The 72089-nt window shown below is 35.7% G+C and overlaps 2 protein-coding genes and 1 long non-coding RNA gene across 3 annotated transcripts; 1 reads left to right on the top strand and 2 right to left on the bottom strand.

Moving 5' to 3' along the window:
* Positions 1–15991: 15991 nt before the first annotated feature.
* Positions 15992–16334, bottom strand: LOC129808682 (histone H2A.v). Its single transcript, XM_055858453.1, has one exon. The coding sequence runs from the start codon at positions 16307–16309 to the stop codon at positions 15992–15994; it is 318 nt and encodes a 105-aa protein (XP_055714428.1). The 5' UTR covers positions 16310–16334.
* Positions 16335–29691: 13357 nt separating this feature from the next.
* Positions 29692–54617, top strand: LOC129808681 (endoplasmic reticulum metallopeptidase 1-like). The gene is made up of 5 exons (XM_055858452.1): positions 29692–29737; positions 29950–30545; positions 50135–51298; positions 51370–51554; positions 51623–54617. Exons 1-5 carry the CDS (start codon positions 29692–29694, stop codon positions 52083–52085), a joined length of 2454 nt encoding a protein of 817 aa, XP_055714427.1. The 3' UTR covers positions 52086–54617.
* On the bottom strand, positions 43588–44527 carry LOC129808832 (uncharacterized). Its single transcript, XR_008752469.1, has 2 exons — positions 44322–44527; positions 43588–44260 (listed from the first exon to the last, which is right to left on the bottom strand). It is a non-coding gene; the product is annotated as an uncharacterized LOC129808832 (long non-coding RNA).
* Positions 54618–72089: the final 17472 nt, after the last annotated feature.

Genomic DNA, 72089 nt, shown 5'->3' with positions numbered 1-72089 from the left:
CTCCCACCTTTACACAAATTCCATGGAAATTCGCACTGCATGCATTACACTTAATCTTGAGAGGCTCATCTCTCGCAACATTCTTTTTGCACACTCCACAATTCATGTTTTAAAACCAAAAATCCACAAATCAACTAAACACAGATAAAATTCAATAATGATGTGCACTCAACGAGCGCTCTGACTGAACTATCATTTCACCACGGGGATCCATTGTGGCAATAGATTTCTTATTATGAATATTTAACATAAATATCTGTAATTTGAGCTAATTGGAAACAAATAAATAAATGCGGATCAAAAATACAGTTATCAGTGGTAAAAGATACAGTACTGGGAATATTTATAAAAGTTGCGATTTCAGAATGTTTATTTTCCGTTCTGAGAAAAAATCAGAAAAATTCTGATGTGCTTTGCAGTAAAGTATTAGGCAAGACTCAAGCATGGAATACCGACACATTTTTCCGCTAGAATCCATGGAATCACTGATCAGATTCTAATAGAATCTCAAATAGAATCCATACAGAATCACCAGAATCATTTGGAATCACTGGAATCAAATGGAATCACAGAATCCCTTATTTACGATTGGTATCATTTTGACAATATGATCCATGAAATTTAAGAAGTATTCCTGAAAATACCGAATAATGATAATTTTACTTGTTGAAATTATGTAGCTTTTTGTTCCAAAAAGTTTTTGCTTAAAAATATATTTCACAACTCTCGTTTTGAGTTCGAAAAGTAAAAATAGAAATATAAAAAATATTAAGATTCAATCATTTATGTGAAAAATTGAATTTATTTTCACTTTTGATCTGAAATATTTATTATACAGCATCTGTGAACTTGCAAAAAATATCTTAGATTCCTACATCAAAACTAAGCTACAACACTGCAAAGGATTTCCCTACATAAATTAATCACAAATCCAAGTTCTTCTGATTATTGCTCACCTTTCGATCAAGATCCCATACTACTCGCATAGACACATGACTTCTCGTATAGATAATTTTCGAAAAACAGTAAATAATTTTCAAAAATCGATTTATTTCGAAAATTAAATTTGACTTCCTGTCAAATTTGTTGAAGCCTTCATCGTCTTTCCTAATTTGAACTCTGGTTACCAATTTATCTTCTTGAATAGCTACTCTTACTTTATAAACATAATTTATTGGAGTTTGTAATGAATTAATGTAAAGAATTTGAATTCAGTGACCTTTAAAGCACTTTAAGTACGATTTGATCACTAGTGACCCATAGAGAAAATAATTTTACCTCACTTCCTAAAGTTATGTCTGTCAAATGTTTGTACGTAATTGTAAAGTAGAAGATTGTAAAAATCTAGAATACTTTCTTGCAAATCTCCAACTGTTTTGATACAATAACTAAATATTTAAGCTCAAAAGTAACGAATTTTCAAATTACCGTTTTGATGAGTGATTTATTTATTTATTAGGTGAGATTCTTAACAATCTCACCTACTATAATCCTAACAAAATTTCATGTCGTCCGATCGACCTCAAATTTGGCCAAAATGTGTTTCGCCACTTCCTGATTCCGAATATATATGGGGGGCTAAGTTACGTTCCCGGCCGGCCGGCCGGCCGCTCTTTGGAGCTTAATAGCTCTTAAACTAAAAAAGATATCGACTTGCGGTTTTCGGCAAAGGTTATATATCGGGTGAAAATTGCAACTTGGTGCATTGACCCCCCACCCCCCCACCTCTCCTTCCGCCATTTTGAAGACCCCCCTTTTTTGTTTTCTCAATAGCTCCGCCCCTATGGCATTCAGCGGACTCAAATTTTAGTATGTTATAGCTGGGCCTTAGGGCTTTCCATCAATATCAAACTTAAGGTCCCCCGACCCCCCTGATCCGAGCTATAAGGGTCCAAAAAAAATTTCTTAAAATGGCCATAACACCGGTTCTAATTGTCAGAATTTAAAAAGTGAGGGCTTTTTGGAAAGCTCTCGTGAAATGCCACTTCCCCTTCTAACATCACAAGTTCATAAAACCACCGCTATGTGCGCTATTTGTAAAAAGAATATTTTTCAATTTTCTAAGTTAAATAACTCAAGAATTCCTTTTTGCATCGGGCTGAAATTTTAGTATGTTGTATCCGATGACTATACCTACCAAACAAAAAAATGCTTAAGTCGATCCATAACCCTTGATCCAAGCTATAAGGGGTCAAATTTCGAATATTGACCGGCCCCTATCTCCGTTTCTAATTAACATATCGATCTAAATTTTGGCTTTTTGGCTTTGTCTCGATGAACACTTTCAGATGGAAGTTCAAAAAGTCACCACAGGTGGCGCTGCGATAGCGTCAAAATTCATGGAACTTCAAAGTCATTTTTCTCAAAAATTCCTTTGTGCAAGTTAATTAAATTTTAGTATGTTGTAGTCCAGTCTAAGACGTTTCCAAAATGGTGCAAATGTGCGCTGTGGTTAAAACAGAACCGGAGATATGAGGGGTCAAATTTCACGAAATTCAGAAAATCATATCTCCGGTTCTATGTAACCGATTTTGATGGATGAGGGCTTAAACGAAAGATCCAACCAAACGCTACAACTTTCTGGAACATTTGAACTTCGTGGAACCAACACCAGGGGCGCCACAGTCGAAAAACCAATTTCAATGTTACATAACTGTCGTGTTTGGATATAGATGATCCAAATGAAACACGATTTTTAGAGATCACTTAAGATTATTTATTGCACGCACCTTATTTCACTTTATCGCTCAGATGCCAGAACTGAAGTGACCGGAAACACCACATGTCACACTGACGTTATAAACTCCCCACTAATACTATTCACCACAATAACCTCAATTATCTGGACTGTCGCTGAACCGAACTTGATGATTACTTCGACACAATTGTAGAGGACATTTGTCTCTACATTTCGTCCATACATCATTTTCCGATCAGACTACGATATCTGTCCAATTTTGTCGTTTAAGTGTGAATAAATTGATTTTTCCCGTAGTAACGCTTTGAAACCACTCAGATGCCAATTTGACTGCCTCTACTCGACCAAGACACCTAAAATACGGTTTTAAATGGAAATTCTCACATAATACAACAATTCTTTCTTATAGTTGAAGTTCACCGAATGAACACTTGGGGCGCTCTGGTCGAAAAACGAGTTTAGAAACAACCTCGATTATCTCGGCTTATCGATTTTAATTAATCGATATTAATCGATTAGATCAAGTTCTACGGCAAAATTATAGAGAACATTCTGGTCTACATTTCACCCATATAACACTTTTCTGTCAGTCCATCCAAATCTTTGATATTTTGGTTTAAATACAAAATTTGTATAATCTCACGAATTTGATTCAAGATAACTGAATGGCGTCTCCCAACTTCAGCTCTAAATCGAATTTGCATGCACTCCGAGTTAGCTCACGTTAAGAATCTCACCTACATAAGCCGGTTAGGATTATCTGTCCCTTTTGCAATTACGTACAAACCTGAGAAAAAAATAACTTTAGGTGGTCAGGAAAAATTATTTTCTTTATGGTACACCGGTAATCCAATCGTCTTTGAAGGATTAAAGTTGAAAAAGGGACAGATAATCCTAACCGACTTATGTTTGTGAGATTCTTAATGTGAGCTAACTCGGAATGCATGCAAATTCGATTTAGAGCTGAAGTTGGGGTACGCCATTCAGTTATCTTGAATCAAATTCGTGAAATTATACAAATTTTGTATTTAAAACAAAATATCAAAGATTTGGATGGAGTGACAGAAAAGTGATATATGGGTGAAATGTAGACCAGAATGGCCTCTATAATTTTGCCGTAGAACTTGATCTCATCGATTAATCAGAAGCCGAGATAATCGAGGTTGTTTGTTTCTGAACTCGTTTTTTCGACCAGAGTGCGCAAGTGTTCATTTGATGAACTTCAACTATGGCTGCTATTCTGCCATCTTTATAATTTTGTAAGATCTTGCGGAATTTGGAATTCTTGTTAGAGTCAATCCAAGGTTGAGCAATTCTGCCGCCAAGAAATTTTATAGCAAAAATCGAACAAGATATAAAAAGTTTGGAGACTTGTCGTGCAGCGCCATTTGCGGAATTATTTGACTGCGTGTTTACAGTGGTTTGTTTCTTTCCACGAAAAAAACATTAAAATATATTTAAAGGTAATTATATTCGATTCAAACATGACATGGAGATAGAAGAAGACTCTGTGGATGTTGCTGCGATGGAAAGTGGTAAGGCGAATTATTGTACATCAGATGCCATTCTGTTCTTTAATTTGAGGTTATGTATTCACAGGGAGTCAGCCTCCGGAAAAGAATAAACGGCCCAGAACCACTCCAAGGCAACATGAGATCTTCTTAAAATTCGCCTCAGAGTATCCATATATTCTGGATAATATGGATATTCAGTACAAAAGCAAGTGAAGCGAGCTTACAAAACTCCTAAATGAAAAACCACCTAGAATAACTGTAGCGGAGTGGCAGGCAAATTTGAAGTCATGGGAGTATCAAATAAACCACCGCAATAAACATCCGGACAAAAATAAGCCCCTTAATGATAGGGAGAAGAGGGCTCGGGAGATGTTTGGGAAAATTAGAGACGTTGGATTCACCGGTGTGGCGCTTGGATTTCCTCAAAATCCACCTCCTGAAAATGATACATCAGATGAAAACTCTCCTCCTGGTTCAGTTCTCAGGGTGACAGTTCAAATCAAGAATTGGTTGATGTGAGTGTTCCCGGTAATGTAGCAGCTGCAATTTCCAGGAAGAGACGCCGTGTCGCAGTCACAAATGGTAAATTTGTGCTTTTATTTTAAATTTCATAAAAGTCTTTTTTTACGTATTTTTTAGGAGACAGAATGGACCAAGTAATCGAGGTGATGGTTGATCAGCAAAGCAAAGAAAATGAGAGGCAGAAAATGGATGAAAAGAGATTGAAGATGGAGGAAGAAAGGCTCGAAATTGATCGTCAAAATTCCCAAATTATGAAGGTTGTTGCAGATGCAGCAAATAAGATGGCAAGAGCTCTCGAGAAAATATTTTCTAAGCAATAATTTGTGATTCAATGACGTACTGTAAATTGAATTAAAAACATTTGAGTGATTTCTGAACATAATAATTCAGAATTAAATAAAAGTGAAATAAATCGGATAATAATATTTTATTTTTATATTAAATTTCTAGCATAATTATCTCTGATGAATCTAGAAAGGGTAATTTCAATATAATCGTGTGCTCGTTCTTCGAATTCTTCAGCCGGGACATCATCTTCACTCATTGGAAAATTATGAGCTCGCATAAAATTATTCAATATGAAACAGCAGTAAATAATATTGACTGCTCTTATAGGATGGTACTGGAGCTCGATATGTTCAATATGTTTTCTGGTGGGAACTTGTCGCGCATTGAAGTAAATCTCGTATTCTTCAACGGCATCCGTGTGAAGATGAAGATGCCCAAATACTGGCATCAAGCACCCGGATATTTAGAAGTTACTGCTAAGAACTGCAAAGAACTATCAAGCATAGCCTCAACATTAATGCTACCGTCGTTGCGGGTGACTTTGCACGTTTTTTCGCTGTTTTTCAACTTTGCCCTCTAAAAGTGGATAGTTAAAGTGAAGGGAGGGGGGTTTTTGAGTAAAATTATTTGTATTCAGTTGTTAATGAATGGATTTTGTGCCACTAGCATTAATTTTATAAAATTTTACTATGTTTAAAAAAATCAAGAAAAAAGGCTTGCACTGGGGATAAGGTTCGGGTGACTTTGCACTTTTTAATAAATACTAAAAAATCAACAATTTCTGATAATAAACGACAATGAAGATCTTCACATCTAAGGGTAAGATGCACGAGATCTACAAGATGACATGATCGCCATCTTGATTTGACGTTTCTGTCCGCCATTTTGAATAACTGTCAAAATCTAAAACAGGTTCGATTGGGTTGAAATTTTAGTATGTTATAGCTGATATCAAGACCTTTTCAGAACTTATCTATGTTCCGGTCTACGTCAAGTATTTACCTTGATATAGAGGCTCAAAGTTTAAAAATTTGAAATATTCATATTTTGGAGATCTTTATATTCTAATCCTGAATTTTAAAACCTAAACGAAATGCCTCAGTAACCATTAGAAATGGTTGAGGCTTTTATTTTATATATTTATTTACTCTTACATAATTAAAAAAAAGTAAATGAAAAGTTCATTTATTTATTTTTTTTTTCATCTTTGCAAAAGTTTTTCAGATCTTCAAATAATATGCTGTTATAAAGAAAAACATTACTTTTCTTTTTGTTTGTTATTTAGATCTCATCACCTAACGATAATACTGCCTTTTTTGTGATGGTTTCGATAAAAGAAGCTCTCCGTAGTTCTGTATTAATGAAAATGTCAAAATTTTGAACTTAGAGCCCCAGTACCCAGACAATCGCTTGACCTAGGTCGGATTTTATATATGTTCTGAAAAGGTCTTGACATCAGCCAGAGCATACTAAAATTTCAGCTCAATCGGATAAGTTTTTTGTTTTGACAGTTATTCAAAATGGCGGACAGAATCGTCAAATCAAGATGGCGACCACACAATTTTGTAGATCTTGGTCATTTTATCTTAAGTTATAAAAAAAATTGGATAATTTTTGGCCAAATACTTCTATAATAAAGCTTAAGAAATTCAATTATATGCAATTTTATAATATAAATCATGCGTTCTTAGGAAGACTATAGTGAAAAAAAGGAATTTACTAAAAATAATGAACAAAATCGAAGTGGATTATTCTAGCCAGATAAATTTAGAATAGATTTGGGCAATTTACTTCTCTGAAATCGATTTTGGAATTGCATCTTCAGATAACTTTTTCGCGGAGTCGTTTTTTGACAAAATACCTATACTACGATTTCATTGACTATTACTGAAACTACAAGAATCCTTTTGAGGATCGTTGTACCTTACTTGGTACTTAACATATCCCTATATACTTTGACATGGTAGACCGGATCGGCGAAGACTATCAATAAGTGCTAGAATTGTTCAAACTCTCACGAACAGCAGAGTGCAAAGTCACCCCCCGAGTGCAAAGTCACCCGCAACGACGGTATAAAATCTTTTGTAACATCGAAAATGACGTGGTGGTGCTCCAAATCCGTTTTCGGAGGAGCAATTATAGGGATATGTGTCCCATCCACTATTCCAATAACATCTGGCATGCCTTTTTCGCGAAAACCTTCTGTCCTTATTTCGATTTCACGATGATTTCCTGGAAACCTGACGTATTTAGTCATGTTCTTCACAATTAACTCGGATATATTCGATACACATCGAAATACTGAGGGCTGTCTCAAATTGACCAAACTGTTGTCTCCAACTGGCATCTGGTAGCTTCCGGTCGCAAAAAAGTTGAGTTTAGCCAAGACTCTGGTGTGAAATGGAATTTCTGATGCGGAATGATCATATTGTTCCAGATCTTCAATTAATTGTTGGGCAGCATGAGGGAGCAGTCGGAAACGACTTATGAATGCCTCTGTAGAAATATCAAACAAATCTCCTTGACATTTCAAATATTTCAAGTTGCGAGCATTTTCTGAACTGAAAAATATTTAAAAAAAAATAAACCAATTATTTAAAAATAAATATTAATTATATGCGTAATTTGACTTTATTCAACACTTACAGCATTTCTTGACGTTCTATCTTTTATAATAGCATTACAATGGCCAAATTTCGATTCATTTTCTCAAAACTTTCACTTTACAAAATTTAAAAAGACCTCTAAACTTTCCTTGGATCGTACAAGAAAATGTATGAAACTGTCAAAGAATTGTCCGGAATTTATTTGATATTACAAATAGATATTCTGTGGACTCCTGCATTGAAGATCCATCTGTCTAGGGTTCCTGAACTTATAAGATAATGAACGCAAAATTGGTCAAGTAATTTATTTTAGGGAGAGAAAAGGCAATTAAAGTCGTGGAAAGATGGATATATTTAATTGGAGTTTTTGGAAATTATGATTACGAGCTCGGATTTCCGGAGTGATACGGTTATTCCGGACCACCCTTCTTTCCAATGAGCGATTTGTGGATGTGTGGAATGACACCACCACCCGCAATTGTGGCCTTAATCATCATTTGTAGCGCTACAGTCCGTCTAGGACCTTGGCTTCATTCACAACCTGTCTTCATTTTAATCTGTCCTCAGCCAACCTTTTCCAATTTCTTACATTTAATTTTCTCAAATTTCCCGCTATTTGATCCAACCATCTCATCCTGGGTCGACCTTTAGCACGTTTTCCTGCTGGTTCCCCTTCAAATGCTCGCTTAGCTGGCGTACCCTTTTCCATTCTCACAACGTGTCCAGCCCATTGTATATAAGATTTATACGATACCACGCTTGTTCACTTACCACGTTTAGATGTTCACTCGTCCACGTTCACTGCTTAACTCTGACTGCTTTTCTCCTTATTCTTCTTCTTCTTACTTTATAATTTAGTCTCTCACTCTCATACTCTCTCTACTCTCTCTCTCTCTACTCTCATCCATTACACTACCTCTTACACTCGGCCATCTTACTTCAAGTCGGCCTCGACTCGTACCTCTTCACATGTGACACTGCTGTTGTCGTCACGTTTGGTCCTTCGCCACTGATTTTTGTCACGTCAAAACGTTGATTGGGTCTCACTTTCGTGATCTTGTAAGGTCCCAAAAATTCACTCGCGTATTTTTTTCCAGGTAAGAATTGCGTACGTTTTATCGCAACTAAGTCACCTTCTTTGAACGTCGGAGGGTCTCGTGCTCGTAAATTGTAAGATCGTCGTTGGGCCTCTTGAGATTTCATGATGTTTTCTCTGGCTTTCTCTCGAATTTCACGTCGTTGCTCGTTCATCTGGTGAGCTCGGATCTCTTCAAGCAATTCTCCTAAACGTAGATCATTCTCGTGCCGCATTTGTACTCCAAACATAGCTTCAAATGGACTGAATCCTGTACTCGTATGCATGTTTGAGTTTATGAACTTCTGAATCGATGCGACGTGTTTGTACCATTTCCTCTTGTCCTCGATACACATCTTCGTCAGCATAGCGATAATCACTTGATTCACTCTTTCTACTTGTCCGTTTTCTCGTGGAACTCCTGTTGTAATTGTCACATGCTCGATATGTTGGTTATCACAGTACTCCTTAAAATCTTTGCTTATAAAAGCACCTCCTCTGTCACTGATAATTCGCCTGGGGTTTCCAAAAAAATCACTTTGGAGCGTCAGCTTAGAAATCACCTCATTCGCGTTTGTTGTCTTCGTCGGGTAAATCCACACAAATTTTGTAAAACCATCTATGACCACAAATAAATACTTGTACATCTTCTCGGTGGCATCCAACGGTCCCAAATGGTCGATGTGGTAGGTATCAAAAGGAATGTCTCCTTTCGCGATTGGGATCAATTTCCCATCCACTTTACCACGCTTCCTCTCGGCTAAGATACACTTCACACAGCATTCCACGTGTCTCTTAATTTTTTCTTTCAACTCAGGTATGTAGTAATCTCTTTTGATGATGGATTCCAATTTTTGAACACCAAAATGCCCGTTCTCGTGCGCACGTTTGATAATTTCGTTCTGCATATCTGCAGGTACCACTAATACATCTCGTCCATCAATCACTTTCATCAGGAGATCATCTTTCATACAATAATCTTCGTATGTTCGGGTTTTCAAAATCTCGGATATCACGTGAGTTCTCTCATCTCGTTTTTGCGCATTTTTAATTGCTTCAGTCAACGGATCCGCATAAGCTATCATCACGGGTGCACGGCTTAAAGCGTCAGCGTGTCTCAGCTGTGTTGCCGAACGATGCTCGACCTCGTAATCATACTCTTCTAACTCTAAAACCCATTGTGTTACACGTGAAATCAACTTTTTTCCGGTTTTATTCTTCAACGTCTTCTCATAAGCTGCACAATCGGTAACGATTTTAAAATGCTTTCCCACCAAATAAACACGAAATTTACGAACTGCACTAACTACTGCAAGAGCTTCAAGTAAATATGAGGAATACTTCTTCTCGGAATCGGTGGTCTTCTTACTCATGTAATACACTGGATGAAACTTATCGTCCTCTCCTCGTTGAAGTAAAACTCCTCCGTATCCAATCTCGCACGCATCTGTATGTACTTCTGTCTCCGCGTTAGGATCGTAAATCATAAGCACAGGTGATTCTCCTAGCATCCTCTTTAGGGTCTCAAAACACTTTCTCTGGGGTTCCTCAAACACAAAGGTATTCTTCGCACACAACAAATCTGTCAACGGTCTCGCAATCACTGCATAATTCTCAATGAATTTTCGAAAATATCCAGCAAGTCCCAGAAATCTTTGAAGTTCTTTCTCATCTTTTGGTGGTGGATAATTCATCACGGCTTTCACTTTATCGGGAGAAATCGTAACACGTCCGTCTTCAATCACATAACCCAGATATTCAACCCTTTTCTGAAGAAAATGACACTTATTCCAATTAAAATTCACATTATTGGCAGCGCTTACTTCAAGGACTTCTCGTAATTTCTCAAGACAATCTTCCTCAGTCTCTCCCGGAATAATAATATCGTCTACGTACACCAGAATGGTTCTCTTCCTCAGTAAATCGCGGTAAACATCAGCAATAAATCGGCTGAATACTGATGCACTCACACACAATCCGTATGGTAGGTAATTGAACTCAAATTGTCCGGAATGTGTCACAAAACTTGTATACTTCTTGAATTCCTCTGCGATTGGCACGTGAAGATATGAATTTTTCAAATCTAACGTCGTATAAAACTTTGCACTCTTCAATCTATCAATTTGATCCTCGGCATTTCTCATTGGGAATTTATCACGGACTATCTTCTTATTTATCGGACGAAAATCGATACAAATTCTCTTTGATTTATCCTTCTTTGGGGCAATAGTAACAGGACTAGCAAATTCACTTGTACTGTACCTTATTTTGTTGCTCTCGAGCCATTCGTCCACTTGTTTATCGATCAACTGTTGTTCACACTCTGAGAATCGTCGTGGATTGCAAGCAATCGGGGCCTCATCTGTCAAAACAATTTTGGCTTCCACGTTACACTTTGCACTTGAATTTGGCGTATAATTTTCAACTAATTCACGTATTTCCTCAGCATACTTCTCTGGAACATCCAACTCGTTCTCGCATTCCACCAAAATGTTCATCATTTCAGACACTGTACTGTCACTGTTCTCGTTCACGGACTCGATCGGTTTGGATTCTCTTGGTTTCACGGCGCTGATTTTTAATCCTCCTTCGGCAAATTCCACGTTGATAAATCCTAAAATTGCCATTCCTAGCAACATCTCATGGGGCATGGAATCTTCAGGAACAACATGAAATTCCACTCTATCACACTGAACTCCTTCAACACAAACTGAAATTTTCACAGTTCCCTTGGACTCTACACGTATTCCTCCAAAGCCAATAAAGAACATCTTAGAATTTTCCACTGTTGGTGATCCAATTTTCTTGTGAAAATCTTCTCTCAGCAAATTGAGGTTACAGCCACTGTCAAACAAAGAGTTTGAATTCACCTCTGATTCCACGATCACATTCACCATTGGAAGTGCTGTCGCAGCTAACTTCGCTTCACCAATTTGCGCGCGTTCTCCTGCCTTCCCCTCTTTCCCCTCATTACTCTCTTTCTCTTTGGTCTCCTTGGGCGCTTTACACTGGCGTGAAAGATGACCATATTCGTTACAATTGAAACATTTCGGGCCTTTTCCTTTCGTTTCACAGTCCCCAGCATAATGTCCCGGTTTTCCACAATTATAACACCGTATCTCGTCACTACTTCCCGTCTTTTTCTCTTGCCTCGTAGGTTTCTCTTTGCCACTTGCACCACTGAATTTTTCACCACTTTTTCCGCCATTTTTCTCCTCACTTTTTTCACCATGCTTTTTGACACTGGAAGTCATTTGCTGTCTCATTCTTTCATACTGATTGAGTCGCTCCTTCAAATCACTGATGGATTTTGCCCCGTACAAATTCATTTTCGTTTGTGGATTATCTCCAATGCCATCCACAATGTAGGAGCACACGGATTCTTCTTCAACAGGTGTCTTCTTCGGAGCTTTCTTAGCGATCTCGTTCATGGCGTACACATATTGGCGAAAAGTCTCGGTCTCTTTCTTCTTGCGTCTTTGTAGCATTTTATGGACTTCTGCGCTTGTGAGCTTCGACTGAAACTCCTCCTGTAAAGCCTCTTTTAACTTCTCCCATGAATTGAGTCCCACAGAGCCTTTCACAAAATCTCTCGCGGTTTTGATCAGGAATCGTCGTCCGAAAATGAATTTCTCCAATTCATTCAAATCAAGACTGTCTGCCGTTTGCTCAAAATCTTCTACCCACTCGTACACGTCTTTAGAGTCTCCTTCTCCGGAAAATTTATCAAATGAATCCTCGATATCCGCGAAAGTGAATTTTCGCGTCTTTGCCACGTTTTGCTCTGAATTCGCCATCTTGATTTTCTCTGTCTCGTTCTCGTGTGCCTCGTTCTCGTTTGTCTCGTTCTCGTGTGCCTCGTTCTCGTTTGTCTCGTTCTCGTTTGTCGCGTTCTCGTTTGTCTTTTTTAATGGCGTCGAAGATGATGCAATCACCGTTTCTTGCAATTCTTCCTCGAAACCCTCGAAACTCCCTGAACTTCCACTAAAGTTTAACAGTTTCTCAATTAATTCGCACTTTTTCCCCGTAGAATCAATTCCTTTTTCATCACACAGTTTTTTCAAAAAATCTTTTTTAAATTTTTTTAATTCGCTTTCCATTTACAAAAATGGCGTCTTTTTGTCTCTCTAAATATCACTAAATATTAGTTTTTCCACATTTGTCTCTTACTCTTTACGCACTTTGGCTGGTTGAGCCCCCATATAAGATTTATACGATACCACGCTTGTTCACTTACCACGTTTAGATGTTCACTCGTCCACGTTCACTGCTTAACTCTGACTGCTTTTCTCCTTATTCTTCTTCTTCTTACTTTATAATTTAGTCTCTCACTCTCATACTCTCTCTACTCTCTCTCTCTCTACTCTCATCCATTACACTACCTCTTACATGTATTTGTGTGGCCTTGACGTGTGCAACTAGACTCGCATCCTTGTATAGCCGTTTGAGCTCATCGTTCCTACGGATTCGCCAATTTCCAGCCGTTTCCTCTACTGGACCAAAAATACTCCTAAGAATTTTTCTTTCAAAAGAGGCAAGTTTATTTTCATCAGCTTTTGTGATTGTCCAGGATTCACACGAGTAAGTTACCACTGGCCGCACAAGTGTCTTGTAGAGCTTTAATTTGGTGTGGATCGAGAGGGACCGAGACTTGAATAAATGTAGTAAAGCATAAAACGCCCGATTTCCTTGGTTTATTCTTGAGGCAATTTCTGTGCTTACTACATTCTTAGAGTTGACATTGGAACCAAGATACTTAAAACTATCCACCCATTCGAAGGTTTTCTCTCCACATGAAATGTTTCCACTGTGAGTTGCATCGCTTTTCGATACCATCATATATTAGGTGAGATTCTTAACAATCTCACCTACTATAATCCTAACAAAATTTCATGTCCTCCGATCGCGCTCAAACTTGGCCAAAATGTGTTTCGCCACTTCCTGATCACGAATATATGGGGGGCTAAGTTACGTTCCCGGCCGGCCGGCCGCTCTTTAGAGCTTAATAGCTCCTAAACTAAAAAAGATATCGACTTGCGGTTTTCGGCAAAGGTTATATATCGCATGAAAATTGCAACTTGGTGCATTGACCCCCCACCCCCCACCCCTCCTTCCGCCATTTTGAAGACCCCCCTTTTTTTGTTTTCTCAATAGCTCCGCCCCTATGGCATCGAGCGGGCTCAAATTTTAGTATGTTATAGCTGGGCCTTAGAGCTTTCCATCAATACCAAACTTAAGGTCCCCCGACCCCCCTAACCCGAGCTATAATGGTCCAAAAAAAAATTCTTAAAATGGCCATAACTCCGGTTCTAATTGTCAGAATTTAAAAAATGAGAGCTTTTTGGAAAGCTCTCGTGAAATGCCACTTCTCCTTCTAACATCGCAAGTTCATAAAACCACCGCTAGGGGCGCTATTATTAAAAAGAAAATTTTTAAATCTTAAAAGTTAAATAACTCAAAAATTCCTTATGCAATCGGGCTGAAATTTTAGTATGTTGTAGCCGTTGATTATACCTATCAAACAAAAAAAACCTTAAGTCGATCCATAACCCCTGACCCGAGCTATAAGGGGTCAAATTTCGAACATTGACCGGCCTCTATCTCCGGTTCTAATTAACATATCGACCTAAATTTTACCTTTTTGGTTTCGTCTCGATGAGCACTTTCAGATGGAAGTTCAAAAAGTCACCACAGGTGGCGCTGCGATAGCGTCAAAATTCATCGAAATTCAAAATCATTTTTCTCAAAAACGGCATTGTGCAAGTTAATCAAATTTTAGTATGTTGTAGTCCAGTCTAGGACGTTTCCAAAATGGTGCGTATGTGCGCTGTGGTTTCAATAGAACCGGAGATATGAGGGGTCAAAGTTCACGAAATTCAAAAAATCATATCTCCGGTTCTATGTGACCGATTTTGATGAATGAGGGCTTAAACGAAAGATCTCACCAAATGCTACAGCTTTCTAGAATATTTGAACTTCGTGGGACCAACACCAGGGGCGCCACAGTCGAAAAACCAATTTCAATATCACATAACCTCAATTATCTCGACTGTCGCTAAACCGATTTTGATGATTACTTCGACATAATTGTAGAGGACATTTGTCTCTACATTTCGTCCATACATCATTTTCCGCTCAGACTACGCTATCACTCCGATTTTGCCGTTTAAGTGTGAAAAAATTGATTTTTCCCATAATAACGCTTTGAAATCACTCAGATGCCAATTTGACTGCCTCTACTCCACCAAGACACTTAAAATAGGGTTTTAAATGGAAAGTCCCACAAAATACAACAATTCTTTGATATAGTTGAAGTTCAACAAATGACTACTTGGGGCACTCTGGATGAAAAAACGAGTTAAGAAACAAAAAACCTCGATTATCTTGACTTCTGAGTAATCGATGAGATCATGTTCTATGGGAAAATTATAGAGAACATTCTGGTCTACATTTCACCCATATAACACTTTTCTGTCAGTTCATCCAAATCCTTGATATTTTGGTTTAAATGCAAAATTTGTACAATTTCACGAATTTGATTCAAGATAACTGAATGGCGTCTCCCAACTTCAGCTCCAAATCGAATTTGCATGCACTCCGAGTTAGCTCACGTTAAGAATCTCACCTACATAAGCCGGTTAGGATTATCTGTCCTTTTTGTTTTTGATTCGTTTGTTGTGAGTCCCATATGCGATGCTGCTTCCTCGAGTTCTTGATATCTCTGCTGTATATCAGTCACTCTTCGGCCAATCAGAACCAGATCGTCGGCATATGCCAAAATTTGGGAGGATCTATTAAATATGGAGCCATTGGGGCTGATGGTTACTTGTCTGATAATTGCCTCCAGTGCAAAATTAAACAGTAAAGGCGATATCTGGTCCCCTTGTCTCAGTCCAGAGCTAATGGAAAAGCTGTCCGATTGCTTGTTATTTATACGGACACAGCTTTCATTACCCAGTACTGAAAGTCTTGCCATTCTGACAAGCTTATTAGGAACGCCGAAAGATACCATGGCGTCCCATAGCCGATCGCGTTTTATGCTATCATATGCCTGTTGGAAGTCAACAAACAAGTGATGTGTAGTGATGGATTGCTCTGTGCATTTTTCCAGAATCTGGCGCAATGCAAAAATCTGGTCAGTTGAAGATCTTCCCGGTCGAAATCCTGCCTGATATGAACCAATTATCTTTTCTGCCCATGGGAGCAGTCTACTATACGTAACGTTGGAGAGTACCTTATATCCAGTACACAACAGAGAGATACCGCGATAATTCTCGCAGTTTAATCTTTAATCAGTGGCCTTAATAAGGCTGTCTAATTCCTCATCTCCACGGATGGCCAGCTGCAAGTGACGGGGAGTTATACGCTTCACTTTAAGATCTTTTGATGCATTACCAGCCAACTCCAGTACTTCAGCGGTGAGATATTCAAGGATGGCAGCTGAGTAGACGGCCGCTGTGGCCCCCACGCGTCCATGGCTTGTGGTGCGATTCTTGAGATGCCGATGAATTCTGCCCACAGGGAACTGCAATCCAGCCCTAGCTGAACGCGAAACGGCCTTTGCTTTGGCTTTTCCAGAATCCTTGCCTGCTTTTCCGCCAGCCATATCCACAGATTTGTCTCAATTTATCAATATTAGGTGAGATTCTTAACAATCTCACCTACTATAATCCTAACAAAATTTCATGTCCTCCGATCGCGCTCAAACTTGGCCAAAATGTGTTTCGCCACTTCCTGATCACGAATATATGGGGGGCTAAGTTATGTTCCCGGCCGGCCGGCCGGCCGGCCGCTCTTTGGAGCTTAATAGCTCCTAAACTAAAAAAGATATCGACTTGGGGTTTTCGGCAAAGGTTAAATATCGTATGAAAATTGCAACATGGTGCATTGACCCCCGACCCCCCACCCCTCCTTCCGCCATTTTGAAGACCCCCTTTTATTGTTTTCTCAATAGCTCCGCCCCTATGGCATCGAGCGGGCTCAAATTTTAGTATGTTATAGCTGGGCCTTAGAGCTTTCCATCAATACCAAACTTAAAGTTCCCCGACCCCCCTGACCAGAGCTATAAGGGTCCAAATAAAATTTCCTAAAATGGCCATAACTCCGGTTCTAATTGTCAGAATTTAAAAAATGAGGACTCTTTGGAAAGCACTCGTGAAATGCCACTTCCCCTTCTAACATCGCAAGTTCATAAAACCACCGCTAGGGGCGCTATTATTAAAAAGAAAATTTTTAAATCTTATAAGTTAAATAACTCAAAAATTCCTTATGCAATCGGGCTGAAATTTTAGTATGTTGTAGCCGTTGATTATACCTATCAAACAAAAAAAACCTTAAGTCGATCCATAACCCCTGACCCGAGCTATAAAGGGTCAAAGTTCGAACATTGGCCGGCCTCTATCTCCGGTTCTAATTAACATATCGACCTAAATTTTACCTTTTTGGTTTCGTCTCGATAAGCACTTTCAGATGGAAGTTCAAAAAGTCACCACAGCTGGCGCTGTGATAGCGTCAAAATTCATCGAAGTTCAAAGACATTTTTCTCAAAAACGGCATTGTGCAAGTTAATGAAATTTTAGTATGTTGTAGTCCAGTCTAGGACGTTTCCAAAATGGTGCGTAAGTGCGCTGTGGTTAAAACAGAATTGGAGATATGAGGGGTCAAAGTTCACAAAATTCAAAAAATCATATCTCCAGTTCTATGTGACCGATTTTGATAAATGAGGGCTTAAACGAAAGGTCTCACCAAATGCTACAACTTTCTAGAATATTTGAACTTTGTGGGACCAACACCAGGGGTGCCACAGTCGAAAAACCAATTTCAATATCACATAACCTCAATTATCTCGACTGTCGCTAAACCGATTTTGATGATTACTTCGACATAATTATAGAGGATATTTGTCTCTACATTTCGTCCATACATCATTTTCCGCTCAGACTACGCTATCACTCCGATTTTGCCGTTTAAGTGTGAAAAAATTGATCTTTCCTATAATAACGCTTTGAAATCACTCAGATGCCAATTTGACTACTTCTTCTCGACCAAGACACTTAAAATAGGGTTTTAAATGGAAAGTCCCACAAAATACAACAATTCTTTGATATAGTTGAAGTTCAACAAATGAACACTTGGGGCACTCTGGATGAAAAAATGTGTTAAGAAACAAAAAACCTGGCTTATCTTGGCTTCTGAGTAATCGATGAGATCAAGTTCTACGGCAAAATTATAGAGGCCATTCTGGTCTACATTTCACCCATATATCACTTTTCTGTCAGTTCATTTTCTATGATGACTACTTATGTTCATGAATATGTACATAAGCGCCTTGGTGCAAACAAATCATAATTCATTTTATTAAAAAATATATTTAATATTTTTGGCAGTTTCTAATCCACCATGTCTAATGGTAAGATCCCAATGTTTTGCTGAATATTGTTAGTGTAGGACTTTTTCTAATTTTCTATGATGACTACTTATGTTGATGAACATATACATAAGCGCCTTGGTGCAAACAAATCATAATTCATTTTATTAAAAATTATATATAATATTTTTGGCAGTTTCTAATCCACCATGTCTAATGGTAAGATCCCAATGTTTTGCTGAATATTGTTAGTGTAGGACTTGTTCTAATTTTCTATGATGACTACTTATGTTCATGAACATGTACATAAGCGCCTTGGTGCAAACAAATCACAATTCATTTTATTAAAAATTATTTATAATATTTTTGGCAGTTTCTAATCCACCATGTCTAATGGTAAGATCCCAATGTTTTGCTGAATATTGTTAGTGTAGGACTTGTTCTAATTTTCTATGATGACTACTTATGTTGATGAACATATACATAAGCGCCTTGGTGCAAACAAATCATAATTCATTTTATTAAAAATTATATATAATATTTTTGGCAGTTTCTAATCCACCATGTCTAATGGTAAGATCCCAATGTTTTGCTGAATATTGTTACTGTAGGACTTGTTCTAATTTTCTATGATGACTACTTATGTTCATGAATATGTACATAAGCGCCTTGGTGCAAACAAATCATAATTCATTTTATTAAAAAATATATTTAATATTTTGGCAGTTTCTAATCCACCATGTCTAATGGTAAGATCCCAATGTTTTGCTGAATATTGTTAGTGTAGGACTTTTTCTAATTTTCTATGATGACTACTTATGTTCATGAATATGTACATAAGCGCCTTGGTGCAAACAAATCATAATTCATTTTATTAAAAATTATATATAATATTTTTGGCAGTTTCTAATCCACCATGTCTAATGGTAAGATCCCAATGTTTTGCTGAATATTGTTAGTGTAGGACTTTTTCTAATTTTCTATGATGACTACTTATGTTCATGAATATGTACATAAGCGCCTTGGTGCAAACAAATCATAATTCATTTTATTAAAAATTATATATAATATTTTTGGCAGTTTCTAATCCACCATGTCTAATGGTAAGATCCCAATGTTTTGCTGAATATTGTTAGTGTAGGACTTTTTCTAATTTTCTATGATGACTACTTATGTTCATGAATATGTACATAAGCGCCTTGGTGCAAACAAATCATAATTCATTTTATTAAAAGTTATTTATAATATTTTTGGCAGTTTCTAATCCACCATGTCTAATGGTAAGATCCCAATGTTTTGCTGAATATTGTTAGTGTAGGACTTTTTCTAATTTTCTATGATGACTACTTATGTTCATGAACATGTACATAAGCGCCTTGGTGCAAACAAATCATAATTCATTTTATTAAAAATTATTTATAATATTTTTGGCAGTTTCTAATCCACCATGTCTAATGGTAAGATCCCAATGTTTTGCTGAATATTGTTAGTGTAGGACTTTTTCTAATTTTCTATGATGACTACTTATGTTCATGAATATGTACATAAGCGCCTTGGTGCAAACAAATCATAATTCATTTTATTAAAAAATATATTTAATATTTTGGCAGTTTCTAATCCACCATGTCTAATGGTAAGATCCCAATGTTTTGCTGAATATTGTTAGTGTAGGACTTTTTCTAATTTTCTATGATGACTACTTATGTTCATGAATATGTACATAAGCGCCTTGGTGCAAACAAATCATAATTCATTTTATTAAAAAATATATTTAATATTTTGGCAGTTTCTAATCCACCATGTCTAATGGTAAGATCCCAATGTTTTGCTGAATATTGTTAGTGTAGGACTTTTTCTAATTTTCTATGATGACTACTTATGTTCATGAATATGTACATAAGCGCCTTGGTGCAAACAAATCATAATTCATTTTATTAAAAATTATTTATAATATTTTTGGCAGTTTCTAATCCACCATGTCTAATGGTAAGATCCCAATGTTTTGCTGAATATTGTTAGTGTAGGACTTTTTCTAATTTTCTATGATGACTACTTATGTTCATGAATATGTACATAAGCGCCTTGGTGCAAACAAATCATAATTCATTTTATTAAAAATTATTTATAATATTTTTGGCAGTTTCTAATCCACCATGTCTAATGGTAAGATCCCAATGTTTTGCTGAATATTGTTAGTGTAGGACTTTTTCTAATTTTCTATGATGACTACTTATGTTCATGAATATGTACATAAGCGCCTTGGTGCAAACAAATCATAATTCATTTTATTAAAAAATATATTTAATATTTTGGCAGTTTCTAATCCACCATGTCTAATGGTAAGATCCCAATGTTTTGCTGAATATTGTTAGTGTAGGACTTTTTCTAATTTTCTATGATGACTACTTATGTTCATGAATATGTACATAAGCGCCTTGGTGCAAACAAATCATAATTCATTTTATTAAAAATTATATATAATATTTTTGGCAGTTTCTAATCCACCATGTCTAATGGTAAGATCCCAATGTTTTGCTGAATATTGTTAGTGTAGGACTTTTTCTAATTTTCTATGATGACTACTTATGTTCATGAATATGTACATAAGCGCCTTGGTGCAAACAAATCATAATTCATTTTATTAAAAAATATATTTAATATTTTGGCAGTTTCTAATCCACCATGTCTAATGGTAAGATCCCAATGTTTTGCTGAATATTGTTAGTGTAGGACTTTTTCTAATTTTCTATGATGACTACTTATGTTCATGAATATGTACATAAGCGCCTTGGTGCAAACAAATCATAATTCATTTTATTAAAAGTTATTTATAATATTTTTGGCAGTTTCTAATCCACCATGTCTAATGGTAAGATCCCAATGTTTTGCTGAATATTGTTAGTGTAGGACTTTTTCTAATTTTCTATGATGACTACTTATGTTCATGAATATGTACATAAGCGCCTTGGTGCAAACAAATCATAATTCATTTTATTACAAAAATATATTTAATATTTTGGCAGTTTCTAATCCACCATGTCTAATGGTAAGATCCCAATGTTTTGCTGAATATTGTTAGTGTAGGACTTTTTCTAATTTTCTATGATGACTACTTATGTTCATGAATATGTACATAAGCGCCTTGGTGCAAACAAATCATAATTCATTTTATTAAAAATTATATATAATATTTTTGGCAGTTTCTAATCCACCATGTCTAATGGTAAGATCCCAATGTTTTGCTGAATATTGTTAGTGTAGGACTTTTTCTAATTTTCTATGATGACTACTTATGTTCATGAATATGTACATAAGCGCCTTGGTGCAAACAAATCATAATTCATTTTATTAAAAGTTATTTATAATATTTTTGGCAGTTTCTAATCCACCATGTCTAATGGTAAGATCCCAATGTTTTGCTGAATATTGTTAGTGTAGGACTTTTTCTAATTTTCTATGATGACTACTTATGTTCATGAATATGTACATAAGCGCCTTGGTGCAAACAAATCATAATTCATTTTTTTCATGAATATGTTAAGCGCCTTGGTGCAAACAAAAAATTCATTTTATTAAAAAATAATATTTTGGCAGTTTCTAATCCACCATGTCTAATGGTAAGATCCCAATGTTTTGCTGAATATTGTTAGTGTAGGACTTGTTCTAATTTTCTATGATGACTACTTATGTTCATGAATATGTACATAAGCGCCTTGGTGCAAACAAATCATAATTCATTTTATTAAAAAAGTTATTTATAATATTTTTGGCAGTTTCTAATCCACCATGTCTAATGGTAAGATCCCAATGTTTTGCTGAATATTGTTAGTGTAGGACTTTTTCTAATTTTCTATGATGACTACTTATGTTCATGAATATGTACATAAGCGCCTTGGTGCAAACAAATCATAATTCATTTTATTAAAAATTATTTATAATATTTTTGGCAGTTTCTAATCCACCATGTCTAATGGTAAGATCCCAATGTTTTGCTGAATATTGTTAGTGTAGGACTTTTTCTAATTTTCTATGATGACTACTTATGTTCATGAATATGTACATAAGCGCCTTGGTGCAAACAAATCATAATTCATTTTATTAAAAAATATATTTAATATTTTGGCAGTTTCTAATCCACCATGTCTAATGGTAAGATCCCAATGTTTTGCTGAATATTGTTAGTGTAGGACTTTTTCTAATTTTCTATGATGACTACTTATGTTCATGAATATGTACATAAGCGCCTTGGTGCAAACAAATCATAATTCATTTTATTAAAAGTTATATATAATATTTTTGGCAGTTTCTAATCCACCATGTCTAATGGTAAGATCCCAATGTTTTGCTGAATATTGTTAGTGTAGGACTTTTTCTAATTTTCTATGATGACTACTTATGTTCATGAATATGTACATAAGCGCCTTGGTGCAAACAAATCATAATTCATTTTATTAAAAAATATATTTAATATTTTGGCAGTTTCTAATCCACCATGTCTAATGGTAAGATCCCAATGTTTTGCTGAATATTGTTAGTGTAGGACTTGGTGCAAACAAATCATAATTCATTTTATTAAAAATTATATATAATATTTTTGGCAGTTTCTAATCCACCATGTCTAATGGTAAGATCCCAATGTTTTGCTGAATATTGTTAGTTTTCTAATTTTCTATGATGACTACTTATGTTCATGAATATGTACATAAGCGCCTTGGTGCAAACAAATCATAATTCATTTTATTAAAAATTATATATAATATTTTTGGCAGTTTCTAATCCACCATGTCTAATGGTAAGATCCCAATGTTTTGCTGAATATTGTTAGTGTAGGTTTCTAATTTTCTATGATGACTACTTATGTTCATGAATATGTACATAAGCGCCTTGGTGCAAACAAATCATAATTCATTTTATTAAAAAATATATTTAATATTTTGGCAGTTTCTAATCCACCATGTCTAATGGTAAGATCCCAATGTTTTGCTGAATATTGTTAGTGTAGGACTTTTTCTAATTTTCTATGATGACTACTTATGTTCATGAATATGTACATAAGCGCCTTGGTGCAAACAAATCATAATTCATTTTATTAAAAATTATATATAATATTTTTGGCAGTTTCTAATCCACCATGTCTAATGGTAAGATCCCAATGTTTTGCTGAATATTGTTAGTGTAGGACTTTTTCTAATTTTCTATGATGACTACTTATGTTCATGAATATGTACATAAGCGCCTTGGTGCAAACAAATCATAATTCATTTTATTAAAAGTTATATATAATATTTTTGGCAGTTTCTAATCCACCATGTCTAATGGTAAGATCCCAATGTTTTGCTGAATATTGTTAGTGTAGGACTTTTTCTAATTTTCTATGATGACTACTTATGTTCATGAATATGTACATAAGCGCCTTGGTGCAAACAAATCATAATTCATTTTATTAAAAATTATATATAATATTTTTGGCAGTTTCTAATCCACCATGTCTAATGGTAAGATCCCAATGTTTTGCTGAATATTGTTAGTGTAGGACTTTTTCTAATTTTCTATGATGACTACTTATGTTCATGAATATGTACATAAGCGCCTTGGTGCAAACAAATCATAATTCATTTTATTAAAAAATATATTTAATATTTTGGCAGTTTCTAATCCACCATGTCTAATGGTAAGATCCCAATGTTTTGCTGAATATTGTTAGTGTAGGACTTTTTCTAATTTTCTATGATGACTACTTATGTTCATGAATATGTACATAAGCGCCTTGGTGCAAACAAATCATAATTCATTTTATTAAAAGTTATATATAATATTTTTGGCAGTTTCTAATCCACCATGTCTAATGGTAAGATCCCAATGTTTTGCTGAATATTGTTAGTGTAGGACTTTTTCTAATTTTCTATGATGACTACTTATGTTCATGAATATGTACATAAGCGCCTTGGTGCAAACAAATCATAATTCATTTTATTAAAAAATATATTTAATATTTTGGCAGTTTCTAATCCACCATGTCTAATGGTAAGATCCCAATGTTTTGCTGAATATTGTTAGTGTAGGACTTTTTCTAATTTTCTATGATGACTACTTATGTTCATGAATATGTACATAAGCGCCTTGGTGCAAACAAATCATAATTCATTTTATTAAAAATTATATATAATATTTTTGGCAGTTTCTAATCCACCATGTCTAATGGTAAGATCCCAATGTTTTGCTGAATATTGTTAGTGTAGGACTTTTTCTAATTTTCTATGATGACTACTTATGTTCATGAATATGTACATAAGCGCCTTGGTGCAAACAAATCATAATTCATTTTATTAAAAAATATATTTAATATTTTGGCAGTTTCTAATCCACCATGTCTAATGGTAAGATCCCAATGTTTTGCTGAATATTGTTAGTGTAGGACTTTTTCTAATTTTCTATGATGACTACTTATGTTCATGAATATGTACATAAGCGCCTTGGTGCAAACAAATCATAATTCATTTTATTAAAAAATATATTTAATATTTTGGCAGTTTCTAATCCACCATGTCTAATGGTAAGATCCCAATGTTTTGCTGAATATTGTTAGTGTAGGACTTTTTCTAATTTTCTATGATGACTACTTATGTTCATGAATATGTACATAAGCGCCTTGGTGCAAACAAATCATAATTCATTTTATTAAAAAATATATTTAATATTTTGGCAGTTTCTAATCCACCATGTCTAATGGTAAGATCCCAATGTTTTGCTGAATATTGTTAGTGTAGGACTTTTTCTAATTTTCTATGATGACTACTTATGTTCATGAATATGTACATAAGCGCCTTGGTGCAAACAAATCATAATTCATTTTATTAAAAAATATATATAATATTTTTGGCAGTTTCTAATCCACCATGTCTAATGGTAAGATCCCAATGTTTTGCTGAATATTGTTAGTGTAGGACTTTTTCTAATTTTCTATGATGACTACTTATGTTCATGAATATGTACATAAGCGCCTTGGTGCAAACAAATCATAATTCATTTTATTAAAAAATATATTTAATATTTTGGCAGTTTCTAATCCACCATGTCTAATGGTAAGATCCCAATGTTTTGCTGAATATTGTTAGTGTAGGACTTTTTCTAATTTTCTATGATGACTACTTATGTTCATGAATATGTACATAAGCGCCTTGGTGCAAACAAATCATAATTCATTTTATTAAAAATATATATAATATTTTTGGCAGTTTCTAATCCACCATGTCTAATGGTAAGATCCCAATGTTTTGCTGAATATTGTTAGTGTAGGACTTTTTCTAATTTTCTATGATGACTACTTATGTTCATGAATATGTACATAAGCGCCTTGGTGCAAACAAATCATAATTCATTTTATTAAAAAATATATTTAATATTTTGGCAGTTTCTAATCCACCATGTCTAATGGTAAGATCCCAATGTTTTGCTGAATATTGTTAGTGTAGGACTTTTTCTAATTTTCTATGATGACTACTTATGTTCATGAATATGTACATAAGCGCCTTGGTGCAAACAAATCATAATTCATTTTATTAAAAAATATATTTAATATTTTGGCAGTTTCTAATCCACCATGTCTAATGGTAAGATCCCAATGTTTTGCTGAATATTGTTAGTGTAGGACTTTTTCTAATTTTCTATGATGACTACTTATGTTCATGAATATGTACATAAGCGCCTTGGTGCAAACAAATCATAATTCATTTTATTAAAAAATATATTTAATATTTTGGCAGTTTCTAATCCACCATGTCTAATGGTAAGATCCCAATGTTTTGCTGAATATTGTTAGTGTAGGACTTTTTCTAATTTTCTATGATGACTACTTATGTTCATGAATATGTACATAAGCGCCTTGGTGCAAACAAATCATAATTCATTTTATTAAAAAATATATTTAATATTTTGGCAGTTTCTAATCCACCATGTCTAATGGTAAGATCCCAATGTTTTGCTGAATATTGTTAGTGTAGGACTTGTTCTAATTTTCTATGATGACTACTTATGTTCATGAATATGTACATAAGCGCCTTGGTGCAAACAAATCATAATTCATTTTATTAAAAAATATATTTAATATTTTGGCAGTTTCTAATCCACCATGTCTAATGGTAAGATCCCAATGTTTTGCTGAATATTGTTAGTGTAGGACTTTTTCTAATTTTCTATGATGACTACTTATGTTCATGAATATGTACATAAGCGCCTTGGTGCAAACAAATCATAATTCATTTTATTAAAAAATATATTTAATATTTTGGCAGTTTCTAATCCACCATGTCTAATGGTAAGATCCCAATGTTTTGCTGAATATTGTTAGTGTAGGACTTTTTCTAATTTTCTATGATGACTACTTATGTTCATGAATATGTACATAAGCGCCTTGGTGCAAACAAATCATAATTCATTTTATTAAAAAATATATTTAATATTTTGGCAGTTTCTAATCCACCATGTCTAATGGTAAGATCCCAATGTTTTGCTGAATATTGTTAGTGTAGGACTTTTTCTAATTTTCTATGATGACTACTTATGTTCATGAATATGTACATAAGCGCCTTGGTGCAAACAAATCATAATTCATTTTATTAAAAAATATATTTAATATTTTGGCAGTTTCTAATCCACCATGTCTAATGGTAAGATCCCAATGTTTTGCTGAATATTGTTAGTGTAGGACTTTTTCTAATTTTCTATGATGACTACTTATGTTCATGAATATGTACATAAGCGCCTTGGTGCAAACAAATCATAATTCATTTTATTAAAAAATATATTTAATATTTTGGCAGTTTCTAATCCACCATGTCTAATGGTAAGATCCCAATGTTTTGCTGAATATTGTTAGTGTAGGACTTTTTCTAATTTTCTATGATGACTACTTATGTTCATGAATATGTACATAAGCGCCTTGGTGCAAACAAATCATAATTCATTTTATTAAAAAATATATTTAATATTTTGGCAGTTTCTAATCCACCATGTCTAATGGTAAGATCCCAATGTTTTGCTGAATATTGTTAGTGTAGGACTTGTTCTAATTTTCTATGATGACTACTTATGTTCATGAATATGTACATAAGCGCCTTGGTGCAAACAAATCATAATTCATTTTATTAAAAAATATATTTAATATTTTGGCAGTTTCTAATCCACCATGTCTAATGGTAAGATCCCAATGTTTTGCTGAATATTGTTAGTGTAGGACTTTTTCTAATTTTCTATGATGACTACTTATGTTCATGAATATGTACATAAGCGCCTTGGTGCAAACAAATCATAATTCATTTTATTAAAAAATATATTTAATATTTTGGCAGTTTCTAATCCACCATGTCTAATGGTAAGATCCCAATGTTTTGCTGAATATTGTTAGTGTAGGACTTTTTCTAATTTTCTATGATGACTACTTATGTTCATGAATATGTACATAAGCGCCTTGGTGCAAACAAATCATAATTCATTTTATTAAAAATTATTTATAATATTTTTGGCAGTTTCTAATCCACCATGTCTAATGGTAAGATCCCAATGTTTTGCTGAATATTGTTAGTGTAGGACTTGTTCTAATTTTCTATGATGACTACTTATGTTCATGAATATGTACATAAGCGCCTTGGTGCAAACAAATCATAATTCATTTTATTAAAAAATATATTCCCCCATGGTATCGATCGGGCTCAAATTTTAGTATGTTATAGCTGGGCCTTAGAGCCTTCCATCAATACCAAACTTAAGGTCCCCTGACCCCCCTGACCCGAGCTATAAGGGTCCAAAAAAAAATTCTTAAAATGGTCATAACTCCGGTTCTAATTGTCATAATTTAAAAAATGAGGGCTTTTTGGAAAGCTCTCGTGAAATGCCACTTCCTCTTCTAACATCGCAAGTTCATAAAACCACCGCTAGGGGCGCTATTTTTAAAAAGAAAATTTTTCAATTTTCTAAATTAAATAACTCAAAAATTCCATTGTGCATCGGGCTGAAGATTTAGTATGTTGTAGCCGTTGATTATACCTATCAAACAAAAAAAACCTTAAATCGATCCATAACCCCTGACCCGAGCTATAAGGGGTCAAAGTTCGAACATTGACCGGCCTCTATCTCCGGTTCTAATTAACATAGCGACCTAAATTTTACCTTTTTGGTTTCGTCTCGATGAGCACTTTCAGATGGAAGTTCAAAAAGTCGCCACAGGTGGCGCTGTGATAGCGTCAAAATTCATCGAAATTCAAAGTCACTTTTCTCAAAAACGGCATTGTGCAAGTTAATGAAATTTTAGTATGTTGTAGTCCAGTCTAGGACGTTTCCAAAATGGTGCGTATGTGCGCTGTGGTTTCAATAGAACCGGAGATATGAGGGGTCAAAGTTCACGAAATTCAAAAAATCATATCTCCGGTTCTATTTGACCGATTTTGATGAATGAGGGCTTAAACGAAAGATCTCACCAAATGCTACAACTTTCTAGAATATTTGAACTTCGTGGGACCAACACTAGGGGCGCCACAGTCGAAAAACCAATTTCAATATCACATAACCTCAATTATCTCGACTGTCGCTAAACCGATTTTGATGATTACTTCAACATAATTGTAGAGCACATTTGTCTCTACATTTCGTCCATACATCATTTTCCACTCAGACTACGCTATCACTCCGATTTTGCCGTTTAAGTGTGAAAAAATTGATTTTTCCCATAATAACGCTTTGAAATCACTCAGATGCCAATTTGACTGCCTCTACTCCACAAAGACACTTAAAATATGGTTTTAAATGGAAAGTCCCACAAAAGACAACAATTCTTTGATATAGTTGAAGTTCAACAAATGACTACTTGGGGCACTCTGGATGAAAAAACAAGTTAAGAAACAAAAAACCTCGCTTATCTTGGCTTCAGAGTAATCGATGAGATCATGTTCTATAGGAAAATTATAGAGTACATTCTGGTCTACATTTCACCCATATATCACTTTTGTGCCAGTTCATCCAAATCCTTGATATTTTGGTTTAAATATAAAATTTGTATAATTTCACGAATTTGATTCAAGATAACTGAATGGCGTCTCCCAACTTCAGCTCCAAATCGAATTTGCATGCACTCCGAGTTAGCTCACGTTAAGAATCTCACCTACATAAGCCGGTTAGGATTATCTGTCCCTTTTGATTGCGTTACAACTATTGAAAATTGACTTAATTTCGAGTAAAAATCACTGAAGACCACTTGCACATGAATCACAGAACCAAGTTTAATCGATTTCGAAGCCCCATTTATAACTTAAAGTCCCATTTTCGAAGTAAAATATCTGGAATCCATTTGACATTTCAAAATTAGGTTATGTTTCGTTCTTTTAACGATTTTAACCATTTCTTGGACTGTTTTCACTAGTTTTTCATCACTATATGCTAAAAGATCACTTATTTTAAATAATTTGAATGTTATTTTTTCACAAAAACTTAAGAAATTAGCGATAAACTAAGAAAATGTGGGAGCATCTCGCATGCAAACAACTGAGCATTCTCAAACTCGCACACTAACTCAAAATCTCATCAGCAGGCTGTCATACACGCTCACTTCCCTATCCATATTCAGAGCGGCAATGCTATCATCGTACATAAAGCTTCTGTCTGAGGTGCACTGGGTCGGTTAGTCAGTAACTTGTTGAATTTCGAGATGTCAACATCTGAGATAAAGAAAAAAATAATTTCATTAATCATGATTGTGCACAAGACAGTTCTGAACTTATTGTGGTGGGGAATAACTGCTTCTAAAAGAAATTTAAAAGGAGTTGTAGTCATATTTATTATAGTTGTGTCTTCCCTCTGTTATTGGAGGTTTTACAGCCTGCCTTATGCAGAGGGTCCCGGTAACGTGGAAAAGTTTAGTGGTGTTCGCGCAAAGGAGTATCTCAGACAACTAACTAGTCTAGGACCCAAAGTAGCAGGAAGCCGTGAGAACGAAATTTGTGCCGTGAACCTACTTGTGAAGTGGCTGAATGAGATAAAGTCCATTGCTGAGGATCATGGACGGAATCTCGATATAGACGTTCAAATTTCCAATGGCAGTTTGTACGATCACAACCTCGCAGTTTATTTTGGAGTGAAAAACGTAGTAGCCAGACTACGTCCTGGCCCGCAAACACCTCCAGATTCTCTTCTCGTGAATGCTCACTTCGATACGGCACCCACAAGTGAGGGCGGCGGGGATGATGGCTCTATGTGTTCCGTGATGCTGGAGGTCCTACATCAATTGGCTGTGTCTAAACCGCTTAATCACTCTGTGATCTTCCTCTTCAATGGGTGTGAGGAGCATTCTTTTAGAGGCTCTCACGCTTTCATCACGAAGCATTCATGGGCATCTTCCGTGCGTGCTTTTATTAACCTGGACTCTGCTGGAAATGGAGGCCGAGAAATTGTCTTCCAAGCCAATCCGGAACATCCGTGGCTTTTGAAAGTAAGTTTTTTTTTTGAAATTTTATTTTGCTTGTATTTTTAAAATTTGAGAGATCGTCATAGAATGTTCGGAGCTAGGGAACTACCATTGAATTATTATTATAATGAATATTATTATAATGAATTATTGTTGTCTATTGGATATTAAACAATTATTGTAATTTCTTTTTGCTTAGAATATTGATATCTTCGGGATCTGATCAAAATCTCTAGTATCTATCGCTACAACAAAATTAATTAAACGTATCCCATTGGCAAGTAATTTCGATGAAGGCAATCAGAATGAAATAAAAATCTCTTTCACTCTCTTCGAGGAAAAGAAAACCACGAAATACTCCAAATTAGAGCAGTCCAGGACATTAAACGCTCAACAACTCTGTTTAAGACCATTTTCACTGTATCTTAAAATACAGAGTAAGAGGCAAAGCATCCCAATTTTTCCAGATCCTTGAGATCGTGAATTAAATATAGTTCATCCCAAAAGTAAAGTCATAATTTACCCATATTAAAACTATTCTACTGAAGACTAATTTATGAGGAATAGCGTCATAAAGTATATTAAACTCGGTAAAGGGGTTTTAATTTTTTTTCAATTTATAACCATCATCATTATGGGCTTTGCGGGCGCGCGGAGGCCAGGGCCATTTGCGAGTAATTTATAACCAATTAAAATTGTTTTACAAATCACTCAAAAGAATCCTCAAAATGGCTTTGGCTTTGAAATTCATATAACTAGGTGAGATTCTTAATAATATCACCTACTATAATCCTAACAAAATTTCATGTCGTCCGATCGAGCTCAAATTTGGCCAAAATGTGTTTCAGCACTTCCTGATCACGAATTATGTGGCTAATTTACGTTCCAGGCCGCTCTTTGGAGCTTAATAACTCCTAAACTAAAAGAGATATCGATTTGCAGTTTTCGGCAAAGGTTATATATCGGGTGAAAATTGCATTTTAGTGCATTGACCCCCCACCCCCCACCCCTCCTTCCGCCATTTTGAATACCACCCTTTTTTTGTTTTCTCAATAGCTCAGCCCCTATGGCATTAATCGGGCTCAAATTCTAGTATGTTATAGCTAGGTCTTAGGGCTTTCGATCAATATCAAACTTAAGGTCCCTCGACCCCCCTGACCCGAGCTATAAGGGTCCAAAAAAAAATTCTTAAAATGGCCATAACTCCGGTTCTAATTGTCAAAATTTAAAAAAGTAAGGGCGTTTTGGAAAGCTATCGTGAAATGCCACTTTCCCTTCTCAAATCGCAAATTCATAAAAGCACCGCTAGGGGCGCTATTTTCAAAAAGAATATTTTTTAATTTTCTAAGTTGAATGACTCAGAAGTTCCTTTGTGCATCGGACTGAAATTTTAGTATGTTGTAGCCGCTGATTATACCTATCAAACAAAAAAATACTTAAGTCGATCCATAACCCCTGACCCGAGCTATAAGGGGTCAAACTTCGAAAATTTACCGGCCTCTATCTCCGGTTCTAATTAATATTTTGAACTAAATTCTTGGTTTTTGGTTTCGTCTCGATGAGCACTTTCAGATGGAAGATCAAAAAGTCACCACAGGTGGCGCTGCGATAGCGTCAAAAATCATCGAAATTCAAACCCACTTTTCTCAAAAAATCCTTAGTGCAAGTTAATCAAATTTTAGAGTGTTGTAGTCTAGTCTAGGGCGTTTCAAAAAAGTGGCGTAAGTGCGCTGTGATTACAATAGAACCGGAGATATGAGGGGTCACAGTTCACGAAAATCAAAAAATCATATCTTCGGTTCTGTTGGACCGATTTTGATGATTGAGGGCTTAAACGAAAGATCTCACCAAATGGTAAAACTTTCTAGAACATTTGATCTTTGTTGCCCCATCACCAGGGGCGCCACAGTCTAAAAACCACTTGCAGAATCACATAACCTCAAATATATCGACTGCCGCTGATCCGATTTTGATGATTACTTCGACATAATTGTACAGGACATTTGTGTCTACATTTTGTGAATACATCACTTTCAGCTTAGACTATCCTATCCACCCAATTTTGCTGTTTAAATGTGAAGAAATTGATTTTTCCCATAATTACGTTTTGAAACTACTCAGATTTCAATTTGACTACTTCTACTCGACCAAGACACTTAAAAGGGACAGATAATCCTAACCGGCTTATATAGGTGAGATTCTTAATGTGAGCTAACTCAGAATGCATGCAAATTCGATTTGGAGCTGAAGTTGGGGGACGCCATTCAGTTATATTGAATCAAATTCGTGAAATTATGCAAATTTTGTATTTAAACTAAAATATCGAAGATTTGGATGGAGTGACAGAAAAGTGATATGTGGGTGAAATGTAGACCAGAATGTTCTCTATAATTTTGCCTTAGAACTTGATCTAATCGATTAATCAGAAGCCGAGATAAGCGAGGTTGTTTGTTTCTGAACTCGTTTTTTCGACCAGAGCGCCCCAAGTGTTCATTTGATGAACTTCAACTATATCAAAGAATTGTTGTATTTTGTGAGACTTTCCATTTAAACCCTATTTTAAGTGTCTTGGTCGAGAAGCAGTAGTCAGATTGGCATCTGAGTGATTTCAAATCGTTATTATGGGAAAAATCAATTTTTTTACAATTAAACGACAAAATCGGACAGATCGCTTTATCCGATTGAAAAATTATGTATTGACGAAATATAGAGACAAATGTTTTCTACAATTATGTCGAAGTAACCATTAAAATCGGTTAAGCACGTGTCGAGATAATTGAGGTTATGTGATATTGAAATTGGTTTTTCGACTGTGGCGCCCCTGGTGTTGGTCCCACGAAGTTCAAGTGTTCTAGAAAGTTGTAGCATTTGATGAGATCTTTCGTCAAAGATCTTTCGTCACTCATCAAAATCGGTCAAATAGAACCAGAGATATGATTTTTTGAATTTCGTGAATTTTGACCCCTCATATCTCCGGTTCTATTGTAACCACAGCGCACTTACGCACCATTTTGGAAACGTTCTATACTGGACTATAACACTTTAAAATTTCATAAACTAGCACAATGCCGTTTTTGAGAAAAATGAGTTTGAATTTCGATGAATTTTGACGGTGTCGCAGCGCCACCTGTGGTGAATTTTTGAACTTCCATCTGATAGTGCTCATCGAGACGAAACCAATTTAGGTCGATATGTTAATTAGAACCGGAGATAGGGGCCGGTCAATGTTCGAACTTTGACCCCTTATAGCTGGGGTCAGGGGTTATGGATCGATTTAAGTATTTTTTTTGTTTGGTAGGTATAATCTGCGGCTACAACATACTAAAATTTCAGCCCGATGCACAATGGCATTTTTGTGTTATTTAATTTAGAAAATTGAAAAGTCTCCTTTTTAAAAATAGCGCCCCTAGCGGTGGTTTTACGAACTTGTGATGTTAGAAGGGGAAGTGGCATTTCATGAGAGCTTTACAAAAAGCCCTTACTTTTTTAAATTTTGACAATTAGAACTGGAGTTATGGCCATTTTAAGAAATTTTTTTTGGACCCTTATAGCTCGGGTCAGGGGGGTCGAGGAACCTTAAGTTTGGTATTGATCGAAAGCCCTAAGACCTAGCTATAACGTACTAAAATTTGAGTCCGATCGATGCTATAGGGGCTGAGGTATTGAGAAAACAAAAAAAGGGGGATATTCAAAATGGCGGAAGGAGGGGTGGGGGGTGGGGTGGCAATGCACCAAAATGCAATTTTCACCCGATATATAACCTTTGCCGAAAACCGCAAGTCGATATCTTTTTTAGTTTAGGAGCTATTAAGATCCAAAGAGCGGCCGGCCGGCCGGCCGGGAACGTAAATTAGCCACATATATATTCGTGATCAGGAAGTGCTAAAACACATTTTGGCCAAGTTTGAACTCGATCGGAGGGCATGAAATTTTGTTAGGATTATAGTAAGTGAGATTGTTAAGAATCTCACCTAATATGGCTTTACATGAAAATTATCACGAAATTCAGCAATTCTTTGATAAAGTTGAAGTTCATCAAATGAACACTAGTGGCGATGTGGTTGAAAAAACGAGTTTAGAAACAAAAAACCTCGATTATATTAGCTTCTGAGAGCTTAGATGAGAGTATGTTCTATAGCAAAATTATAGAGAACATTCTGGTCTACATTTCACCCATATATCATTTTTCTGCCAGTCCATTAAAATCTTTGATATTTTGGTTTAAATACAAAATTTGTATAATTTCACGAATTTTATTCAAAATAACTGAATGGCGTCCCCCAACTCCAGCTCTAAATCGAATTTGCATGCATTCCGAGTTAGCTCACATTAAAAATTTCACCTACAAAAAGCTGATCTAGGCCAATTATTCGCTTTAGCTACAGGATCATGAACCTGTTTTTTATCATTTAACCATTTAACGTTTGTTCAGTCTTGTTGTAAATTTCAAAATCTTTCTAAGGAGTTCAAAAGTGACCGTCTTTGATTTAGAGACATGTTCATTAATCATAAAGTTAATTGAACAGATTTAACAGAATTTTCGTATATGAAGAAAATGTTTGATTGAACAGATTCAAATATATTATTCAAAACTAAATATTACCTAAATCCGTTGACAAGCTCATAATATATTTAGTCTCAAGGGTCTCATGGACGTCAAAACGCATTTTATTATAAATGTATCGAAAATGAAAAGGGACAGATAATCCTAACCGGCTTATGTAGGTGAGATTCTTAACGTGAGCTAACTCGGAATGCATGCAAATTCGATTTAGAGCTGAAGTTGGGAGACGCCATTCAGTTATCTTGAATAAAAATGGTGAAATTATACAATCTTTTTATTAAAATTAAATATCAAAGATTTGGATGGAGTGACAGAAAAGTGATATATGGGTGAAATGTAGAGCAGAATGTTATCTATAATTTTTCAATAAAATAGATCTCATCTATTAATCGGAAACCGAGATATTCGAGGTTATTTGTTTCTGAACTCGTTTTTTCGACCAGAGCGCCCCAAGTTCAATTTTTTCAACAAGATCCAGTTCTTTTGATGAACTTTAGCTATATCAAAGAATTGTTGTATTTTGAGAGACTTTCGATTTAAACCCCTATTTTAATTGTCTTGTTCGAATAGAAGTAGTCAAATTCGCATCTGAGTGGTTTCAAAGCTTTATTATGGGAAAAGCGAATTTTTTCACATTTAAACAACAAAATCGGACAGATAACGTAGTCTGACTGGAAAATGATGTAAAGACGAAATGTAGATACAAATGTCTTATATAATTATGTCTAAAGCGTGTCCCAGATTTAAATTCTAAGAAGACAAATGACTCTCATTAAAAAACTATAGCACATATAAAAATACTATTTATATTTCTTGAAAGGGTATTTTATTGTGATTCAAATCCACTTTATGGTTTTTTCTTCAAGCGGTTTCTCCGCGAAATCTTCGCACCATTTTCTTTACTCCCCTCATAAGGCTCTGGACAAGGTCGTCCCCACGATCTCTGACGACTTTCTTCCACTTTCGTGCGAAGTCCTGCAAATCTTTGGCTGGATTAGCCTTCTTCTTCAAGTCTCCTTTCAAAATTCCCCAGTATTTCTCAATGGAGCGGACTTCTGGAGTGCAGGACGGGTTGACCTTCTTATCTACATATTTGACATTGTTGTTGGAAAACCATTCCAGGGTGGCTTTCACGTAATGACATGATGCCAAATTAGGCCAAAATAGAGGAGGGATGTCGTGGTTTTGATACAGTGGCAAAAGTCGTTTTTGGAGGCACTCCTTAAGGTCGATATTCGTGTTCATCGTCCCTTTCATGAAAAATTCTTCGCTGCGATGTCCACAAGAGCAGATTGCCATCCAAACCACATATTTCTTCGAGAACTTGTCGTACTCTTTGAACCTGTACTTGCTGGCTATACCCGTACGAGTCTTCGCCGTGTAAAACTGTTGGCCGGGCAACTGTGTAAATTCATCTTTTACGACAGTTTCTTCGTCCATCAAAATGCATCATTGAAAGCCTCTCAAAACTCGATCACTCAGATTTCTCTACCTCGTTTTGGCACTTTGCCTCTGCTTGTCCGTGCAATATGGAGCAGCTTGAGCTTTGTACGTTATCAATCCGTTATTCTCTTTGATTCTCTGCACTAAGATCTTGGAGATACCCAGCTTTTTGCCCACATCTCTGACTGAAAGGCAAGGTTGCTTCTGGAAAAGCGCCAACACTCTCTTCTCCATCCTCTAGTCTACAGCTCCAGGTTTTCTGCCACATCCTGGCTTTCGAACAACAGTCTTGAGTTCCTTGAAGCGTAATGTAACCCTTCGCACCGTGAATGGACACATTCCGGTGATCCTTTCGATTTCAGAATAGCTCACTTTCGGATTCTTTAGGTACGTGTCCACGATCAATTTGCGCAGGTTCTCCATTTTTATCACTTTTCTCAGCCAAAACACAACCTTTTTCAATATTTTTTTTCAGAAATGAAAAGCTGACGAAATTCTCTTGAAATGCGAAAAATAATCAAAACAAAACTCAATTCCTAATGTGACTAACTTAATGTCGAACACTTGTCATTTAAATCCAGGACACGCTTTAAGTATTCATTAAAATTGGTTCAGCGACAGTCTAGATAATTGAGGTTATGTGATATTGGAATTGGTTTTTCGACTATGGCGCCCCTGGTGTTGGTACCACGAAGTTCAAATGTTCTAGAAAGTTGTAGCATTTGGTGAGGTTTTTCGTTTAAACTTTCACTCATCAAAATCGGTCAAATAGAAACGGAGATATGATTTTTTGAATTTCGTGAATTCTGACCCCTCATATTTTCGGTTCTATTATAATCAAAGCGAACTCACGCCACTTTTTGGAAATGTCCTAGACTAGACTACAACACTCTAAAATTTGATTAACTTACACAAAGGAATATTTGAGAAAAATGATTTTGAAAATTGATTTTGAATTTTTTTGACGGTATCGCAGCGCCATCTGTGGTGACTTTTTGAACTTCCATTTGATAGTGCTCATCGAGACGAAACCAATTTAGGTCAATATGTTAATTAGAACCGGAGATAGAGGCCGGTAAATTTTCGAAGTTTGACCCCTTATAGCTCGGGTCAGGGGTTATGGATCGACTTGAGTATTTTTTTGTTTGATAGGTATAATCAGGGGCTACAACATACTAAAATTTCAGTCCGATATACAATGGAATTTTTGAGTTATTTAACTTAGAAAATTGAAAAATCTTCTTTTTAATAATGGCGCCCCTAGCGGTGCTTTTATGAACTTGTGATGTTAGAAGGGGAAGTGGCATTTCACGAGAGCTTTCCAAAAAGTCCTCACTTTTTAAAATCTGACAATTAAAACCGGAGTTATGGCCATTTTAAGATTTTTTTTTTGGACCCTTATAGCTCGGGTCAGGGGGGTCGGGGGACCTTAAGTTTGATATTGATCGAAAGCCCTATGGCCCAGCTATAACATACTAAAATTTGAGCCCGATCAATGCCATAGGGTCTGAGCTATTGAGAAAACAAAAAAAATGTGTGTATTCAAAATGGCGGAAGGAGGGGTGGGGGGTCAATGCACCAAGTTGCAATTTTCACCCGATATATAACCTTTGCCGAAAACCGCAAGTCGATATCTCTTTTAGTTTAGGAGCTATTAAGCTCCAAAGAGCGGCCGAACGGACGGACGGACGGACGGACGGGAACGGTTTTTAGCCATCCATATATTCGTGATCACGAAGTGTCAAAACACATTCTGGCAAAGTTTGGGGCCGATCGGAGGACATGAGATTTTGTTAGGATTATAGTAGGTGAGATTGTTAAGAATCTGACCTAATATGAGGGGTCAGAATTTCACGAAATTCAAAAAATCATATCTTCGGTTCTATTTGACCGATTTAGATGAGTGAAAGTTTAAACGAAACATCTCATCAAATGCTATAACTTTGTAGAACATTTGAACTTCGTGGGACCAACACCAGGGGCGGCATGGTCGAGAAGCCAATTTGAATATCACATAACCTCAATTATCTCGACACGTGCTTGACCGATTTTGATGATTACTTGGACATATTTGTAGAGGACATTTGTCGCTGCATTTCGTTCATACATCATTTTCCACTCAGACTACACTATCTGTCCGTTTTTTCCCGTTTAAGTATGAAAAATTGATTTTTCCCATAATAACGCTTTGAAACCACTCACTCAGATGCGAATTTGACTACTTCTACTCGACCAAGACACTTAAAATAGGGTTTTAAATGGAAAGTCTCACTTAATACAACAATTCCTTGATATAATTGAAGTTCATCAAATAAACATTTGGGGCGCTCTGGTCGAAAAAACGAGTTCAGAAACAAACAACCTCGATTATCGAGGCTTCTGATTAATCGATGGGATCAAGTTCTATGGCAAAATTATAGAGTACATTCTGGTCTACATTTCACCCATATATCACTTTTCTGCCAGTCCATCCAAATCCTTGATATTTTGTTTTAAATACAAAATTTGTATAATTTCACGAATTTGATTCAAAATAACTGAATGGCGTCCCCTAACTTCAGCTCTAAATCGAATTTGCATACATTCCGAGTTAGCTCAGTTAGGATTATCTGTCCCTTTAAAAAAATTGCTTCTTGGGGTGCTACGTTTCGTTAAAAAATACTTCGTTTTGGGTTAAAAAAAAACATTTCGCATAGTATTTTGGGACTTACTGGTCTTCTAGAGATCAAATTGATTCATAAATCGCAATAGCATTTGAAAATTAAAAATCGGTACTTCACCGATGCATTACATATGAAGAACGATGCAGCTGGGTTCGAAATTGCAATACCTTTCCAAAAAAAAAATCAAATTTTACCAAATCGATTGAAAATGGGCCCCCAAAATGTTTTTGACCTTCGACATTCAATAAATTCAAAATTAGGAATCTTCTAATCATAGGTATCTTTGGGCGAAATGTTCGCCTGAACTACCTCTAATACTTATCCGAAAATCATTCATTAAGCATGGGCCAATTTTAACTGGAACAAAAAAAAACATGGTGCAAAGGGAAAAAGGTCTTGATTTTCAATTGGGGGTCATCGAAGACTGGAAGTCGATATTTACAGTGGCACCCAAAATCCCGAAAGACAAAATCCTGAAAGGCAAAATCCCGAAATTTCAAGATCCTGAAAGGGATGAAATTATTTGGAGGAAAATGTTTAGAATATTTTCCCAAGACACAGAAATTTTCCATTTACGTTCATCAAACGCGGGTACAATCGTGGGAGTAGCTGTAACACTTTTAAGAATTCGTAATTTTGTCTTTTGGGATTTTGGCTTTCGGGATTTTGACTTTGAAGATTTTGGCGTTCGGAATTTAGACCGGGACCCGATGTCTCTTACCGTTTAAGCTCTAGTACGGTGACAAGTTGATATGAAATACGATTATATTACTGTTTTCTCTTTCAGTTCGAACAGTAAAAGTTTATAATAAAAAAAAGGATACTTATATTGTAGAATTAAAGCTCAAAAACGAGAAAAACCATTTAATAATTGCAGATTTTTTTGTGAAAAGAGTAGGATAAATTAAAATCCTGTTATTTAATTTTAGTTATACCTGATTATGCTCTAACTGGAAATCATAATTAGAAATTTAAATTAATGAAAGGCATTCAATGAAGTTTATAGATTGAAATTGAGGACATTGGTTGAGCGATGTGTCAAATTTTTCACTAGAAAATTTAGGAATTGACGGTAATTGCTACGAGGAATGACATAAATTTAATCCTCAGGACAATATTTAAATTGAGCTATTATTATAGACAATATTTAAATTGGAAGTTTCGTTTTTGAAACTTCCACTTCCATCTCTGTATACACAACTTCCAAGCTAATATCTTCTCCTTGGTTAGTCCCCTACATATCGTCGGTTCCGAATAAGACTATTGTAAGTTTACTTACAGTAGTATTAAAAGATGGTATCATTGGATGCAAGAACCTTAGGTCTACATACCTACAAAATTTTATATTGATTAATATCTTCCTGCAAAAGTTATTTAAAAAAAACTAAAAATAGCTCGGAGCATTAATCGAACCTATTCCAAACAATATTATTGTAAAAAGAGTAACAATAGTATTCACAGCAAAATATTTAATATTTAATTATGGTAAAATAGTTTACAATACTCTAATCTGTAAAAAGAAAATCAATTGAGAAATTTTAGGTATTGTAACTCGTTTTACAATAGGAAAAATCAAGAAAATTTGCGACTTACAATAATTATGCGCGGAAATTTTGAAGAGTTTCGTATTGTAAAACGACTTACAATACTATAACTTGGAGTGTTATAGAATAAAATTCAAGTGTTTGCGTGGCAATACTATTGTAAGTCATAATTTCATGTAAACAGAGGTTATACAGTAGAGTCTCTTAAATTCGAACGCTCGGGGGGTATTTTTGACATTTCTCACCTCCCAAATTCGAACGATTTCTTCAAAATTAACGAAATTTGTGTGAGATTAAATTGTACTTTGAATCAAATTTCCGTACTTTCTCGCAAGTCTTAGTGGTAACATACTTCCTCTTCATTTTACACGATCATAATGTATGTAAACACTCAGGAAGAAGCACATAAATATGATTTTCATTCATCAAGAATACGAACTTTCTAACATAACCTCACAATTGACATTTTGAATCCAAACGTCGTTCGAATTTGAGAGATTCAGATTTGAGAGACTCTACTGTAAATTTAGCGCGTAGTCAATTGTCAATTTGCCATTATCAAAATAGCCAGGAAAGTGTGCGAATACAAAAGTGGACAATAATGGAAGAGGTTTCGCAAGCTCCGGTCATTTGTGAGATTGTTGGTAAGTACTTTTCTTTTATCTTTTCAATATTTTCCCTTATAAAGTTATCGTAATTGTTTTTTTTCTTTATCTTTGTAGATTATTTGTCAGGAGATTTGGAATTGAGTGTTGACGATGATTCCGGAGCAATTCCAATTACAATTATGCGTGAAGGATTAGATTTTGAAACAAATACTGTAGCAGAGAATGATGTTGAAGACTTAATTTGTGAAAACGCAGATGAAGATTGTGTTCCAGAGACTGAATTTTCTAGTTCAGACGAAAGTCTTCCGGAATACAGTCCAGCTATTTCTCCCTGCAAAATCGCTTTGGAGGACCCACCTGCAGGTCCATCTTCGTCTATAAATGCATCAGTTGGAAGAAAGAGAAAGTCAGACCCCGGGAACTGGCTGTCCAGACGCCGTAAATTGGCATACAATACGGGACAATCATATACTCAGCTACAGGTAAAATTGTCTCAGAAAAAAACATGAAAATGGGTTGTAATGCTAAATGTCGCAGTAAGTGCCAGGAAATGCTATCTTTTGAAGATAGGCAAAAAATATTTAATGAATATTACCGCCTAGGCGATATTAATTTGCAAAGGCAGTTCATTGTGAATAATTGTGAAGTTAATGAGGCCATTTACATCACCGCATTAGATTGGGATTTGTTTAATTTTTCTCGATATAAACGGCAAATCCAATACGACCCCTCGTATCGAATTGGATTGGATTTGAATTGTCCCAACTGTCCCAAACATTTTCGGAGCGCGCGAAGCGAAATTCGGAGTTGCATTTGACGTTAAAACTAACCTATCATTTGTGTTGTTTTGGTAAGGAAATCGCACAAAATAAAATTTTCAGGACTTTTTTTGTGTATTGTGCAAGGATATGGGCAATGACAAGTTTAAAAGAGGTGGCAAAGCAAGGAGACTAAGCTCCTCTTCTAAATTGATCAGGAGAAGGAGGTTCTTGTGATGATAACTAAAAAAATCGCAACCAAGAAGTTTTTGCAGAGTTCCTTAAATAAGGATATGAACGTAATATTAAGCAAATTGTGTAGTTAAATTTAAGAATCTTAAGCAAAATATCCAACTTAAATTGAAAATATTATTTTTAACCTCACAAAAATGGCATCCCGCTAAAAATCCAATTCAATCTCAACAGTACGATGTAAACAGACAAGATTGGATTCGGATTTTGGGACAATCCAATCTCAATCTAATGCGACGATGTAAATGGCCTCAATGATAAACAGACTTACAAGGTGATTGAAAACAGCAAGAGAAAGATTGGAAATCGATCTTATTTTCTTTTCAAAATGATAAATAATGAGCAGAAGCGAGTGCAGGTTTGTTCAAGAACCTTCGTGGATACTTTGGGGATATCATATCAAATGATTGAAACGGCTTTCAACAAAATTAATAACCAAAATGGTTTATTACTTCGCGATCGCCGTGGAAAGCATAAGAGAAGGATTCACATGAACAAAGAGCCAGTTAAGAATTCTGTCAGGGAACACATTAATTCATTTTCGCTCATTGATTCCCATTATTCGAGGAGTGAGACTACTCGAAAGTACATCGAGCAAGGACTAACAGTCTCAAAGATGTATGAATTATATAAAATATGGCTGATTTCCACCTATCCTGATATTATTCCGGCTACTGAAAGACGATATCGAGATATTTTCACGACTGAGTTTAATATATTCTTTCATGTGCCTAAAAAAGATGCCTGTAATGTGTGTACTGTGTATCAACTCAAAAATAAAATTGATCAAAAAAATCTAAATGATCAAGAGAGAGAAGATCATGTCCGCCATTTATACAACAAGGACAAGGGTAGAGAACTAAAAGAGGGTGACAAAAATTTTGGCGAGGCAAATCGAAACGTGACCGTGATTACCTTGGATTTTCAGAAGATTCTTTCTTGTCCACGAGCAGATGCGAGCGTTTTCTATTATAAACGCAAAATGAATGTGCACAACCCCGGCCAACACAGTGTTAACAACTAGCTGCTAGTTGTTAACAGAAATAGTAACAGAGCTGTTAATTTGCCGAACAAACATCACCAACTTTAACATGAAAATGTCATAGGAGCAGAGCTCGTGGCGGATGATAGATGAACTATCTAACAGAATTCTAACAGCGTTGTTACCATTCTGTTAATTTTTATATATTTTTTATTGGTTGTTTTTTTTTATTTTAAAATAAAAAAGCGTGAATTTATTATTAAAAAAAATTATTTATTAAGGTATATTAAATTTCTTTGAACATTTTAACATCAATAATAAGAAAAAATCGAAGAAAAAAAATAACTTCGACAATTAACTTGAACATTTTTTAAAAAATAGTTTAACGTCAACAACTTCATAAATTTATGAGTTTTATAAATTGTAAAATTTATAAATAAAAAAATATGAAAAAATTGACTTCGAAAACTAATTTGGACATTTTTTAAAAATTAGGTGAAGTCAAAAATTTCATAAATTTATGAAGTTTATAAATTGAAAAACTTATCAATAGAAAAATAGGAAAACTTCGAGAATTGACTTGAAAATTTAAAAAAATAGTTTAACGTCAACAATTACGTAAATTTATGGACTTTGTGAATTGAAAAGCTTATGAACAAAAAAAGGAAAACATTAATTATCCTCAAGAATTACAAATCTTATAAACAGGAAAATAAAAAAAATTACTTTAGGTATTCTCGAAAACTTTTTTAGCGTTATTAATTTTATGAAATTGATATTTCAATTTGACTGTTGAATCTGGCAGTTGGTTTTCACGGGAGAACCGGATCTTATTCTTTGACGCTTTGCGTATTGACTATTATGGGCAGCTGTAAACTCTAAAGACCTCCTCTTTTAAATCCTACTTTTTGAAGTCCGCTCGCAGCTAAAATACATATTTTTTTAAGTTTTAAATTAGGAACCAAGATTAGTTTGAAATTACTCACCTTTCCATATATTGCACAAATTCGCGTTTGGATGAATCCTTTTTTCCATAATTCCCAGGTTATACTGCAGCATTAGGTTATCACAGACATAAGATCCTTGTAGGATTGCGTGAAATCTCCGCCTGCCGATTTAAAAGCAAATGTTTAAAAATTAAATGAAATTGACTCTCATTTACTCGATTTACTTTTTAAAAGTTATATTTGAAAGAAAAGGGACAGATAATCCTAACCGGCTTATGTAGGTGAGATTCTTAACGTGAGCTAACTCGGAGTGCATGCAAATTCGATTTAGAACTGAAGTTGGGAGACGCCATTCAGTTATCTTGAATAAAATTCGTGAAATTATACAAATTTTGTATTTAAACCAAAATATCAAGGATTTGGATGAACTGACAGAAAAGTGATATATGGGTGAAATGTAGACCAGAATGTTCTCTATAATTTTTCCATAGAACATGATCTCATCGATTACTCAGAAGTCAAGATAATCGAGGTTTTTTGTTTCTTAACTCGTTTTTTCATCCAGAGTTCCCCAAGTAGTCATTTGTTGAACTTCAACTATATCAAAGAATTGTTGTATTCTGTGGGACTTTCCATTTAAAACCCTATTTTAAGTGTCTTGGTGGAGTAGAGGCAGTCAAATTGGCATCTGAGTGATTTCAAAGCGTTATTATGGGAAAAATCAATTTTTTCACACTTAAACGGCAAAATCGGAGTGATAGCTTAGTCTGAGTGGAAAATGATGTATGGACGAAATGTAGAGACGAACGTACTCTACAATTATGTCGAAGTAATCATCAAAATCGGTTCAGCGACAGTCGAGATAATTGAGGTTATGTGATATTGAAATTGGTTTTTCGACTGTGGCGCCCCTGGTGTTGGTCCCACGAAGTTCAAATATTCTAGAAAGTTGTAGCATTTGGTGAGATCTTTTGTTTAAGCCCTCATTCATCAAAATCGGTCACATAGAACCGGAGATATGATTTTTTGAATTTCGTGAACTTTGACCCCTCATATCTCCGGTTCTATTGAAACCACAGCGCACATACGCACCATTTTGGAAACGTTCTAGACTGGACTACAACATACTAAAATTTCATTAACTTGCACAATGCCGTTTTTGAGAAAAGTGACTTTGAATTTCGATGAATTTTGACGCTATCACAGCGCCACCTGTAGTGACTTTTTGAACTTCCATCTGAAAGTGCTCATCGAGACGAAACCAAAAAGGTAAAATTTATGTCGATATGTTAATTAGAACCGGAGATAGAGGCCGGTCAATGTTCGAACTTTGACCCCTTATAGCTCGGGTCAGGGGTTATGGATCGACTTAAGGTTTTTTTTTGTTTGATAGGTATAATCAACGGCTACAACATACTAAAATTTCAGCCCGATTGCATAAGGAATTTTTGAGTTATTTAACTTTTAAGATTTAAAAATTTTCTTTTTAATAATAGCGCCCCTAGCGGTGGTTTTATGAACTTGCGATGTTAGAAGAGGAAGTGGCATTTCACGAGAGCTTTCCAAAAAGCCCTCATTTTTTAAATTCTGACAATTAGAACCGGAGTTATGGCCATTTTAAGAAAACTTTTTTGGACCCTTATAGCTCGGGTCAGGGGGGTCGGGGGACCTTAAGTTTGGTATTGATGGAAAGCTCTAAGGCCCAGCTATAACATACTAAAATTTGAGCCCGCTCGATGCCATAGGGCCGGAGCTATTGAGAAAACAAAAAAAGGGGGGTCTTCAAAATGGCGGAAGGAGGGGTGGGGGGTGGGGGGTCATTGCACCATGTTGCAATTTTCATACGATATTTAGCCTTTGCCGAAAACCGCAAGTCGATATCTCTTTTAGTTTAGGAGCTATTAAGCTCCAAAGAGAGTCCGGACGGACGGACGGCCGGCCGGGAACGTAACTTAGCCCCCCATATATTCGTGATCAGGAAGTGGCGAAACACATTTTGGCCAAGTTTGAGCGCGATCGGAGGACATGAAATTTTGTTAGGATTATAGTAGGTGAGATTGTTAAGAATCTCACCTAATAAAGATGAGAAGTTTTAATATTAAGAGAAAATTTTCATATTTTACTGATGAAAATGAAAAAAAAAAAAAAAATAAAAAGCATGCTTACAAATTCGCCTTTCTAAAATTGTTATTGTAAGTTGTTCTCGAATTCTTGAAGGTTCCGTGGATTCTGGATCATTTTGAATGCCATATCTGTTACAAATAAAATAAAAAGAATATTGCAACAAAGCAAGATGTGAATAAAAGGGACTTGAGATCTTTCCTCAAGTGGTTTTCAGACTAGATGTTTAGCCCAGTACCCGAAGGCCTAAAAAATCCAAACAACAACTAATTTTATTGGTTTTTCAAAATTTTATAGACCTTATAGACCATTTACCAATAATAATTCAATCTTAATTCAAATTTTCCAAAAATATTGGACTGATAAAGAATTAGATAAGTTAAGCCATGTGACTAAACCTCAGGTCTGAAGCCCGTATAATACTCTTTTGATCATATTGATAAACAACAAACAAAAAGTTCTAATTCGTGAAACTCTAAAGATTCTTTCACCTCTGTAAAATTTGTAATACATAAATTTCCTGGACAGACGCTACTGAATGAGGAAGAATTATTGTAGACAAGGATAATTGAGACTAATATCCACTCCCGGTGGTGTTGTGACCAAGAATTTATCAAAAGCAAGAGTAAAACTTTGAATGATGGAAGTTCAAAGATTTTCCTCCATTTTATGAGATTTCAGTCCAAATTTTCCAGACAATCGTTACTGAATGAGAAGGAGCTAGTGCAGACACGGATAATTGAGACTAATGTCCACTCCCGGTGGTGTTCGGACCAAGAAATTGTCAAAAACAGGAAAGAAATTTTGTATCACAGGGATTCGACGGATTTTCTCAATTTTTTTAGGATTTCAGTCCAAATTTTCCTGACAAACGTTACTGGAAGAGTAGGAAGTTTTGAAGACAGGAATGATTCAGTTCAAAATCCATTCCCGGTGATCTTCTGACCTGGAATTTATCAAAAACACAAGGAAGACTTTGACGCGACCAAGTTCACAGATTTCCTCCAATTTTATGAGGTTTCAGTCCAAATTTCCCGGACGGACGTTACTGAATGATGAGGAGCTATTGTAGACAGGGATAATTAAGACAAATATCCACTCCCGGTGGTGTTCTGACCAAGAAATTGTCAAAAACAAGAAAGAAATTTTGCGTTTCCGGGATTCGATGGATTTTCTCAATTATTTTGAGATTTCAGTCCAAATTTTCCTGACAAATGTTAGTGGAAGAGTAGGAAGTATTGAAGACAGGGATGATTCAGTTCAAAATCCACTCCCGGTGATCTTTTGTCCAGGAATTTGTCAAAAACAAAAGGAAGACTTTGACCCGCGGAACTTCACAGATTTTCCCCAATTTTCTGAGGTTTCAGTCCAAATTTCCCAGACAAACTGGTCCAGGTGTAATTCTGAGGTGTATAAATAAGACATAACACCTGTTCTCTAGACCCTCTGGCCAGGATTTTGGCAGTCAAATGACTCTTAGAAGTTTCCTCATTTTCAGCAAATAAAAGTGTACTTCAATGTAACCTTACACTTTTCCTAGTTTTCTAACACAATTACCTATTTCTTGGGTACTCACCTCATTATTTATTTTGCAGAAAATTAAGATCTGGACACAAGTTTTACACTTTTTCACAAGTTTCACAATCACCGCATATCAGTCAAATATCAAAAGCAAAGTATTTGCGATCGACCGCTTGGAGCGCTAAAATACCTGAAAAACCTAACAGCACTGGCATGAATTTCATGCCAACCGTCACCTACTTTCCACTCGCATGAAATTGGTAACAGCGGCTGTTAACATTCTGTTACTTTTCGCTGTTGGTTGTTAGAAATTCCTAGCCGGGACTTTACAATTTATAATTTAGTGAATCGTAATGTAGTATGCTACACTTGGGACGAGAGTGTTGGTTCTCGAGGCGTTAACGAAGTATGTAGCTGTTTGCAAGACTTCATTATCAAAGAAAAAGAAAAAGGATGCACACAAATCATCATTTGGTCTGATAATTGCTGTGCACAAAATAAGAATAGATTTTTATTTGCTTTCTATGCATTGATGGCTAAGAAGCACAGCATCGACATCACACATAAGTACTTGGGAAGCTGGACATATACAGATGGAAGTGCACAGTGTTCACTCTTGCATAGAAAGGGCAAGCAAGAATCAAGTCGTGTATATTCCTGCACAGTGGTATGCAATTATGCGTACTGCTCGAAAGAAAAATCCTTACGAAGTTCGTGAATTGTCCAGTGGAGATTTTTTTTGATTTTAAAGAGGTGACTGAAAGATCAAATACTGTTAAAAATGATGACAACGTAAAAATCCTCATTAACAAGATCCGTGAAATACAAATTAAGAGCCAGAGTCCTCACCAAATGTTGTATCGATACGAGTACGAAGGGAACTTCAATACTTGGACCTTATTTAATGATGCAAAGAAGAACAAGCGGCGAAAGCGCGTGAACCCATTTTAGATGACTTTCAACTAGCTTCCGGCTACTCGGATTACAAAGGAAAAATATAATGATTTGAAAAGTCTTCAAAAATATATTCCCAAAATCTATCATAATTACTATCAAAATCTTGCAGTTAAAGAAGAGGATAACAAGGATGGGGATGGTAGTGAGTTAGAATAATTTGGGGAGGCTGTGAAAAAAGAGATTAAAAAAAATGATAGTTAAAAAAAGACTGATGAAATAATCCAAGTCTAGAACATGTAAAAAAAATCTTCATTTTCGGTACAAAGTACAAAATATTCAAATGTTATGAACAATAAAAAAAATTTAAAATTTACCAGTTGTTCTTCTATGCCCGTTTTCCAAGCCCTTAGTTATTTTGATCTCACAATTTGTACCTTGAATTGAGTTGTTTGTAATAAATAGTATTAAAAACTTTTCTCCAGCAATCTTTGTAAAAAATGAAAAGTATTAATGTTTCTGGATATTTGACTATTCTGCTGATTTGACTTTTTTCTCAGGGAAACTTTAAAATGGGTTTCAAGACATACTTAACAAGAAATTTATTAATCATTCGTATTATTGCTACATATAAAAAAAATATTCACATTATTTAAACTGAATTGCTGCTGTGAATACGCTCTATTTATATCTTTAAAAAATTGGTATAATAAAATTCAACATAAATAATATATTTATTGTAAGTCATTTGAAATTAATGAGTTCTTATATTTTTTCCAAATTGTAGTATTGTATGTCGACTTATCACATGCATCTTGTTAAAAATTCCGCGCTAGATTATGATAAGTCGAGATACACTACAGATTTTTTGCACTTTGTTAAATTTTCCAAAAAACACTAATAAATGATTATTTTTTTTACATTTTCCACTAAAACTACAATCGTGGAACATGTTTCATGTGGAAGCACTTACATTTTTCTACGATATAATGCAAAAAGTAGAGGTATACTAATAGCAATAAAATTTTAATAGCTTAATATTGTATCTCAAACTTTAAACTTCTCTCCTGAAAAGTGGCATTTTGGACTTACAATAGTCTTATTCGGAACCGACGATATTCATGATCTGGAAGTAGTCTGACGATACACATTTTGCCAATGTTTGGGCCCTATCGAAAGATGCACGATATTGTTAGGAATACAGTAGACGTGATTTTTTACGAATATTATCTGATAAATGATAAGTTTTTAAATAGAAAAATAACTTAAAAAACTTGAACAGTAAAATCATATTTATTATTTTTGGATTCTTTCAGCACTACAGAAATTCTGTGAAAAGACCCTATGCTACCGTAATTGCTGAAGAAATTTTCCAACATGACCTGATACCTTCAAAAACGGACTACTACATCTTCACGCATTTAGGTAAAATTCCTGGGATTGACATTGCCTTCGCATACAATGGCTATGTATATCACACAAAATACGATAAGGGAGAAAATTTCCCAGAAACGAGTCTTCAAAATACTGGAGATAACTTGCTTCCTTTGGTCCAATCCCTGGCTTCCAGTGAAGAACTTAGAGATCCACAAAAGCATAAAGATGGTCCCCTGATATACTACGACTTTCTCAACTTGTATCAGGTGTCCTACAGTGAGTTAAAAAAAAATGTCCTTGATATTATAGCCATAGTCTGGGCTTGTTTGCTGCTTGGTTCCTGTAGGGAATTTGGAATATGGAAAATATTGTACATTGCATGCCTGTGCTTTATTGCGGATATTGGAGGAATTATTTTTGCGGGGATTGGAGCTACATTGTGCTGTGTACTTGGAAGATCGATGTTTTGGTTCAATTCCTGCTACTTAGTTATCCCTATGTATTTTTTCCCATTTTACTTGGGAATGACTCTTGGACCACAGTATTACGAGAAGAAACATCGCCAAGAAAGTGGAACAACCATCTCGAGGATTCAAAAGTTGTTCCTTCATGCTCAGCACACCATAAATACTTTTTTACTGAGTGTCATTGTACTCATAAAAACTCGTTCCAGTTATCTGCTCATGATACCTGTATTAGTCTACAACATCAGTATGACTTTGAATATGATTCTGGAAAAAACGATCGGAAGATTGGTCAGAAATCCTCTAGGTGGAAGTGTGGAATGGTGGAAGGTTATCCACTTAATTTGCCAAATATTCCCTTTTATGTTGAACTTAATGACCACAATTTCGTTCTTCACAACACTCATCCCTATACAGGGAAGAAGTGGAGCTGAAAATTATCCAGAATTTAAAATTTGTGCATTGAGCATCATTTCTGCTTATCTTCTGGGAAGTTACCTCATACCTTTGATTGCTGTCTGTGAGAAACCACGCGACATAATTGGTCTTTTTTCAATTCTATGGTTCATAGGATTCTGTCTAATGCTGACAGTATTTCCTTTCGAAGAAGCTCAAGCACCTCAGAGATTCAGAATTCAGGTGAGTTATATTGAATGTACAGTGTGACTTCATTAGAGTTGCTGACCAGAAACTTTCTTTCTATATTTCAGCATGTAAATCGTCAATTTCATTCAATTTCTGGAAATCTGAGTCATTCATCTTCAGGGTTTTTAATTGAAACTGAAGATCCCCATGGCAAAACAGTACTTCAGCAGTTTTTAGGCGAGGCCGATAATTTAGATGACATTTGTGCTAAGGAATTTCTTTGCAAAAGATACTTTGGAAAATCTTCTAGGTATTCACTAATATTACAATCACTTTCAATGAAACCTTGACACTAATTCACTTCCATTTTTTTTTTAGTTTCTGGTATTCATCAGATCAACTCTTCACTAGATCGAGTATCATCGAGTCGGACACAGGAGTATCTCTCAGACTGACAGAACGACAAGATTCCAAGTCCGGAGCTGTGGTGATGCATTTTGATCTTGGAGGTCCTGACAGAATGGACTTGTCCATCTTACCGGAATATGGATCCGAAATCACAGACTGGAGTTTCAAAGACACAAAGTTCATACCCTCCTACATATACTCAATCAGTTTAACAAACTTTAAATTAGGAGTGCCCCAACCAAGCAATAATACACAGTTCTGGATAAAACTGGAAGGAAAAGGAATAAGGAAAACTTTGGATATTACAGTGATTGGACACTACATGTGGCATCATGAACACAATACACCAGAATTCAATGAGAAAATCAAAAAATTCCCACTTTGGTCATCCGTAAATTCTTGGATCGTAACCTACGATCATTACAAATTTTAACAACTTCAACACAAAATTCAGAAATAATCTGTTAGAGGGCAGCGCAGTCAATCCGCCACAAAGATGAACGTGTTTTATCTTCCGGTGCGCAATGAGAGGATATATAAGAGTGGCAGGTTTAACCTCATTCCTTTCCTTTTTACTTGTGGTCTTCAACCAGTCATTACAAATTCTGTATTCTGAAATAAAGTTATTTATGAAGTTGAATAAAGTGTTTTTCTCAAGAGTGAGTTTCCTCCAGCGATTTCACCAATAAGACGTGCATAGCAGATCGGCAACGAAGACTGGGATAAAGAATTAACTAATAGATTCCCCTGTCTTTCCCAGGTAAGCCATAACATAAATTAAGGATGGACCAATCCTAATCTATAATAAGCAATAACCTAATCTAAGGTTGATTGTGTTCTATCCAAAGACAGAATGTTGTTTGTATTTACTTTTTTTTCAACTTCTACTTTGGACCTCTCTGACAAAATTAAATTTACTTGATTTGTCTCTGTTTTAATGGTATCTATTAAAAGACGCGCTTCTACTTTGGATCCTATGTTAAGATTAGCTGAATTAAGTTCTATTACAATTCCATCAACTTCGGCAAGGAGACTACGCACTTCTTGTGTCCTTTCAATTATATATTTATCAGAATATTAGGTGAGATTCTTAACAATCTCACCTACTATATAATCCCAACAAAATCTCATGTCCTTCGATCGACCCCAAACTTTGCCAAAATGTTTTTCACCACTTCCTGATCCCGAATATATGGGGGGCTAAAAACTGTACCCGGCCGGCCGTCCGTCCGTCCGGACTCTCTTTGGAGCTTAATAGCTCCTAAACTAAAAGAGATATCGACTTGCGGTTTCCGGCAAAGGTTATATATCGGGTGAAAATTGCAACTTGGTGCATTGACCCCCCACCCCTCCTTCCGCCATTTTGAATAACCACATTTTTTGTATTCTTAATGGCTCCGCCCCTATGGCATCGATCGGGCTCAAATTTTAGTATGTTATAGCTGGGCCTTAGGGCTTTCGATCAATACCAAACTTAAGGTACCCCGACCCCCCTGACCCGAGCAATAAGGGTCGAAAAACAATTCTTAAAATGGCCATAACTCCGGTTCTAATTATCAGAATTTAAAACGTGAGGGCGTTTTGGAAAGCTCTCGTGAAATGCAACTTCCTCTTCTAACATCACAAGTTCATAAAACCACCGCTAGGGGCGCTATTTTTAAAAAGAAGATTTTTAAATTTTCTAAGTTGAATGACTCAGGAGTTCCTTTATGCATCGGGCTGAAATTTTAGTATATTGTAGCCCCTGATTATACCTACCAAACAAAAAAAAACCTTAAGTCGATCCATAACTCCTGACCCGAGCCATAAGGGGTCAAAGTTCGAATATTGACTGGCCTCTATCTCCGGTTTTAATTAACATAGCGACCTGAATTTTGGCTTTTTGGTTTCGTCTCGATGAGCACTTTCAGATGGAAGTTCAAAATGTCACCACAGGTGGCGCTGCGATAGCGTCAAAATTCATCGAAAGTCAAACTCATTTCTCTCAAAAACGGCATTGTGCAAGTTAATCAAATTTTAAAGTGTTGTAGTCCAGTCTAGGACGTTTCGAAAATGGTGCGTAAGTGCGCTTTGGTTTCAATAGAACCGGAGATATGAGGGGTCAAAATTCACGAAATTCAAAAAATCATATCTTCGGTTCTATTTGACCGATTTTGACGTGTGAGGGCGCAAATGAAAGATCTCATCAAATGCTTCAACTTTTTGGAACACTTGAACTTCGTGGGATGAACACCAGGGGCGCCATAGTCGAATAACCAATTTCAATATCACATAACCTCAATTATCTCGACTGTCGCTGAACCGATTTTATTGAATACTTCCACATAATTATAGAGAACATTTGTCTCTGCATTTCGTCCATACATCATTTTCCACTCAGACTACGCTATCTGTTCGATTTTGTCGTTTAAGTATGAAAAATTGATTTTTCCCATAATAACGCTTTGAAACCACTCAGATGCCAATTTGAATACTTCTACTCGACCAAGACACTTAAAATAGGGTTTTAAATGGAAAGTCTCACATAATACAACAATTCTTTGATATAGTTGAAGAAACTAGTTCAGAAACAAACAACCTTGATTATCGAGGCTTCTGATTAATCGATGGGATCAAGTTCTATGGCAAAATTATAGAGAACATTCTGGTCTACATTTCACCCATATATCACTTTTCTGCCAGTCCATCCAAATCTTTGATATTTTGTTTTAAATACAAAATTTGTATAATTTCACGAATTTTATTCAAAATAACTGAATGGCGTCCCCTAACTTCAGCTCTAAATCGAATTTGCATACATTCCGAGTTAGCTCACGTTAAGAATCTCACCTACAATAATCTGATCTAGGCTTATCACTAGCCTTTCTACTAGGTCCGTGTTTACGTAAGTTTGTTAAAATTTGGGTCACTCGTGGCGAAATTGGTCTCAATGTATCCATTTACAATAACAAAAAATGAAAAAAAATTGCTTAACACCAAATGTGGAGCACAGAGGCAAAATGACACATATCCTATGCTTTAGCCATTGGATATGTGTCATTTTGCCTCTGAGCTCCACAAATATGTTGATGATGCACTTCACGTCAGCATAAAAGTGTTGATTCGATGAAATTGATGACGATGCATACAGCTGGAATTCCGGTGTAGAGTCCATCAGGGAACATTGCTCTTTTAACCCTTCTTCGCTGGTTTTACCTGAAGAAAAGCTGAATCGGCCTGATCAAACTGCAGTTGCAGGTTAACGCCTCTCCAAACGATGAGTCTGCTGACATGACATTATTGGTAGTTGTCGTGCGAGATCCAAGTAGTCTTTGTGTCTCCCTTTAGGTCCATTGGCCTTTAAAGGAAAAAATGCAGACTTTAGAATTTTTTTTCTAGACAGCTGATTTATCTTGTTGCTTTCACTAGTTTTAACGCATCTTTGTCCAATTAACTATATCTTGTTCAATGTCTTTTTCACTTCATAGTCTTTAACAAGTATTTACACTCTCAGGGGTCCTACGTCAACCCTGCTTCGACGGTTTATCTCTGCTGCTACTTCCTTACGTAGAGTTTTCTTATGATTGTACACTCCATAGGTGATAATCATCAGTATTAAGATAACAATCAGAATGATTAAAGACAATTATGCGAGGCTAACTCCTTTGATAATGTTATCCATGTTACCTCCACCATTCTGCGCAATGATGACTTCCTCTTTTGATTGTGGATTGCCCATGTTGATTTTGTTTATTTAGAGAACTGACAAAAAAACTGTTTAATCACACTTATATATTTGTACTCGTTTACGCCATCAACGTAAGGTAAAAAAAGTAAAATCAAAGTACATAAAGTCAATTAAATTAAATGAAAAGTTAAAGTTTCAATCGTTAATATTTGAATTTTAAATTAATATTTTACCTATGCTTCATATTTCATGTTCCACAAAAAATTAATAACATACATGCATGATGCATTTCGTTTAATGGAAGATGTAATTTTTTAATCAAGCATATGCATTTTACCAAAACAAGTCGTTACGTAACTTTTAGTCAAGGTGAACAAAGAGTGAACAGAAATAAAGATTATTCCCGTGTGAGAAATCAAAATTTGTTGTTTTTCTTTAATCTAAAGTTCCTTGAGTGATCTAAAGTGATTCTGGAAAGTGAACCAGCGGCAAGGAAAATCCAACTTTAACCCGTGAGAGTTAGTGGAGATTGGAAGCTGTTTCTGGGTGTGACAATTTGTCTGTTGAGGATTCCGGATATCAGGGCTTTGTTCCTTCAAGCCCAGATTGAAGAATTTATTCATATAACTTCAAGTGAGAATTGAGAAGGAGAGCCTGAAGATATCACATTCTTGAACATTAAGAAATTTTACTATTTGTACAGGTGAGAATTCAAAAGGAGTGCTTGAAGAGATCATACATCTTACATTAAGAGATTTCAATAATTTATACAGGTAAACCTCGATCTCCCTGTAACAGTTATATAAAATAAATTTTATATTCAGTGCATGGTTATTATCTATTTGAATTGTCTGTGTTTACGCCAAGTTTAAGAAAATTACATTTGTCACGAAAAGGTTATTATGACGAGCCCCTTGACAGTCAAAAATGCATAACCGTCAATGCGGCTAATTTACAAAGGTTTTTTCCCCACTCTCCAAACCAGAGGAACCAATATTTAAGGTAAAAGTCGTTTTTCTGCTTTTGTAGTGGTAGTCGCCAGCATTTGAAAAAGACGTCGTTGAGATTGATTTTCAAAGCCAATTTATGAAGTTTAATTAATGAAATTCCAATAAAAATTGGTGTTAACATAAAGAAAATAGTTTTTAGAATTAGTTTAGTGACACAGAATTGGTTAAAAGACGTGATTTGATAGTAAAAATAGGCTATATATGGGTCTCTCAGCGACTTTTGCAATATTTCATAATTCGTGGAAAATGATGAAAATGATGTGGAAAATCGGTGATTTATGAATTGGAATAGAAAATTGGAGAGTTTTGGAAGCATTTGTGACTATTTATTTTTTGAATTGTTCGTGGAAAATCCTCGGGAAAATCACTTAAAAAAGTACTTGCTTTGCTCGAAGAAATGAACCAAGACGGTTAATTTGTCAAAAAGAAGATGGCGGAGGGTGTTCTTTGCGATATTTCTGTTGCTGTTTGCACGTAATTTTGTACGGAAGTAAGCAAATTTCCGAAGTAAGTTCATTAAAAAATATTAAAGAAGTGACCAGTGAAGAGATTTGTAAGAAAATTCTATGATTTCTACTGCTTTTTCTTGTGTTTTTTTTTTAGTGTGAAAATTGCCCTGGAAAGGAGAGGATGAAAACTACATTTTTCATTTGTTTTGGGGCTCTTGAGAGCTTTTTTGGGGCATCTTGGCATTCTGTCTTCCCAGGAAGAGGCCCTAGAAGTTCTAGGTAGACATCTGGACAATCTGTGCACTTTTAAAAAGCCTTCCGGACAATAAAATTCATTCTAATCGATCACCATATAAGTGTCACTGTCTGGAAAGAAATTCCTTTTCATCCTTTGAAACCGTGGAATCGTAGAGACTGCATCCACAGGAACAAAGGGATGCGCGTGTCTTATAAGGGTTGACACGGCTACCGCAACCCCAGGAGCTTCCCCATTTACACAGCCGGCGACTCACCATGAGCTTTGATTGATACCACAGGCAATAAATTGTCTGGGTCATAAAGGGGCGATTTAAAGCTCCCTCCTTCTCTATCTTCTCCACAGACATTGCCTTCAATGTCTTGCAAAGGCATGTGTGTTGCCCTCCCAAAGTATACGCTTAAGTGTAAAAATCGCACTTAAGCGAATATACTGCCATTTTCGCCCCAAAACGGATGTTTGGGGCTGTGAGGGACCCAAAGGCGTATTGTGGAGATAGGAGGGGGCGGTTGTCTTGAATATTTCACAATTGCTAGCCATATAAAAGGGAAAATTCATCACAGTATTTTTTTGTTTGATAGGTATAATCTGACGGACGGACGGGACGTCCAGGAAAATCAATTTTTGGCGCATATGATATTCGTGATCTATGAGTGTCAAAACGTGTAAATCCAAAATTTGGTCTCGATCTGACAAGGTCGGATTTCACACGTGACTACAAAAGCTAAGTTTGTAAAGAATATCAGTTAAAAAAGAAACCAAAGCAATGCACAGCGAACAAAATTTTTTATGGATTTTTCCGAGGTGTTTTTCATAATTTTTACAACAATCGACTTCTGACTGAAAAGCAGATCCACTAAATCGGGGCAAACATTTTGTGGGGCGAAAATTTTTTCGCGGATTTTCACGGGTCGCTGACAGAGGTTCTAAACGGACGGAAACGAAATTGCATTATTTATGTATAAATATCGTTCGAGTTTGCCACAATCCAAATTCGCAATGAAGGAATCACACCTCTATAAGCTGATCTGACATTCTTAACAATCTCATCTACCATAATCCTAACAAAATCTCATATCCTCCGACCGGGCTCAAACTTTGCCAAAATGTGTTTTAGCACTTCTTGATCACGAATATATGGATGGCTAAGTTACGTTTCCGTCCGCGTTCGTCCGTTCATCCGTCCGTCTGTCCGTCCATCATTCTGTCCTTCTGTCTGTCCGTCCCATCCGTCCCGTCCGTCTGTCCATCCGTCCGTCCGTCCATCCTTCTATCCGTGCGTCCCGTCCGCCTGTCCGTCCGTCTGTCCGTTCATCATTCCGCCCTTCTGTCCGTCCGTCCATCTGTCCGTCCGTACGTCCATCATTCTGTCCGTCCGTCCCGTCCGCCTGTCCGTTCATCATTCTGTCCTTCTGTACGTCCGTGCGTCTCTCCGTCTCTCCGTCCGTACGTCCATCATTCTGTCCGTCCTTCTGTCCGTCCATCATTCCGTCCGTCTGTCCGTCCATCCGTCCGTCCGACCGTCCATCATTCTGTCCTTCTGTCCGTCCGTCCCATCCGTCCGTCCCATCCGTCCGTCCGTCCCGTCCTTCTGTCTGTCCGTCTGTCCGTCCGTCCGACCGTCCATCATTCTGTCCCTCTGTCCGTCCGTCCCGTCCGACCCATCCGTCCCAGCCGTCCCTACCGTCTGTCCGTCCATCTATCCGTCGATCATTCTGTCCTTCTGTCCGTTCGTCAGTCTCTCCGTCCGTCCGTCCATCATTCTGTCCGTCCATCATTCTGTATTTCTGTCCGTCCGTCCGTCCGTCCGTCCGTCTCGTCCGTCTGTCCGTCCGTCTGTCTGTCTGTCCGTCCTTTGGAGCTTAATAGCTCCAAAGTGGCTAAGTTTCATTCCTAAGAGAGATATCTACTTGCGGTTTTCGGCAAGGGTTGTATATCGTATGAAAATTGCAACTTGTTGTATCGATCCCCACCCCCTCTTTCCGACATTTTGAATACCCCCATTTCTTGTATTCTGAATGGCTCCGCCCCTATAGCATCGAGCGGGCTCAAATTTTAAAATGTTATAGCTGGGCCACAGGGCTTTCGAATAATAACAAACTTAAGGTCCCTCGATCCCCCTGACCCGAGCTATAGGGGTCCAAAAAAATATTCTTAAAATGGCCATAACTTCGGTTCTAATTGTCAGAATTTAAAAAGTGACGGCGTTTTGGAAAGCTCTCGTGAAATGACACTTTCCCTTCTAACATCGCAACTTCATAAAACCACCGCTAGGGGCGCTATTTCTAAAAAGAAGATTTTTCAATTTTCTAAGTTGAATGACTCAAAAGTTCCTTTATGCATCGGGCTGAAATTTTAGTATGCTGTAGCCACAGATTGTATCTATCAAACAAAATAAAAAATTAAGTCGTTCGATAACCCCTAACCCGAGCTATAAGGGGTCAAAGTTTGAAAATCGACCGACCTCTATCTCCGGTTCTAATTAACATTTTGGGCTAAATTTCAGGTTTTTGGTTTCGTCTCGATGAGTACTTTTAGATGGATGTTCAAAAAGTCACCATAGTTGGCGCTGCGATAGCGCCAAATTCATCAAAATTCAAACTCATTTTTCTCAAAAATGGTATTGTGCAAGTTAATGAAATTTTAGAGTATTGTAGTGTAGTCCATGGCGTTTCCAAAATGGTGCGCAAGTGAACTGTGGTTATAACAGAACAGGAGATATGAGGGGTCAAATTTCCCAAAATTCAAAAAATCATATCTCCGGTTCTGTTTGACCAACAGTGAATGCTTAAACAAAAGATCTCACCAAATTCTACAACTTTCTAGAACAGTAGAACTTTGTGGGCCCAATACTGGGGGCGCCACAGTCGAAAAACCAATTTCAATATCACATAACCTCAATTATCTCGACTGTCGCTGAACCGATTGTGATGATTACTTTGACATAATTGTAGAGGACAATTATCTGTACATTTCGTCCATACATCATTTTCCGCTCAGACTACGCTATCTCTCCGACTTTGCTGTGAAGTGTGAAAAAATTGATTTTTCCCATAATAACGCTTTGAAATCACTCAGATGCCAATTTTTTTTTTATTAAACAAAAACTTTTTTTTTTATTAAACAAAATCAAATTCATTTAAAGTTACAAAATTCAGTCCATCAGTCATTTAATCACAGTTAAAAAAATTCATTAAATTCAAATTGAAAAATAAAATTGTGAAACTGTGCTTTTTTATTAAACAAAATCAAATTCATTTAAAGTTACAAAATTCAGTCCATCAGTCATTTAATCACAGTTAAAAAAATTCATTAAATTCAAATTGAAAAATAAAATTGTGAAACTGTGCTTTTTTATTAAACAAAATCAAATTCATTTAAAGTTACAAAATTCAGACCATCAGTCATTTAATCACAGTTAAAAAAAAATTCATTAAATTCAAAATTAGCAATACATTTTTAGAATTTTGTTGAATTTCATCATTTTAGCTTATCGCGAAGTCCTGCGATAGCGGCGGCTAAGCTGCAGGTGCACTTTCTTTCTTACCATTGTTCGATCTTCCGCACTCATTGTGCTACACTCAATCATCTCGTGTAAGATTCTACGCCTCTCGGCGTACATTCTCTCGAGATTCTCGGCGTCTTCCATGTGTTTATAAAACCAGTCAGTGGCGTCCCTCAAAATTCTCAGTCTCTCATTCTTCGCCATATCCGCCGCTACATGAGCGTAGCTTTGCACTTCACCAGGTACAGGTGCCGGAGGAGGTGCAGCAGCCCCAGACTGCTTCTTGACTGCCTCTACTCCACCAAGAGACTTCAAATAGGGTTTTAAATGGAAAGTGTCACAAAATACAACAATTCTTTGATATAGTTAAAGTTCATCTAATGAACACTTGGAGCGCTCTGGTCGAAAAAACGAGTTCAGAAACAAACAACTTCGATTCTCCGAACATTCTGGTCTACATTTCACCCATATATCACTTTTCTGTCACTCCATCCAAATCTTTGATATTTTGGTTTAAATACAAAATTTGTATAATTTCACGAATGTGATTCAAAATAACTAAATGGCGTCCCCCAACTTCAGCTCTAAATCGAATTTGCATACATTCCGAGTAAGCTCACATTAAGAATCTCACCTACAATAAGCCGGTTAGGATTATCTGTCCCTTTACTAAATAAATTAATCTTCGCATTTTCTTAAATGGATATAAAATCAATTACAAAACATGGTTTGGGGCACCACCAAACAGACAAATTTTTCACAATTATACCCTTAATGTGGCCATAAGTAATTCCTTCACCCTACTCGTCAGCACAAAAGCCATCAGAAATGATCAGCCGGGATTTCGGAGTTTTCCATGGAGTGTCAATAGAAAAGTCATCAAAGTATCCAAAGAAATGCTTTAATGGGACAGTGACAGCTGTCACTTTGACAGTTGTCATTTTGACGTTTACCCAGTGTACAATGCACAACTGCTCTTGTAATGCATTACATTTTGTATTGCATACTCGTCACTGATTCGTAAGTATTCGGTTAGGTGTTACATTTTCATACAAAAATATTCTATTAAATATTTTTAAATTCGATCTTTGGAATATTTGGTGTATTCAACCAATAAAAAAGAAAGTAAGGAAATGAGGAAAACCACAATTTTTCAACATTTCAATGCAATGAAACTTTTAATATAATTAGTTCAAGATTTCAGGGCAATCCTAATTTTAATTATTTTCCTTTGTCTTCAAAGACTTGAAAGGCGGTTTCCAAGTGTTTTGTAGACTGTTTAACTATGTTGTGTAACCAGTGGCCCTAGAGGATCGTGTCTTGTCAAGTGAAGTAAAGTTAATACAGTCTGTAGTCAAGTTAATAATAATAAATATTCATTGTTATATACCTTATCACCTCATCTCGTATGATGTGCAAACCAGCGAAGCGGATGGGATCTTCTCTATTCACTCAATCCTCCATCTTTGCCTAGGTAAGCCACAACAATGGGAATGGAGGATTGAACGGCACCTTTGGGTAAAGCGCTGGAAAGCCTTGAACTTTGTATCCAATCTCCAATCTTCAAAAAAGAAAGAGACGGCGATAAAGTTCTGAGCTGAAGAGTGCGTAGCGTGAATATTTATTTTAGTTAAATTCCAAATTGGCAGGGGAAGAGACAAGACTGTAGCCCCCTTCCGAATAATCACAGGGAAGTCTTCGAGGCTGTTGCTTCCTTTCCTGGTCACTGACGAAGTGACGAGGCCTTAGCCCCCTTCCTGGCTCCCAGCGAAAGAGATCGAGACTGTTGCCCCCTTTCCAGTGGGAGTACAACAAATAGACTCACCTGGTGTGTCTTTCGTCTTCAATTGCAGTGCCTGGAGCTCCTTCATTTCCTAAGCCTCTGGTGCCCAGACAGTGAGAAAACTCTTACACCTCCCAGTTGGGTATAATCTCTCGCCTTAATTCACTGCAACTAATCCGAGAAGCATTACGGGCACTCACTGGACATGGATCACTTCCCAGGAGGGAGCAGCGAGCTGAGGAAGAACGAAAAGTGAAAAGCACACTCTTGGTGATGGCTCCTGGTGCAATCCTTTCACTTTCTCTGGCGAATCTCGTCTGCTATGCTCATCCAGGCGTTACTGCTGCGACCGGGGAAGCTCTAAACGCCACCCAGGGAGCCTCATTTCTGCCTCCAGATTCGGAGGGAGAGACAACCCTGTTGAGACAGTCGCAAGGTTCACGCCTATCTTCTCGTCGCCCTCATTGCCGAGCAAAAACCTTGGACCCAAAGACAAGATGTCATCCGAAGAAATATTGTTTCTTGCCTGGAGAAATCTGAGCGCTTACTTCGATCTCCACAAACTGCTGGGCCGCTACCCACCAAATCTACGCCGTATTCTCGTATTCCACGCGTAGTGATACTGAAAGAGAAACTAGAATGAAATTTCAGGCTTTCATTTAGGCTTAACTGGTCAAACGGGAGGGAGCTTGAAATTCGAATTCAAGCCAATCGTAACATTAGTGTTAATAACCATGTCATTCAACGACAGTTTTGCCTTAACTCTTTCGCGTCACACTTTTATTCAGCAAGTGAATTCATGTAAAATTGAGTTTTTCCTAATGCTTTATGATCAAATATAATAGTTCAGACAGGAAAAAAAATTTCCATTGCGTGAAAACTCGGAAAAACCCCGGGTCATATATGACCCTATTGTCCTCAAGGGAAGTGTACATACCATTTTCAAAATCTATATCACGGGCTTTCTAAGAGTTTTTTTTGCTTGAAGTTACTAATTTGGCCAAAACCATGGCAATCTGGATTGTTTTGATGAACACTGTACTCCTGGTGTTCAAGGAATCCTCCTGGTAATCCCTTGAATAGTCTCTGTCACAATATTTTGAGTGGCTTTTGGCAAAAATAAACTTACCCACACATTTATTCACACACAATACAATTGCACAATATGAGACGCTTGCAGAATACTCTAAAATATTGCAAAATATGTTATAATTCATCAGATATAAGATGAAATGTCCAGGAGCAAGATATTTTCCTTCTGGATTTCACAAAGAAAAACAATGTCCCAACTGTCCCAACTGCATTGTTGGCACGAAAACACTTTCATAAACCTTTCCCTTGCCGACAATAAGGTCAAATATGACCCGGAAAATTCTACGAGCTTTTCTGGACAAATTGAGAGTAGTTTATTATATCAAAATATACAATATACAATCTTTGGATATTCTGTTTTGTGTTTTTGAAGAACTTTTGCTGAAAAAAATAAATTAATATAAAATATTTTGAAAAAGAAAGGTCATTTCACAAAGTTCGAAATTCGTGATTTTTGATCTCAAATATTTTCTTTTCCTGAATATCTGGAGTCTTGAGAAAATTAGCCAAGAATCTTACATCCTTCCTAATGACGCGAAAGGGTTAATAACTTTGTATTTGAAGCACTATTGAAAATTGTACGGAGAAATAAAGACTTAACCGAACACTTACGACTAAGTGATGAGTATGCATTACAAACTGTAATGCATTAGAAGAGCAGTTGTGCATTGTCTACTGGGAAGCCGTCAAAATAACAGCTGTCACTGTCCCATTAAAGCAGCTTCTCGGACATTTCAGAATATTCCACGGAAATGTCCGAAATCCCGGATGACCACATCAACTGACTTTACCGCTGATGAGTACCAAATGTAAAAAATTAGCAACAAAAAAACACTTAAATATTTAGAATGAGTCCCTAAAATATCAAAAAAACACTTAAATATTTAGAATGAGTCCCTAAAATATCAAAAAAAAAAAAAAAAAAACTAAAGCAATGCACAACGAACAAAATTTTTCTTTGGATTTTTCATGATTTTTAAAACAATGGACATCTGACTGGAAAGCAGAGCCACTAAATCGGTCCAAACATTTTACCTAAACTTCAAATTTAGCGCGTTCTTTAGATTATTTTGTAATAAAATCGAAATATCATTTGCCAATCCTTGATAAAAATTATTTAAGAATTATTATGCAGCTGTATCTTGTATTCATCGTGTAAAACTAACACTCCTAAGGGATGAAAACATTAGTTCTCCCGGAAAACCTTTCTGGCTCGATTGGAAAGGGACAGATAATCCTAACCGGCTTATTGTAGGTGAGATTCTTAATGTGAGCTAACTCGGAATGTATGCAAATTCGATTTAGAGCTGAAGTTGGGGGACGCCATTTAGTTATTTTGAATCAAATTCGTGAAATTATACAAATTTTCTATTTAAACTAAAATATCAAGGATCTGGATGGACTGACAGAAATTCTGCTGTTTCAGGACAAAATTGTCCTTCCGGTGAGCGTCGGTGAGGCGGTTTAATCCAAAATTAAAACACTCAAGGTTCCAGAGCTTTCGACACTATCTCGTATCTTCTTCAGTGGTTTTTGGTTAGTCTATTATCTTGGATATTGTCACTATTTTTGTCTAAATTTACACTGATCAGATTTGAAACAACAGTTGGGAGCTATTAATGAATAAATCACAAAAATTATCACAAACAATTTTTTTGTCTTTTTTCTCTACAAAACGGCTTGGTACCGGTTTTTTGAAAAATCGGTTCTAAATCGGTTAAAAATCAAGTTTTGTAGCTTATCTCGAAATCTAAGCATGCGATTTTGAATTTTTTATGTTTATGTAGTAGTCCAGAAAATTTAGACCAATTTAAAAAAAAAATTTAAGACATTCGTCGAACGGTTCTCGAGATATTTCACTTTAAAGATTTGAAAATTAAGAAAATTTGCTATTAGCGTCAGGCGGGAAAAAGAGCGGAAGAATCGGCGTCGGACAAGCTTTCCCCATATATATATACAGTAGACTCTCGCTAATTCGGCTCCTTTAACATTGGGCTACTTACTAATTCGGGCAGCAGTTAAATTTGAAAAAAGTTTGTTGACATTTTTCAAATCAGATTGTGAATATCGAATGAAGCAAATATGATCAAATTTATCATATTTTGTCTCAGTTGTGATGTGATTTTGCATTATTAACACTGACTGAGAGAAATCCGAAAAAGTTAAAATAACATTTCACTCTCCCTCTCTACATAATTAGCCTAAACAGAAGTAGATTGTGATTCTCCAATAGTGTCTTGGATAAAAGGTAAATGGAACTCTATTTGCACAACAAGTCGTTGAAGTTCGAAGAATTCAAATCCAATTTGAAATTTTCATACTAAATTTTCGAACAAGGTGGGGAAAATTTATCAAATATCACACTAACAAGCTGGCAAGACTTATATAGTGATTATGGAGTGATTAAATAATGGGACGAGAACAGTAACAGAAAAACAGAAATTCCCTCACAACAATGTGAAGACCATCACATTCTGTCACTTGAGCACTTTGAAATTCGAACAGGATGTACCTCAGCCACCTTGCGGAATTATCAAGAAGTAAGAAAGAGTCTTTTTTGGATCTTCAAATAGATTTTCGAATTTTTCTAGATCTAGGGTAAATTGGTACAAGTTGGACAATGGCAAAAGTTGGAAAATTTCGCTGGGACAAGTTGGACAGGCAATTTTTTCTTGATAAATACAGTACTAAATTTTAATTAGTATATTTTTCTATGTTATAGTTTAATTATTTGGTTCCTTGTGCTGCAAATAAAGTGAAAATCCATTCATATGAATAAGATTTAACGTATAAAATTCTCACCTCAATTGACAGTGTAACTTTTCACCGTCGAAAAAATACATCGATCGGCCATTTTTTCCTAATAAAAATACAAGAAGAGTGACTTTGGTTTTTCGGTTCTGTTGACATTTCTCAATATTTCTGGCAAATTTTAGTGGAATAAAGTGTTTAATCTCGATAGTTAACGGTACGTAATGGTTTTATTTGATATAATTACTAACTGTATGAAGAAAAAGTGCTTATTTGAAGCGTGAGCAAAAGTGACAAGTTGGACATCCGGAGATACGATTGTATTGCAGGGGTTTTCTTTTTATTTCAGATGGGTAAAAAGGTAAATAAATTGAAAAAGTACAAATCCTATACTCAAGACCAAGTGAACAAAGCACTGGAAGCTTTTCGTCAAGGAAAGTCACTAAGTCAGGTGTCAGTATTATTTGGGGTGCCAAGGACAACACTTTTTAATAAGCTGACCGGGAAATGTCCGGAAGAATGCTCTGGGGGAAGGCCTCCTACGCTTCCAAAAGATATAGAAGATGAGCTCGTTGAATGGATTTTAGGATGCAGTGACAAGTGGCATCCTATAACAAAAGATCAAGTCCTCAACACTGTGCAAATTATTTGTAAGAAGTTCAAGATTGTCAACGAGTTCACCGATGGAAGGCCAGGATACTCTTGGTTCAAGAGTTTTTTGAACAGATACCCAGAATTGAGACTTCGTACACCAGAAGCATACACAACCCAAAGAGCTGGTATTACCACTGAGTGGTTTGAAAAAACTCATGAATATTTAAAATCCAAAGATCTTCTGGAACTTCCTCCTGATCGCGTCTTTAATCTTGACGAAACGGGTGTAATGCTTTCGCCCAAAGGTGGACAGGTATCTATTATTATTCTATGGAGTTTTTAAATTCATGTTTGAAGTTCTTTGTGACAATTCGTATGATTAAAGAAAACTAAAAGAAGAGGCTATGCAAGAAAAAAAAAGAATTAGACTTCAGAAACAGGAAGAAAGGTTCAAAATAAAAGAAGAAAAGGAGCAAAGCAAGAAAATTAAAATATCCAAGAAAAGATTTAATAAATAATATATATCTAAGCCTTAATGTTTTTTACTTTTTAATTATACACTTTACCCTAGTGGTACAATTGATTCAGTGTGTATGGCATTCAGTAAAAAATCTTGAAACTTGCACAACCTTCCCCTACGCATTGTCCAAATTCCCACGTCCAACTTGTCCCACCCTGTCCAAATTATATTGTTTTGCACTCACGTATTTTTCTTGTATTTAAGAACTTTTCAAACTGTTTTTCAAGAATTTCCATGAAACGGTAATATTCTAGAAGAATCAAGGAGCAAATTTATGTATGTCATCAGGGAAAAATGTATTTATAATGTCTTTAATCTTGTATCAAAGTTCGAGCCTCTGGAAATTGTTCCAATTTATGCAACTTACCCTACTTCTGTACGGAAAGAATGAGTCTATATTCGAAGATTTGTAAGGTGGCATATACAATTCACGATACGCGATGTCTTTCGCGGGTCGCGAATTTCTTCTTTTCGCGGTGAACGAAATTTTTCGTGGATCTTCGCGGGCAACGAAATTTTTCGCCGATTTTCACGGGCAGAGAATTTTTTTTCGGATTTTCGCAGTGCGCGAATTCTTTCGCTGATTTTCCCGGGTCGCGAGATTTTTCGTGGATATTCGCGGGGCGCGCATTTTTTCACGAATTTTCGAGGTGTGCGAATTTTTTCGCACATATCAATCCTGAAAGTGGCTCTGAATGGATGTAAAGTTTGAGGCCTCTATCTTTCAAAGTTTCCGAGATAATCTACTTTAAAGATTTTCAGACACTTTCATGCATTTCTAATACAATTTTCCTTATTAATAATGAAAACAAGTTACATACAGTTTAAGAATTTGCAATAATGCTGTTTCTGATATAGCCTTTTCTTACGCCGAATGAACTTATACGTTTGCGACTTCACTTCCTTGTAAACTGTCGTCGCTTTCCTTGAGCATTTATACTAAATGCGACTAAATTTCAACGCTTCTAGTACTATTTTTAATGGGGTAGCTCGTCTTCCTGCCTCTACTTACGTCTGTCCATTGTAGCAATACTCATATCATATTCTGGTAGCTCTCGATCTTCGCTATATCAATGAAGAAATCTTTCGGAGATGATATTGACTTGTGGAAATCACTGAATTATGGACAACAATATGGACTAAATTGTATATTACTGCTATCGAGGACCAAAACCAAGAACAAGAACCACAAGAGCTACTGATCTACCATCTCTTTCACCTGCAAAAGTAATCCTTTAAATTAAGAATCAACACAAAATCGAGTAAAAGACTTACATACTGTTTTTTTTGTATCTTGTATTAGTGATTTTTCATTTAGAGTAATTTTATAAATTGATAAAATGTATGTCTAAGTATTATGATTTTTTTCTTCTTCTCCTTTATACTTCCATCTCAAATAGTTTTTTTTTTAATTTTATTTCCATTCTTAAATATTTTTTCTTTCATCTGTTAATGGTTAATTCTGTAAACTTTATTTAAGTGTTTTTTTTCTGTAGGTTTTTTTTCGTCGAGAAGCGAGATATATAGTCAAATGTTAGGGACTTAAAAATTACGTATATTCGGTCAAAAGATTCAATCAATGACTATGTTTTTTTTGTTTTTAAAGTTTTTTTTTCTTTTTTTTTGGATAAAATGCTTCTTGAGACTCTTGTGTGAATTTTGTCATGCCAATATTTGACGTATCCTTTTTCTTTTTTCTTAAACTTTATTTTAACGTCACAGTATCTCACTTGTTCCTTCATCTTTTTTTTTATTTTTTGTTACACATTCTTTCTAAATATGATTTTGTTTTTACTTTTCTTCAAATTGTGTTCTTAAAATTGCACTCTCACAACTAAAATTGTTTTCCCTTCAGATTTCTCTCACTTTGTAAATTTTTTTTGTTGTTGCTTTTTTGTTTTATCTAAGAAGAAAAATTATACACAATTCTTTTTTTTTATTTTCCTTCAGTGCATTTTCCTATCGATTTTCTTCGTCTCATCTCTATCATAATGCATTTTTTGTCATTGAGTCGTTTTATTTTATTCCACTATTTAGTTTTCTTTTTTTTTCATTTTTTTTTACATACTATCTCCCGAACTTTTTTTTCTATACCTTTTGGCTTTACACTTCAAAACTTCGTGTCTCTCTTTTTTCATACCCTGTTTGCGACTATATATATATCTACATATATATAGACTGTGTTTTATTAAGCGTCCTCTGTCGATTGAATCACAACCGCAGGTGTTTTTTTTTCTTAAATTTTATTGTTTCCTTACACCAAGAAAAAAATTTAAAATAAAATGCATTTTTTCTGTATTGCAAATTAATTTGTTTCCATCTGAAATTTAAATGTGCAATAGTAAAAGGGGAAATTGTATAAATTTTTCAAACTGACTGAATATAACCTCAAAAAAAAATTGCATAAAATGGAAATTCGTCTTGAGCATCGCAAATATTAGCGAAATGTCTTACAATTCTGTTTCAGAATTTTTTGCATTAAAAGATCCGGAATCTCAGAACATATTTTCCCAATAATGCTATCTCTCTATCGAAAAAAAATTAATTTAAAAAATTGATAAATCACAAAACAAAAAAAAGCATATACAGTGGCGACAAGATAAATAGCACACCTTCAGCGATTTTTCCTATTTTGATGTTTTATAATGCAATATTAATCTGTTTATTATCAATCTGATCATGAATTGTTTTTCAGAAAATATAATGACAATTATAAATAAAAATGATAATTATTTAATATTTGTATCTGTTACAACCATGTGTTTTTGTCATTTTATGAGTTTAAGTATAATTCGTACGGACAATTTAACCCATTCAGTCAATGTACTAGAAATACTTGAGATAAAATGTTCATATTTTGGGATTAGTTTCCTATAGATAATTAGATGAATTTCTAAAAAAGAATTTTTTTTACCTATTATGGGGGCACGGGGAGCCCCTGTCAAACACACGTCTTAACGGTCACTAAATTTAAATTCTTTGCATTATTTCATTACAAAATCTATTGATTTAGATAGAGTAACTATCCAAGAACACCAATTGGCAACTAGAATTCAAATCAGGAAAGAGAAAAGAGGGCAATTTTACAAATTCGACGGGATGTCGATTTTTCCGTTCGCCATTTTGAGCAAAAATTTTGCATGACCTTCCGCGAAGCAAGAAAATGATAAGAAAATGTATTTTCATCTCTGTCAGACTATTTTTCCCAAGTAATTGAAGAACCAAAGTTACTAAAAATCCATTCCCGACAGCAATTCGGATAAAAATTGCCCACGAATAAATTATCAAAAATCACTCAATTTGCGTATGATGTATAATGCCATGGTAAGGAATGGGTTAAATAGCACCCCTTTATTGTAACATTGTCAGATTCAGGATGATCCCCGTCCAGCGCCTCAAGCCTCAACACATCGCAACGCGTTTGCAATTCGCAAAAGCAAACCTACAATAAGATTGGTCCAAAGAAAACCATTTCCGAAAAATTTGTTTTTTATTCCCTTTTAAAATTTTTTAGACAATTTTATTTATTTCTCCTTGGACTTTTTTTTCATTTTCAAGTGAAATTTTGCATATATCAAGCCTGAAAGAAGCTCTAAATGGATGTAAAGTTTGAGGCCTCTATCTCTCATAGTTTCCGAAATAATCGACTTTAAAGTTTTTCAGATACTTTCATGCATTTGTCATCCAATTTTCCTTATTAATAACGATAATATGTTGCATACAGTTTAAGAATTATCAAATGAAATTTGCATTATTTATGTATAAATATCATGCAAGTTGGCCACAATCCGAATTTGCAACGAAGGAATCGCACCTCTATTGGCTGATCTAGGCTTATCACTGGCTTTAAATGCGTAATACCTCCTACAAATGGTGAAAACAAGTAGATGAAAGTTCCATCTAAGTAGTGATACCCAAATTTTTGTGTCCGATGTAATGTTTTCAGGGAAAATGAGGCCTACAAAGGTGGGAAAAAGTGATACGAAGCTGAGTTAACCAGGGCACCGTCGTAAAAAATGCCGCTGCATTTTCATTTTCCTGTAGAGGAAAATTCAAGGACTTCCAGGAATTTTGTGAGGCAGAATTATGAACCCAATAAGTAAAAGATTTTTTTTGATATAGTGATATAATCAAGCGCCTGGCAAATTGGACTTTTTATATGGAGCTATTTGAAGCCAATTTCTAAATTGATCTCGGACTCAGCTCACAGTGTTCCGAGGAAAAAATTTTATTTAAACAAAAATTTAGTATATTGATCCCTTCATACGGAAAGGTATCCTATAATACGGAGAAACTTCTCACTTTTTAAATATTTAGCATAACGATCACGAGTACAGAAAAATTCGCATACGCATTTGTATGTAAAAGTAAGAAATTGGCTTCAACTTTGAAGGCCACTTGCCGGGGACTAGGATATAATTGATACGGTTTGTGTGGCAATCAGTAAAAAATCTTAAATGTTGGACTCCTTTTTTGGTACGAACCTTCAAAACCTTTTCCTACCCATCACAACCATGCCCAAACGCATTTTTGAGCTTATTGAGAAAAAAGGAAAGGCGATTAGCTATTAGCATTTGTGTTTATCGGTTTTTATTCGATTCGCAACTACTTACTCCCAAAAAAAAATGAAAGTGAGGATATGGCTTTGAACAAGCAATTTTTACTAATTTTTTGAAATCATGCCCAGAATTAAGAAAAAATAAATAAATATAGTTGAAATATAATTTTTGTCTTTTCATTTTACATTTTTTATTCATTCTGCACCATAAAAAATAAAAAAAAATTAAATTTTAAACTAGATAACATGATT

The sequence above is a fragment of the Phlebotomus papatasi genome, chromosome 5, assembly GCF_024763615.1.
Source record: "Phlebotomus papatasi isolate M1 chromosome 5, Ppap_2.1, whole genome shotgun sequence".
NCBI lineage: Eukaryota > Metazoa > Arthropoda > Insecta > Diptera > Psychodidae > Phlebotomus > Phlebotomus papatasi.
This window is presented reverse-complemented; position numbering and strand designations above follow the sequence as displayed.

Bases quoted from the DNA above. Each gene is read 5' to 3' on its own strand.
- LOC129808682 (XM_055858453.1), bottom strand. From the start codon at position 16,309: ATGGCTGGCGGAAAAGCAGGCAAGGATTCTGGAAAAGCCAAAGCAAAG.
- LOC129808681 (XM_055858452.1), top strand. From the start codon at position 29,692: ATGCTATCATCGTACATAAAGCTTCTGTCTGAGGTGCACTGGGTCG. The intron at 51,299-51,369 runs GTGAGTTATATT...TCTATATTTCAG, and splicing joins CTCAGAGATTCAGAATTCAG to CATGTAAATCGTCAATTTCA. The intron at 51,555-51,622 runs GTATTCACTAAT...TTTTTTTTTTAG, and splicing joins TACTTTGGAAAATCTTCTAG to TTTCTGGTATTCATCAGATC.